The 72,089-nt window shown below is 41.0% G+C and overlaps 1 protein-coding gene and 1 long non-coding RNA gene across 2 annotated transcripts; both read right to left on the bottom strand.

The window, feature by feature from the left end:
- Window positions 1-16,796: 16,796 nt before the first annotated feature.
- Window positions 16,797-17,188, bottom strand: LOC145513212 (uncharacterized). The gene is made up of 2 exons (XR_014059211.1): window positions 17,122-17,188; window positions 16,797-16,850 (listed from the first exon to the last, which is right to left on the bottom strand). It is a non-coding gene; the product is annotated as an uncharacterized LOC145513212 (long non-coding RNA).
- Window positions 17,189-18,427: 1,239 nt separating this feature from the next.
- Window positions 18,428-23,931, bottom strand: UQCRFS1 (ubiquinol-cytochrome c reductase, Rieske iron-sulfur polypeptide 1). The gene is made up of 2 exons (XM_081508804.1): window positions 23,685-23,931; window positions 18,428-19,253 (listed from the first exon to the last, which is right to left on the bottom strand). Exons 1-2 carry the CDS (start codon window positions 23,896-23,898, stop codon window positions 18,643-18,645), a joined length of 825 nt encoding a protein of 274 aa, XP_081364930.1. The 5' UTR covers window positions 23,899-23,931; the 3' UTR covers window positions 18,428-18,642.
- Between the last annotated feature and the right edge of the window lie 48,158 nt (window positions 23,932-72,089).

Raw genomic sequence — 72,089 nt, 5'->3', positions numbered from 1 at the left:
AAATGTAACTATAATATGTCGATGAACACAGATTGTTTCTATACCTTGGCTATTGTAAATAATGCTGCAATAAACATGGGAGGGCAGGGATCTTTTCAAGTTAGTGTGTTTCTTTTTTCTCTTCAGATAAATAACCAGAAGTGGAATTGCTGGATCATATGGTAATTCTATTTGTAACTTTTTGATAAAACTCTATACTATTTTCCATAGTCACTGCACCAATTTACATTTCCACCAATGGAGCACAAATGTTCCCTTTTCTCTACATTCTCACCGACACTTGTTATTTCTTGTCTTTTTGATAATAATCATTCTCAAACAAGTGTGAAATGATACCTCATTGTGATTTCGATTTGCATTTCCCTGATGTTTAATGATGTTGAACATCTTTTCAAAGACCTGTTGGCCATCTGTGTGTCTGTTTTGAAAAAACGTTTATTCAGATCTTCTCATTTTTTGGTCAGATTGTTTTTTTTGCTACTGAGTTGCATGAGTTCTTCATATATTTTGGATACTAGCCCCTTATCAGATATATGATTTGCAAACATTTTCTCCTATTCAATAGGTTAACTTTTCATTTTGTTGATGGTTTCCTTTGCTGTGCAGAATCTTTTCAGTATAATGTAGTCTCACATATTTTATTTTTCCTTTTGGTGTCAGATTAAAAATATAATTGCCAAGACCCGTGTCAAGGAGTTTGCTCAACAGGAATCCCTGAGACCAATGAATGAAGTCACAATCTCTGGGTGTGGATTAGATGTCAGGGGTTTTTTAAATTCCCAGATGATTCTAATGAGCAAACAAGTTTGAGAACCACTTCCTTAGGCAAATCCTTTCATGAAAAATATAAGGAAACCTCCTGGTGGTTCCCCTCACAAGAGGAAAATTGACTCCTTCTCTTGGACCACCTTCCCCACCTATTGACAAATGTCCATTTTTCCCATAAAGCTCATTGAATTTAATTCTTCTCTAATAATTTTTTCTTTTTTTAATTTTGGGGAACAATTGACCAATATAATTGCATATATTTAAAGTGTTCAACATGATTTGACATAGTTATACATTGTCAGTTGATTATCAAGATCAAGATAATTAACGAATCCATCACATCATACAGTTAATCCAGTTAACTTTGTAGGGTGGGGGGGGCGGGTTGTGTGGCCAGTGAGAATGCTTAAGATCTACTCTCAGCAATTTTCAAAATATACACTATCTTATTATTAACTGTAGGAACCATGCTGTTCACTGGATCCTCAGAATTTATCCTTATAACTGAAATTTTGTACCCTTTTACCTACATCATCTCATAGCCCCCAGACCCCAGCCCATTCTACTGTATATCTATGAAATTCCCTTTTTTTAAGATTACACATGTCAGAGTTTAATTAAAACTAAAATTAAATGAAATTTAAAGTTCAATTCTTGATACATTAGTACATTTCAAGTGCTCAGTAATGCATACGGCTAGCCACAACATCGTCTAATTCTTCCAGGACAGATTTTAGAATATGTTCTTCATTGCAGGGAGTTCCTTCAGACAGCTCTGGTCTAGATAAGAATACATAATTATTTGAGAAGATGCAAATGAATTTTCTGCAGTTACTCTCCATCCTTCTTCCCTTCATATTTGAAAGAACCAGAACAAACTGTGATTTGATTCATGAGTAATACAAGTAAAGGTTTCCGTTGATTCAAATGCAATACATTTATTGTGTACTTTATTTCTATTACTGTTACATTGCGATACATAACAAAATGATTGTACAACTCACCATAATGTAGATCAAGCGGGAGCCCTGAGATTGTTCTCCTGCCAGCAGACAGCCCCGTCTGGGGTGACGGGAGACAGTGACACCCGAAGTGTGTTGCCTGTGTCCAGTCTACTCTGTCAACTCGTTTCGGTTGCTGTCACTGCAGAAAACCCTGCTTCACAAAGACAGGATGTTGGAAATGGGAGAAGGCTTTTCGGCACTTTTGTGGAAATCTCAGTATATCTCACCTTGACTTTAATCCAGAGTGTATGGAGATTTGAAGCTGTCTCAAACATACTTTTAAGGCCATTGTCATTTGCAATTTTAAGCAGTTGATCCTCTTATAGTGTGGGCAAAGTTGATTCACCTGGCTTATTCACAAACAGGTCATGGTTCCATTCCTTTCCAGTTTGGGGGTATTTTGTGATTGAGAAGTAATGCCCAAATTCTTTTGAAAGCTGAGATAAGGTGATCATGCACCAGCTTAGAGAAAGAAGGCCCTGGCTCAGTCTCTTTCAACCTCTGCTAATGTTTGAAATATCAAAAATTGCCATGTTCACTTGTTGTCCCCATAATTCCAGTTTGGTTTTGAATGCAGCCACTTTATCTGAAGCTTGAACACAGTTGTCATTCTCCCTAAAGTGATGGATTGAGTTTGTTGAGTAGGTTAAATATGTCACATAAATAAGCAAGTTTTGCAACCCATTCTGTGTCATTGAAGTATGCTGCCAGTGGTGATTGTTTCTCTGAAAGAAATCTCTGAAGTGACTCTAATAATGCAAAAACTCTGGCTATGATCTACCTTCAGAAAGCCATCGCACTTCTGTGTAGAAGAGAAGATGCACACTCTGAGTCCATCTCCTCACCAAGCTGTGCAAACAGAAGTTGGTTAAGGGCATGTACTTTAATGTGGTTGATAATTTTAATTACATGAAGCAAAACATTGTTAAGTTAGGGTGACATTTTTTGGCTAGCCACCATTTCTCTATGGATGAAACAATGTGTAGACTCACATTCAGAAGCAACCTATTTGATCCAAGCAGTGAAACCAAAAAGCCATCCAGTCGTGGCAGCTTCTCCATCCATGTACATGCAGACACAAAGTGACTAATGCAGTTTTCCTGATATGTAATCAGTCAAAGACTTGAATAGTTCTGCAGCTGTGGGGTTGGTTGGCAACAAAAGTGCATATAACATATCCTCTGCACATCCTCCTGAAAAATATATCATGCAAAACCAAGCATTGTTGCCTTGTTGTCAACATCAGTGGACTTGTCAAGTTGAATTGTGTACCATGGTGACTCATTAATCCTCTCTAACAGTTGTGCCTCAATATCCTCTTCTATTCTATCAATTCGTCTAGTTATGGTGCTAGCCAAAATTGGAACAGGTGCCGCCTTTTTAACTGAAGTCTCTCCTAAAAGTTCACAACAAATGTCCTTGTCAGCAGGCAGGATCAACTTTTTTTTCTTCTGAAAAACTCCAAAGGTTTGTCTTTTAATGCAGGATCCTTGGTCTCCATGTGGCAAAGCAGTTTTGAAGTTTCATGGCTTTGTTGTATTACCTGGTCACCACATATTATACACAGTAGGCTTGGAGAATGTGAATCACCTATTGCAATGAACCCATAATTTAAGTAGGACTCTTGGTATTTTCTTTAAAATACAGCTTTCTTCTTCTTTTTTGGGGGGGGGGCTGTCTTAGAGACTTCTGTTGTCTCATCATTGGGTCTTTCCCTCTTTTCAAAGAAGCTCTCCAGTGACGCTTGTTTTTCGCTCATTTTGACTAAGGTTAGCTTGTGGGCTTACCAAAACCATGACTGAGACAAGTGTGCAGCACAGGAAAGAAAAACAGATAGAAGTGGTAAATAAAATAATAGGCAGGCCATGCGTGGATTCTGACTTAAAGCCTGCCACCAGATGCAGTTTGTCACTTGCCACTCACTGATAGGACTTTGATATGAGTCTGCAATCAGTTGCTTCATTATGGTCTCTGTGCAGTCAAACCTCTCTGCTAATGATAATCTATATTTGCAGCCACCCCAGCACTAGCATCACTGCCTCAACTCTACCTCAGATCATCAGGCATTAGATTTTCATAAGGAGCATGCAACCTAGATCCGTCAAATGCACAATAGGGTCCGTGCTCCTGTGAGAATCTAATGCCACAGCTGATCTGACAGGAGGTGGAGCTCAAGCAGTAATGCAATCAACAGGGAGCAACTGTAAATACAGATGAAGCTTTGTTTGCTCGCCCACTGCGCACCTCCTGCTCTGCAACCTAGGTTCCTAACAGGCCAGAGACCAGCACAGACTCCTACTGGTCCGTGGCCTGGGGCTTGTGGGCCCCTGTTATACACTTAACTTTGCAATGTTCTCTTTTTCACTTAGCAAAATGTCACAGACATTCTTGTGGGTCTATAGATATGGATATAAGTCACTTTTGCCCAATCTCTTTCTGCATATATATAGACAGATTTATGCATATATGCTTATATATTCATGTATATATATATATATACACATACACATATACATATATATATACATACACATATACATATATATATATACACACACATGGGTTTCCCAGGTGGACCTAGTGGTAAAGAACCTGCCTGCCAATGCAGGAAATGTAAGAGACACGGGTTCAATCCCTGGGTGGGGAAGATCCCCTGGGGGAGGGCATCTTGCCTGGAGAATCCCATGGACAGAGAAGCCTGGTAGGCTACAGTCCAGGGGCTCACAAAGAGTCAGACAACTGAAGCAACTTGGCATGCACAAGCACGTATATGCACATATATATTATTTTACAAAATGGGCTACTACGTATGTTGGGCATGGGCAGGCAGCAGGTAGTTAGTGGCATTTTCTCGCTTCTTCCTTGTTAGCTTGTTTCTACACACCTTCTGCCACCTCTTCTGACCTCTCCATATCCACCTTGCCAACTAAGGGATAATAGCCACCTGGTTCTACAAGAATCAAGTCAATAGCCACTGCAATTGCTGACTTATAGTACACCCTGAAAGGAATTCAGGGCAAAGGTCAGGAAGAGGCACTCTGCTCTGGGAAAACTGGCAGAACAGGCCCTCAGATAGTTAGATATTTTCAGGAAAATTTTATAAGCCTGGATTCTTGCATATCTCATCCTATGCTTAGAAAAGAATTAAAATCATTAAAAGAGAGATCTGTTCCTTGTGACTAGCAATAACATTCTACCAAATGTGTGCTTGATTGCATGTACCTCTTGGCCAAAATCACATATATACTGACCACCCTTGCCACCTCTTTGGAGCAGTTCCTCAGAGCTCTCAATAAGTTCTCAGATAAAACTGAAACTCACAGCTCTCATGTTGTACATTTTTTTTCAGTCAACAACCTCAATTCCAGATAATCCATTTTAGCACCTGGTATTCTTCCACACTTTTCTCACACTCGTGAAATCATATGCAGAAGCATTTATACATTTTTATTGTTTTTATCATTGTCATTTTGTTTCTAGTTTGGACTCACTATAAATTCACCAAAACAAATGCTTTTACCTTCATCTTCCCATAATTGTGTTTTTATTTCTATGAGGCATGTCTCAAAAAAGCGACTGCTGCACCAGTAAGTATGCGTGTTTTTGGTTTTGGAAAAAAATTCTGGAGAAATATATTAAAATGATCTATATCTGCCAGCAATGTGTGAAAGTTAATATTTTCTTAAACTTATTTAATAGCCAAAGATGTTTTTCTGTAAAGTTTTGCCTATATAATGGATGTAAAATGATACCCCATTACCATTGTGCTTAATCTGACAATCAGGAGATTTTATAACTTCTTATCTATCTACTGGTCACTCAGGTTTACTTTTCTTCTATTTGCTTATGTATTCCTTTTTCTCATTTTTTTCTGGGGTTTTGTCCTTTTCTGGTCAATTTATAAAATCTCTCTCTATGTTATAGATATTAACTAAGACTTTCATTAGAATTTTAATAAACTTATCTCTCATTTGATTTGGCTAATATCTTTGGTTATTCAAAATTTCGGAGTTTTTTACATAGACCTATTTCATCTATCTTGTCTGCCATAGTTTTTTTTTATTTCTTTTTTTAATTGAAGAACAATTGCTTTACAGAATTTTGTTGGTTTCTGCCAGACATAAACATGAATCAGCCATAGGTGTACCTATGTCCCCTCCCTCTTGAACCTCCCTCCCATCTCCCTCTCTACCCCACCCCTGTAGGTTGTTACAGAGCCCCTGTTTGAGTTCCGAGTCAGACAGCAAATTCCCATTGGCTACCTATTTTACATATGGTAATATAAGTTTCCATGTTACTCTCTCCATACATGTCATCCTCTCCTCCCTCCCCTTCTCCCCGTGTCCATAAGTCTGTTCTCTACGTAAATGTCTTCACTGCTACCCTGAAAATAAATTCATCAGTACCATCTTTCTAGATTCCATATATATGCATTCAGTTCAATTCAGTCGCTCAGTCCTGTCAGACTCTTTGCGACCCCATGAATTGCAGCCAGGCCTCTCTGTCCATCACCAACTCTTGGAGTCTACCCAAACCCATGTCCATCGAGTCAGTGACGCCATCCAACCATCTCATCCTCTGTCGTCCCCTTCTCCTCCTGCCCCCAATCCTACCCAGCATTAGGGTCTTTTCCAATGAGTCAACTCTTCGCATGAGGTGGCCAAAGTATTGGAGTTTCAGCTTCAACATCAGTCCTTCCAATGAACACCCAGGATTGATCTCCTTTAAGGAAATGGCAACCCACTCCAGTACTCTTGCCTGGAAAATCCTATGGACAGAGGAGCCTGGTAGGCTGCAGTCCATGGGTTCGCTAAGAGTCGGACATGACTGACCGACTCCACTTTCACTTTTCACTTTCATGAATTGGAGAAGGAAATGGCAACCCACTCCAGTGTTCTTGCCTGGAGAATCCCAGGGATGGGGGAGCCTGGTGGGCTGCCGTCTGTGGGGTCGCACAGAGTCGGACACGACTGAAGTGACTTAGCTGCAGGATGGATTGATTGGATCTCCTTGCAGTCCAAGGGACTCTCAAGAGCCTTTTCCAATACCACAATTCAAAAGCATCAATTCTGCGGTGCTCAGCTTTCTTCACCGTCCAACTCTCACATCCATACATGACCACTGGAAAAACCATAGCCTTGACCAGACAGACCTTTGTTGGCAAAGTAATGTCTCTGCTTTTAAATATGTTATCTAGGTTGGCCATAACCTTCCTTCCAAGGAGTAAGCGTCTTTTAATTTCATGGCTGCAATCACCATCAGCAGTGATTTTGGAGCCCAAAAAAATAAAGTCTGACACTGTTTACACTGTTTCCCCATCTATTTCCCATGAAGTGATGGGACCAGATGCCATGATCTTAGTTTTCTGAATGTTGAGCTTTAAGCCAACTGCATTAGTATACTATATTTATCTTTCTCTTTCTGACTTACTTCACTCTGCATAATAGGCTCTAGGTTCACCCACCTCATTAGAACTGACTCAAATGTGTTCCTTTTTATGGCTGAGTAATATTTATTATATGCATATGTGCCACAGTTTTTCATTATCCATCCATCTGTTGATGGACATCTAGGTAGCTTCAGTGTCCTGGCTATTGTAAATAGTGCTGCAGTGAACACTGGGCTACATGTGTCTTTTTCAATTTTGGTTTCCTCAGAGTATATTCCTAGGAGTGGGATTGCTGGGTCATATGGTGGTTTGATTCCTAGTTTTTTAAGGAATCTGTATACTGTTTTTCCATAGTGACTGTATCAATTTGCATTCCCACGAACAGTGCAAGAGGGTTCCCTTTTCTCCACACTCTCTCCAGCATTTATTATTTGTAGACTTTTTGATGATGGCCATTCTGACTCGTGTGAGGTGTTATTGTAGTTTTGATTTACATTTCTCTAATAATGAATGATGTTGAGCAGCTTTTCATGTGTTTGTTAGCCATCTGTATGTCTTCTTTGGAGAAATGTCTGTTTAGGTATTTTCCCCACTTTTTGATTGGGTTGTTTGTTTTACTGGTATTGAGTTGTATGAGCTGCTTGTATATTTTAGAAATTAATCCTTGACAATTGTTTCATTTGCTACTATTTTCTCCCATTCTGAGAGCTGCATTTCCACCTTGTTTATAGTTTCCTTTGCTGTGCAAAAGCTTTTAATTTTAATCAGGTCCCACTTGTTTATTTTTGTTTTTATTTCCATTACTCTAGGAGGTGGGGTCATAGAGGATCTTGCTTTATGTCATCACATATTCTGCCTATGTTTTCCTCTAAGAGTTTCATAGTTTCTGGTCTTACATTTAGGTCTTTAATCAATTTTGAGTTTATCTTTGTGTATGATGCTAGGAAGTGTTCTAATTTCATTCTTTTACATGTCCAGTTTTCCCAGCACCACTTATTGAAGAGGCTGTCTTTGCCCCATTGTATATCCTTGCCTCCTTTGTCAAAAATAAGGTACCCATAGGTGAGGTTTATATCTGGGCTTTCTATCTTGCTCCGTTGGTCTATATGTCTATTTTCATGTCAGTACCATACTGTAGTTGTGTAGTATAGTCTGAAGTCAGGAAGGTTGATTCCCCTAGCTCTATTCTTTCTCAAGATTGCTTTGGTTGTTGGGGATCGTTTGTGTTTCCATATGAATTGTAAATTTTTTGTTCTAGTTCTGTGAAAAATGCCATTTGTAATTTGATAGGGATAGCACTGAATCTGTAGATTGCATTTGGTCATATAGCCATTTTTCACAATATTGATTCTTCCAAACCAGGAACATGGAGTATCTTTCCATCTGTTTATGTCATCTTTGATTTCTTTCATCACTGTCACTTAATTTTCTGTATACAGTTCTTTTGCCTCCCTAGGTAGGTTTATTCCAAGATATTTTATTCTCTTTGTTGCAATGGTGAATGGGATTGTTTCTTTAATTTCTCTAATTTTTCATTGTTAGTATATAGGAATGCAAGTGATTTCTGTGTATTGATTTTGTATCCTGTGACTTTCTGAATTCATTGGTTAGCTCTAGTAACTTTCTGATAGTATCTTTAGGATTTTCTACTTATGGTATCATGTCATCTGCAAACTGCAAACTTTTCTGCTATAGGTTTTAAGTGTCCTGTCATGATTAAGAAGGCCTTTCCATCCTCAGATTACATATACAGTTTTTCAGATTTCTTAAATTTTTTTGTCTAACATATATTTTAATCTCCTTAAAATTTACGTGTAATAAGAGCCTAGATCAACTGTTTTCTTTGAAATAGATAGTAGGTTTTGCCAGTATCACTTATTAAACATACCATTCTTTCCCCTCTGGACTGAATACTGCTTTCCTTGTACTAAATTCTCATATACCCTGATATCTAGTTCTTGATAGTCTATTTTGTTCCACTGATCTGTTTGTTCTCATATGAGTGTCATATTAATATAACTACAATCACTTTATGGTAGATTCCCATATCTGAAGCAAATCTTCATTCTTTTTTATATTTTTCTTGGCTATTCCTGGATATTTCTTCTATATAAATTTTATGACCATTTTATCCTAAATAAAAGAAAGTAAAGAAAAAAAGAAAGGCTGTAGCAATCCTAAATTGCAAATTCACTAAATGTATATGTTAATTTGGAGAGAATTTACCTTTCAATGAAAATAAGTTATCCCATTCAAGAGCCTTTCCATTTATTTATATCTTGATTTAGACTTTTTTTCTGTATTCCTGTATGTTTCTAATGAAATGCATTCGTGTTTTATATTCTCTTGGTCATAGACATATTTAACAAATATTTATTTACATCTACCATATATTAAGCACTGTTCTAAGTGCTGAGAATACTGACTTAAAAAGGCAATCTTCACCCAAGTGTAGCTTACATATTATAAAGTGAATCTGAAAGTCGCTCATTTGTGTCTGACTCTTTGCAACCCCGTGAACTATACAATCTATGGGATTCTCCAGGCAAGAATACTGGAGTGGGTAGCTGTTCCCTTCTCCAGGAGATCTTCCTAACCCAACCCAGGGATTGAACCCAGGTATCCCACATTGCAGGCAGATTCTTTACCAGTTGAGCCACCAAGGAAGCCCAAGAATGCTGGAGTGGGTAGCCTATCCCTTCTCCAGGAATCAAACTGGGGTCTCATGCATTGCAGACGAATTCTTTACCAACTGAACTACCAGGGAATCTCTTACATATCATAAAAGTAATTATTTCTCCCATTTCCAGCTTTAGGAGCTTACTTCTGATGTAGTGAAAAGCTCCAATTTTGAATACTTGTCTTACAGCACCTTACCAAAATTTTAATTCTTTTGTTTTAATTAGGACCTTTAGGTTTTCTGGAAATACTATATTATCAACAGAAAAATACAGTTTTATCTCTTGTTTTCAAGGATTTGCACTGATTACTTCATTTTCCTGTCCTACATTTTCTAAAACCTCCAAAACAGTGTTAAATAACGCTGGTGATAGTGGGTATCACTAGCTAGTCGTAATCTTTGGAGTTGTCATAGTGTTTCACAATTTAGAATATTTGCTACTAGTTTTGTTAATTAGCCTCTCTCACATTTCAAGCTTCTCCTTCCCTATTTATATTGATGTTAGAAATGATTTTCCCACATCTATTGCTAGCTTTATGTATTTTCTTCTTTGTTGTTTTAATGAACAGTGTTGACACCAAATCACCTCACATTTCTAGAATAAACCTTACATGGTCAAAGTTTATTATTCTTTTGCTACATTGATTTTGGGAAGAGGGGGAGATGCTGGGTACAGTGTATTTTATTGATAGTACATGATAAGGTAGGGCTCCCTAGTACCTTCCTCTTCTTCAAAGTCTAGAATGGAAACTATACTGGCACAGGATGTTCTCAGTGTGTTGGCGGATCAAGCTGGGGCAAGGACTCCACAACTGAGGGCCTCTCACCGTGCCTGGCAGTCCAGGGCTCTTACTCTGTAGATGCCATGTAGACCATTAACAGCCACCACCCTCTTGCTATAGTCAAATACACCAACCTATCAGGAAAGAAACTTGACAAAGTGGTCACTGAGGGCATTTTCCAACCTGTGTTCAAGATGGAAAAGTAGGTTTTAGTGCTAAACTTGCAAGAGACAACCTGGTTGTCAGTATAGCCCAGGATGAACTTTTGGGGGCCTTCTGATGTCCACTTCACCATCTTCTTGATGTCATCATGTTTAACAGCTTTTTCTAGATGGCAGGTCAGATCCACATTAGGGGTGGAGATATGGAACGTCATGTTAGTGAGCTTCCCATTCAGCTCAGGGATAACCTTGCCTACAGCCTTGGAGATGGGCTTTTCCATTGATGAGAAGCTTCCCATTCTCAGTCTTGACTATACTATTGAACTTGCCATAGGTGCAATTATACTGGAACATGTTGACTAGAATATGTAGACTAAGTGGGCTGCCCAGGTGACTCAGCGGTAAAGAATCTGCCTGCCAGTGCAGGAGACATCGGAGACACAGATTAGACCCCTCGGTCAGGAAGATCCCCCAGAGTAGGAAATGGCAACCTGGGGTTCCAGTATTCTTGCCTGGAAAATCCCATGGACAGAGGAGCCTGGCAGGCTACAGTCCATGGGGTTGCAAAGAGTTGGACATGACTTAGCGACCGAGCATACATACACATATGTAGACTAAGTAGCTGGTATCAATGAAGGGGTCATTAATAATAATACCCACAATATCCTCTGTGAGTTATAAACAGCCCTGATGACCAGATGGTCAATACAGCCAAATCCATTTACTCCACACTTTACCATCATGTCTCAAGGACAGTGTGACTGTCAAAGGGGAGTGGTAGAGAGCCAAGATTTCTGTTAACTGGTGAAAAAAATACCAGAAAATTCCACCTATTCAGTAAATGAGATTGATGTATTATTTTTGTATATTTCATATCAGGCTTTTAATATTAAATTTTTGTACTTAATTTGATCTCTGCTAATTGGTACATTCAAGGTTTCCACTTCTTGGATAAATTTTGGTATATTTTGCTAGTAAACCATCTGTATCCCCTGAGCTTTATAACTGTGTTGTAGTAGAGTTGCATTCTTTTATTAGTAACCTCTTCCATCAAGTGACGATGGTCAGCTCTTTTGTCTCATGTATTTTTGTTCTGTCTCATTTTTATCTGTTTTCTTGGTCTTCTCAAATAACCAGACTTTGGATTCATTTAGTAAAATCCTTGGATGTTAAAAGGGGCAGGGAGGTCTACAATGTGAACCATTAACTGTAGATGAATTTAGCTTTGCTCTCTATTAGCATCAAAACCATGTACACACGCAAATCTGAACTTCCAGGGAAGAATGCAAGATTAATACCAGTCTTCAGTTGATAAAACAGTCTTGAATAGGGACATATTTTCACCTAAATCGCCTTTCTACATACTTAATCATATTCTAAAGTCATATTCATATACCTCGTTGGTATACCTCACTTCAAGCTTTTGTACGTTCTTTAGTTTACCTTTCACACCCTTTACCTCATTTGAGATTTATATTTAAGAGGGTCTAACATATAATCCTTGACTAAAGGGAAAACGGTCCCTAGGCTGATTTTTCTATCCTGAAATCTGTTGGAATCTTCAGAATGCTCTCTCCCTCCAAATGGCCAAACGGGCCACAGGAGAGACTGTGTCTTTGGGTAGAGCTAAGAAAGCCTGCATTCCCTCAGATACAGGAAGAGACTGAGTTAGAATTTTATCATGCACATATTAAAGAAAATGGCAGATTTCAGCACTCACTCTAGACTGGACAATTATGTGAAATGTGTTAGCCTTTTTTCCCTTTCAATTAAGGAGTCCAAGTTTTGTTTGCTCTTTTTAAAATGTATGAAAAATCTATTACTTACACTTTGATTTACCTTTGCAAATATTCTATTAAGAATTTCAAAAGTCAGATGATTGTAAGCTTTTGTACTCACACTGGCCCAAGTTTAGGATAAGAGCTGCCAAAACATTAAGTGTAGTTTATTGAATTTGTGATTTTCATTCACTGATAGACCAGTCATGTGTTTATTATGGAGAAATTATTACAAAGATGTTGCTAAAGCTCTTCACAAAATTAATTTTAATTTTGTGCTCCAACTAGAGATTTTCAATCTATAATTTTTTTATAAGCATTCACATGAGTAAGCACTTGAATAGTCTTATGTGGTATATTTTGGTCTCTCCTTTAAGTAGCTAAAGTAGAAACCATCTTAACCTTGTATTCCTGGCAGTACTATACTTAGGACATTTTTAACCCCAGAAAGTAGTGCTCACTATTAAAAAAGAGAAAATAACCCGCAATCCTTCCTATCTCAGAGAAGAATTGATCAATTCATGTGCTTGATAATATTTTTCCTCTCCAAGCAAAATGTTCCCTTCCTAAATCCCAGGTTGAAAAGTGAATAGAAGAGAGATAAAATGGTAGAAATAATGATGTCAATTACATTTAAAAGTCTTGAAAATAAAATTAACTAAAGAACGATCCTTTGACATTGAAATCTTACATGGGCCGAAGAAAGGTCATTATGAAGTAAATGAAAATAAAGTAAAATATGATCATACCAGATTTTCTTTATATGTTGAATTCATTATTTACTCTCTTCAATTTTTTTTCTTATGGGAATGAAGTCTAAATTTAAATCCAAAATATCCTGTACTATAGTTCATTCCTCCCCTGACCTAAAATCCCAGAAAGGTAAGATACACAGATGTTACATGATTGTTCTATTTTTTAAAATGTCAAAGCTGATATTTACAAAGTAAGCCCTAGAAATTTTTCCTTTCAAATGCCACTCAGAAATTCACCTGTTTCCCTCGGTAAGAATTCAATTCCATGACTGAGTACTTGCTGTGGGCCCCAGCCTCTTGTCTGGTGGTGGGGAGACAAAACAGAATAGTGAATGTTACAATGAAGTAAAATATACATATCTAAATGGATATGCCCTGGTTATTTTGGGGAAACTTGCTGGAAAAGTCTATGCAATTTAGGTGCAGAGTACCACACTAGTTCTTAAAGGCAGAGGTCAGCCTAGTTAATAAAAAAGAAAGGAAGGGAAACAAGACACAGGGGTCAGTGTGGGAAGAGGTTAAAAGGAGAACATCAGTGACAACAAGCAAGTCATGTTATTGGAGCAAAGGGTTTACTGACGGGATGCAGGCAAGTAGCACCATACAGAGGTTCTACGTTCAGGAGTTTCAAAGTCATCTCTTCACCTACATTAATGTATTCATTCATAAAGAAACACTTAGAGGGCATTATTTTTCAGATGAAGGGAAGCACAAAAAGGTGAAGTGATTTGTATCAGATCACCTAAGAAATAGCAGAGCCAACATTGGAATCCAGGAACCACATCCATACTCTTCTGGTAACTGTGGAGGATGGATGGGTTTTTAGGGGACAGGATTGAAGGAAAGACCTGCTTGGAATCTTGCTGCAATTAGACCAAGCAAAAATAGACAAGAAATTGTTATAGTGCTTTGAGATCTTTTTCAATTATATATATATGATGGTGATCAGAAATACAGGCTCTGGACTCAAGACTCCTTGGGCTGAAATAAAACCTACCAGCTGTGATTGTAAACAAGGAACATCTGCATGCCTCAGTTTCTCTGTAAACTAGGAATAGCAACCAAGTTTTTGTTGGTTGTTCTCCCTGATAGGATTTTTTGTTTCAAATGTGATAATACACATAAAGTACATTTAGCCTAGGAGTCAGTGCTCTAGAAGTTTGTCATTATTAGAATGCTACAGATTGTCGTCAATCCTAAAGGAAATCAACCATGAATATTCATTGGAAGGTCTGGGCTGAAGCTGAAGCTCCAATACCTGGGCCACCTGATGCCAAAAGCCGACTCACTGGAAAAGACTCTGATGCTGGGAAAGATTGACAGCAAGAGGAGGTAACAGAGGGCGAGATGGTTGGATGGCATCACCAACTTGATGCACATGAACTTGAGCAAGCTCTGGGAGATGGTGAAGGACAGGAAAGCCTGGCATGCTGCAGTTCATGGGGTTGCAAACAGCCAGACACAACTTAGCGACTAAACAACAGATTGCAGAGACAGGAACGGATATTTTATTAAGGAGACAAAATTAGCAGGGTTTGGGGATTGATTGTAATGGAAAAGGAGGCAGGAAGGACTAGAAGTTTTAAGCTTGCCAACTACAATGAAGACGGCTTCAGAAAAAGACAGACTTCCTTTTCTTTTGGACATTTTGAGTTTCAGGTGTTAATGCAACGTCCATGCACGGATGCCAGCTAAGCAGCTGAATGGAGTATGAAGTTTAGAGAAGTGATCAAGGGGACTCATTAGAAAATACAGATGAGAATGTGTTAGAACAGTGGGTCAAGGATATAATTCTGAAAAAATATGGTCATTTTGGGTTAATATAAAAAAAAAATGTAATGATAGTCACATGACATGAAAATACAGAAAATGAGTTTCAGCAGCACCAGAATGAAGAATGACTTCTCTGAAATTCAGACAAACAGTACATTCCCATTGTTCAGAAAAATTAGAGAGTACTTAATAGCACATTTTGATATCAGATAAGGACTCGGACTGAGTCAAAGATTTTCCAAAGGTATGATCCGAAAGATCATGGTAAATTTGGTGTTATCTCGTAACAAATTTTTTTTTAAAGAAATACTCTTTCCTATAACCCCTCTTTTACGAGCATGTGGCATGGACCTCAAGATTGTCCCAATTCCCTGGATAGAGAAGTGCATGCTAATAATCTCACATCAGGGTGCCAATTGATCAAGTTTCCCTCATTTTTCTCCCTAATATCTAGGATTTTGTTTCAGCAAAATAATAAAAAAGCTAACACAGATCTGCTCTATCCACTCATTTAGCAAAGTAGTATAAAGTAATTTTACTTGTCCAGTCACTTGTGGAAAAACCTTAAAAATTAAATGGGATACTGGGATTTAATGGTTTAATATCATCAAAGTATCATGAAAGACATAAGCAGTCCACCAAATACAGCAATTGCAGCACAAAATGCCTGTGATGCATCTAGGAATCAGTAAATTGCCTATTTTTGTCCTCCACTGCCAGGTAGCCTCTAATGCAATTGTGTTTTGGCATTTCAAATATGAAAATATCAACTATTTTGAGGTATCACTTCAGGGTAGGAGAAAAATATAACTTTTTTCTACAGAAAAATGGTGCTGTTAACATTTTTGGCAGCACTTTTTTTTCTTCCAGTGTGTGGATCTGTTTTCCTCAACTGAACATATTACATTCCTGTTTCCCCACCTCACAACCACCTCCCCCAATACCAAAAGCACACTGCAACCACTCTGACGATCCAACGAGGGCCACAAATGCCCCACAAAGCAGCAGAGCTGCCCCAGGCTGAGCACTAGTTATGAAAGGTTGGCTCTGTTAATTCTACCTGAGTCTGGATCAAATACAACAAATGCTTATCTAAGGAAATCAATTCTCATTATTATGGGAGTAAGATTAAGGGACTCATAAAATTTTAGTTGGAAAGATTCTTAGAGAACTGTCCTAAGGAGAGTAAGTGACAGGTCCATGGTTAGGAAATGGCAAAGCCAGAAAACCCTAAAGTTCTAGTTTAGTACTTCTTCCACTATACCATGCCCCCAACTCATGCAACTAACTAGCAACTACCTGCTGGATACTGAAGCTCAGCAGCTTCAATTATGTACAAATAACACAGTTATTAATACTTTTTGACGTAGGATGACAAATGAACAGTCACACAATTTGCTGGGTTCTAAGGATTCATTCAATGTTTCAAGGTCTCTACTCAAGGTTTAATTCACCTTCAAATTAAAAGTTGCATCTGTATCACCCCACAAAGTTCCTCCAAGCTATAATTCTACAAATGTAAAATATATACAGCGAAATTCCTATATTAGTATATCCCAAGAAGTTAGGAATGGCTCCTGGGGCCACATAAAAAAAGAAAACAGCCTCAAAATTTGTCAGCTTCTACTGGAGGTATTGTAGTTTTAAACAGTAAGTTGTGGGCAATTGGGACCATGAAAAAGTAGCATGAGTATAGGAAAAGGTAAAGGATTTTGCCCATGAATATTTAAAAAAACAGAATCTTCACCACAATGCTGCTGCTGCTGCTAAGTCACGTCAGTCGTGTCCGACTCTGTGCGACCCCACAGACGGCAGCCCAACAGGCTCCCCCGTCCCTGGGATTCTCCAGGCAAGAACACTGGAATGGGTTGCCATTTCCTTCTCCAATGCATGAAAGTGAGAAGAAGTGAAAGTGAAGTCGCTCAGTCGTGTCTGACTCTTAGCAATCCCATGGACTGCAGCCTACCAGGCTCCTCCGTCCACGGGATTTTCCAGGCAAGAGTACTGGAGTGGGTCGCCAGTGCCTTAAACATGCAAAATATCCAACAAATAGATACTGATTCTCTTGGCCTCATAATAAATCAGGGGGAAAAAAAAAAACTTCACATGAAATGATCCAAATATTAAAAACACTACAAACATGTATTACTCATACATGATACAGTTTCACTATTTTTAAATGAAACAATACCTTTTCCTTGGTAATCTACATACGCACAAAAGATCAAAAAGCCCTCCATTTAAAATAGAGACTACATCAAAACGTAGCAAATTTGCAGTTTGTCTCATACTTATACCTAAATACTTGAATATGGAGACCTGGAACGAAATACTATTAAGTGCCCCATATATCGTACCTGCTAATTTTCCCTCTAGAATGGATGGCAAAAATGAACCAAAGATTAGTATCTACTTGTGAGCCTGGAAACTGACATTTTCTTTTTTGACACACATTGGTTTTAAGGTCTAGAACCCTGAAAGACCAGTTCCCTCTGGAAGACCTAATCACTGAATCTCATTTGCTATTTTACAAAAACATGTGTGATAACAAGGTGTGCCAAGTGGAGTACACTACTAAACCCACCTCCAAATGGAAAAGACAAGACAAACCTATCAAGATAGCTGTGATCTCAACAAAGGGGAAAGCCCACTTCCAGTTCCTACAGAGAATACCAGATCTTGGTCTTATTTGACCTGTGAACTGGAAGCAAGCAGCAGAAAGAAGAGGGGGTTAATTCAGGTTTGTCTCCCTGTCCCCACCCTCACTTTACAGTGAAAAGTGGTGTCTGCAAATCCAACTGGAAGAAGCACCTCAAAATGTTACCATCAAAGAAACAAAACCAGCAGGATCATTTTCACACAAAGGTAGTACCAAATCTCAGATATACTATGCCGTTTAGCTCTGGGGGACATAAATACCTCCACCAGATGAAGTAAATAACAGAGCAGCACTTCCATTTTGGAAAGCTTCTCTCAGATAATATCCCACACCACTGCCTCTTAAAACTGAAGAATTCTAATTAATAAGTTACTCCCATAAATGATGAATAAAATGTCTTGGCCTGTCATACAGGTGGGAGTGGAAGGTGTGCATAGCCAGGTGTGCAAAACAGCAAAGAAACTTGGATACTATTGTTTGTGCCAATGCCAAAAAACATCTTCCAGGTCTTGGAGATGACCAGCTAATTCTACCTCATCCTAACCATGAACTCTGTAGAATCTCTGTCCCTGACAGAAGAAGGTAAATAAACAAGAAAGTCAATTACAGATTTCACAAATATTTTATACACTGGTCTACAATTTTTAATTAGAATTAACTATCAAAGACACTGCACCCTTTAAGCATAACAAAGTTTAATGGTGGCTTTTTTAGGTGAATGCTCAAAAGTATTCAACATTAAATTCAATTTACTTTACATGTTTGCAAACACATTATTAGCAATTCTTATATATTTCAAATCAACTAATTCAAAGCACAGAAGGCTTGTTCTCAAGTAAGTCTTCTGAGTTGACATGAAGACTGAAAGAAGCCTATAACTTGAGTCCAGGTCTCTAACCAACAATCACCATATCATCGCTGGTAAACTCATATGAGGGAACTTCAAGGTTGAGAGGCGCAGGCCCCTTCCTGATCCTGCCAGACGCATCATAGTGTGACCCATGGCAAGGGCAGTAATAACCACCAAAATCTCCTGCATTTGCAATGGGTACACAACCAAGATGAGTGCAAACACCTATCAAGATAATCCATTCAGGTTTCTTTACTCGTTCTAAGTCATGCTGTGGGTCCCTCAACTGGGACACTTCAACTGCAGCTTCCTGGTCAATTTCCTTCTTGGTTCGATGGCGCACAAACAGGGGTTTGCCTCTCCATTTGAAAGCCATGTTCTTCCCCTCTGGAATATCAGATAACTTGATTTCAATTTTCGACATGGCCAACACATCGGCAGAAGCACTCATGCTGGAAACAAACTGAGAGACGACATTCTTGGCAGCATATGCAACACCCACAGTAGTTGTCGCAGTTATCAAGTAGGAAAAACCTTTTCGAGCCTCACTGCTCTCTTTTGAAGACTTTGTACTATCTAACACCTCAGGGCGACGATAGTCAGAGAAGTCAGGCACTTTGATGTCTGTATGGGAATAACGAACAGAAGCAGGGACTGCAAGATAAACAGAAGGTTAAAAAAACACAATTAGATGAGGACCCTGAAAGAGGCATACATCGGGAAATGGGCCCTTATGAATTCACAAGCAAAAATAAAATTATTAAAACGGCAAATACAGCACTCACTGGTCTCAGAAATGGCCAAGTTGGCAGTGCCAGCAAATAAAATACTGAAAACAAAATTAAGTCAACCACTACCTATCCTATTGGTATGAAATCATAATATGTACAATTGACTCCACCTGACTGAACACTGCTGATTCAGTATTTGTAACAATTCAGTGCATCAGGTTAAAAAAAGTTAAACAGTACTGCAAACAGCAATATTTTAACTCTCCAAAAATTCAACCTGCTAAGATATACTGTGCAATTATGCTAAACATCATCCATATTTTCTGGATTAGAAGAGACCCTAAAACTCATCTAGTCCATTCATTAAATTGATGTGAACATCTTATTAAACCAAATGTCTAACTTTATATTCCTATCTACCTGCTCTCCAAACTTCTACAAATTCATAAATTAAGAATTGTAAGATAATAACTTTCTGTAAACAGTATAAATTTAGTTACAGAAAACTTAGATTTCTATTTTAGATTTTGGGGTAAAAATTCAAGTAAAACCACTAATGACCAGAAAAGGCACCCTTATCAGACTATGTAACTATTAAAATCAAATGAAATCCCCAAAAGAATCAATTATTTCAATTTAGTATGATAAAAAAGAGCAAGTTTTTTCATATAACATCAGTGAAGGGCAATAACATCTGTTAAGAGTGGGGTATTATTATTATTATTATTATTATTTTTTACTGCTGTGGATCTCTCAACTGGGACACTCTACTTCAGGCCATAAATAGGCCAGATGTTAATAGCAAATGAACATTAAATAACCAAATAATTACTGTTTATGCAGTATATAAGTCCCCCACATACAAATGCATTCTGTTCTGACAGTGCATTTGTGAGTTCAATTTGTTCCTAAGTCCAACAGAGTTAGCCTAGGTACCAAACTCACACAATCAACTACACAGTACTGTACTGTAACAGGTTTATAATACTTTTTACACAAATAATACATTAAAAAAACACAAAAAATTATCAAAAATATTTTTAATCTTGAAAAGTACAGAAGTACAACAGTTGGCATACAGGGGATGGCATCAAATGAACAGGCAAGAGGTGCCCACTGGAGGAGGGAAAGGAGGTAGGAGATGGTAGAGCTGAACAACTGTCAGAAATAGAGGAGCTGAAGGGCAAGCTGCAATTTCACTCACACCTGATGCTGATGGAACACGTTTGAATCTTTGAAAGTTCAAAACTTGGAGGTTCTTACTGTATTATGGATGCAAACAGTTTATTTTTTCAAACAACAGGTATGTCCTGTCCCATACCATTTTTTAATGTCTGACAAAAAATTAACTTACGATATCACCTTTAAGTATGTTTCAGAAAGTAAATCTCTGCTTCATATTCGTTTAAAAAAATCTATAACACGGATCTGCTTTTTAGAAAAGGAGACATTAAAAACTCCCCAGTTTTATGGGAATAGAACTGTCATATGACCCAGCAATCCCACTGCTGGGCATACACACCGAGGAAACCAGAATTGAAAGAGGCGCGTGTACCCCAATGTTCATCACAGCACTGTTTGCAATAGCCAGGACATGGAAGCAACCTAGATGTCCATCAGCAGACGAATGGACAAGGAAGCTGTGGTACATATACACAATGGAATATTACTCAGCCATTAAAAAAAAAAAATACATTTGAATCGGTCCTATTGAGATGGATGAAACTGGAGCCCATTATACAGAGTGAATTAAGCCAGAAAGAAAAACACCAATACAGTATACTAATGCATATATATGGAATTTGAAAGATGGTAACGATAACCCTATATGCGAGTCAGAATAAGAGACACAGATGCACGGAACAATTTTATGGACTCTGAGGGAGAAGGTGAGGGTGGGACGTTCTGGGAGAATAGCATTGAAACATGTATATTATCATACGTGAAACAGAACACCATTCCATGTTCGATGCATGAGACAAATGCTCAGGGCCGGGGCAATGGGATGACCCAGAGGGATGGGATGGGGAGGGAGGTGGGAGGGGGGTCCAGGAAGGGGAACACATGTAAACCCATGGCTGATTCGTGTCAATGTATGGCAAACACTACTACAATATTGTAAAGTAATTAGCCCCCAACTAAAATAAATAAATTTATTTAATAAAAAGAAATAAAAATTAAAAAAATAAAAGAAATTCACTTACAGTAGTTGCTGATTTGGGAAAAATTATACATGAGCAATAGCTCCTATCTCTGGCATATCTGTGCTTACAGTTATTAAACATTTTATCAAAAATATAAAAAATAAAATAAAAATAAAAACTCCCAGTTTTAGAAAACGTTTCCAAAAGAAACATGCACTTATAAAAAGATTGTCATATAAGCTGCAATTCTACTTCACCTACTAGACTGTCTCACCCTAACATACTTCCTTGAGCAGTCAAACATTACAATAAGGAATACGTTTCACATGGTCAGTAATTTTATGGAAGCCATAAGTAGTCAAAAACAATGGAGAAACCTAACAAAATCACTCAATGTACTTTTCTAACTCACTCAACATTTTTTGGAGGGGACAAGGGCACAGGTAGTGACTACTGGATACTCGCAACTATAGCGAAGTGACACTGCATCACATACTACCCTACTTAAGTGTGACTTGCTTTCCCCCAGCACTGTCTGGGGTTACACAGGAAAGAGATGCACAGCACACCTAAAAGATGAAGAAACCCAAGTTCATACTTAAAAGCCCTGTCTACAATCCTTCCACACAAGGAAATGCACAGAATACTAAAGAGAATGACTTTGACATTATCATCCAGAGATGTGGTAGCAAAAGAAATCCAGTTGTCTACTCCCATTTTATCTAGTAGGTTACACTTTATATTGAACTCCATCATTAAGAACACTTTGGGAAATTAAACTGCTATATTGTAAAAATCATTCTCTAAATAATTCACATGAATTATATTAGGTGTGACTTTTAGTAGCAAAGATGTTAGCTATATTTAGCTCTAAATGAAAACAAAAATCAAATACTTATAGAAACATCATCTAGAAATGAAGAAAACTTAAGGCATTATTATAAAACAGTTTTGTTTCAAAGTGAGCTCTAATGTATCCCAATACAGGGATCTTCTTCTGACTCAACTGCCCCTTACCATACCCTCTAACAACCATCTTTCCACAAACCATCTATACAGAAAAATTTAACATGAACTTAAGCTTCAAGCTGAAGGCATGATTACAGAAAACAGGTTTGCCTTACGCCTCTACCACTTCTTGGAAAAGTCAGGTAAGCCCGTGATTCTTAGAAGAAACTCCTTAGCCATTTGACAAATTCCAAGATATTTTTCATCTTTATTATTGAAATTTTCTCCTCTCTAATTGTTTCTCATTTGGGTCCAAATAACTGGCTTGGACAATTTCCCTAAAACCCGGGTGCACACTAAGAAAAACTGCCACTTTATTCATTCACAAATACTCTGCACCAACTACATGTAAAATCTTAGGTTGTGGAAAACAGAAAAATAAAGGATACTCTCTATACCTTGAAGCTCAAGGTCAGAGGAATCCTCAATAAATCCAATACAGAACAGAAAGTGTTATGTGCTATAAAACATAAAGGAATCCGCAACATAAGATTTTACTGACCTGATCCTGAACTGAGATTGAGAGGATGGGTAAAACTTGGAAATGTGAAAAACTGGGAGGGGTGTTTAAAGTAAAGATAAAAGGGTGAATGCAGGCCAACTTAAGAGGGTGGGGGACAACTTGGTGTAGCGCAAAGGTCAATGGGGCCAGGCAAGTAACATAAAGAATCAAGCAGGCCTGATGAGGACTGTGATGAACTGGAGAAGCACTTGCTTCAGTGAAGGGTGCGACCAACGCACAGTACACACAACAATGGAAACCAGAGACCAGCACTGTCAACTTTCAACATTTCAAGAGGCGCCAAAGACAGTTCGTTTTTAACAACTATGCAGGTAAAGGTAGACTACAGCTACCTGGCTCACAAGCTGCCAATTAAGGATCTCCAAACAGTGCACAAAAACAGAGAACAAGGCACCAAAGATAAACTAGGATCTGCTGACAAGAGGCGTAAAATATACTCTTGATGAGAGCTTATGGCTAAATCAATCTTTCAAATCTATCACTATCACATCAGCACAGGCGCGGACACAGAGGCCTGGGGAGGCGCAGAGGCCTAACCAAGGTCGACCCGGCCCGCAGGCCATGCCATTCCCAACCAGGGCTCTGTTCCATTTTCCCGCAGCCCCCTGCCCTTCTCGACTGCTCCCTGGGTCCATGGCCGGAAGAAGCAAAATAAGAGGCACCCCTCAGCCCGGCTCACCATTGAGGCCCACGCAAGCGACCAAAGGCCGGCCCGCGGCCTGGCCACTAAGCGACTCCCGGCACAGGACGGAGCGCTTCAAGTCCAACACAGGCGACTCCGAGGTGGCGGGCACCGCAGCTTGTACCAGGGGCCGCAGCGCGCCCGCCACCCCGCGGGACGTGGCCGACAGGACGGGCGCGAACGGGCCCGAGCGGGCGGCGACGGACAACATGGCGACAGTTGCTCCAAAACCCAAGCCGGTCACAGGGACGACCTTCCGGCCGCAGCGCAGGCGCGAACGGGCGACGAGGGCGCGGGACCGTGACGTCAGGGCGCCGGCAGAGGGGGAAGCCCCGCCTCCACACGGGGCGGGGCCAGCCTTCGCGGCGTCGAAGGCGGGGCGGGGGCCCGCGCGCAGGAGAGGGAGTGGTTTCATTTGTTAGCCTCTAGCGGCTTGAGTCGGAGAAGGCAATGGCACCCCATTCCAGTATTCTTGCCTGGAAAATCCCATGGACGGAGGAGTCTGGTAGGCTACAGTCCATGGGGTCGCTAAGAGTCGGACACGACTGAAGTGACTTAGCAGCAGCGGCTTGAGTGTCTGCCTCTGGTATCTGCCCCAAGAAAGGCGGCAAAGGAGGCCACCAGAAATGTCACAGGGGCCGATTTTGCGTCCGTTCCGGCAAAAACCTCATCTGTGGGGAACGAGGGATAAGAATCAGTTCAGTTCAGTCGCTCAGTCGTGTCCGACTCTTTGCTAACCCTTGAACCGCAGCGCGCTGGGCCTCCGTGTCCATCACCAACTCCCGGAGTCCACCCATACCCATGTCCGTCAAGTCGATGATGCCATCCAACCATCTCATCCTCTGTCCTCCCCTTCTCCTCCTGCCCTCAATCTTTCCCAGCATCAAGGTCTTTTCAAATGAGTCATCTCTTCGCATCAGGTGGCCAAAGTATTGGAGTTTCAGCTTCAACATCAGTCCTTCCAGTGAACACCCGGGACTAATCTTCTTTAGGATAGACTGGTTGGATCTCCTTGCAGTCCAAGGGTCTCTCAAGAGTCTTCTCCAACACCACAGTTCAAAAACATCAATTCTTCGCCTCTCAGCTTTCTTTATAGTCCAACTCTCACATCCATACATGACCACTGGAAAAACCATAGCCTTGACTAGACGGACCTTTGTTGACAAAGTAATGTCTCTGCTTTTTAATATGCTATCTAGGTTGGTCATAACTTTCCGTCCAAGGAGTAAGCGTCTTTTAATTTCATGGCTGCAGTCACCATCTGCAGTGATTTTGGAGCCCAGAAAGATAAAGTCAGCCACTGTTGCCACTGTTTGCCCATCTATCTGCCATGAAGTGATGGGACCAGATGCCATGATCTTAGTTTTCTGAATGTTGAGCTTTAAGCTAACTTTTTCACTCTCCTCTTTCACTGTCATCAAGAGGCTCTTTAGTTCTTCTTCACTTTCTGCCATAAGGGTGGTGTCATCTGCATATCTGAGGTTATTGATATTTCTCCCAGCAATCTTGATTCCAGCTTGTGCTTCCTCCAGCCCAGCGTTTCTCATGACGTACTCTGCATATGAGTTAAATAAGCAGGGTGACAATATACAGCCTTAATGTACTCCTTTTCCTATTTGGAACCAGTCTGTTGTTCCATGTCCAGTTCTAACTGTTGCTTCCTGACCTGCATACAGGTTTCTCAAGAGGCAGGTCAGGTGGTCTGGTATGCCCATCTGTTTCAGAATTTTCCACAGTTTATTGTGATCCACACAGTCAAAGGCTTTGGCATACTCAATAAAGCAGAAATAGATGTTTTTCTGGAACTCCCTTGCTTTTTCGATGATCCAGCGGATGTTGGCAATTTGATCTCTGGTTCCTCTGCCTTTTCTAAAACCAGCTTGAACATCTGGAAGTTCAAGGGATAAGAATAAATTATCATAATAGTTTAAATTGGGATAATAATAATTCTTAACATATGTAAAATGTTTATATATGTAAAATATGGTTGGGCATATATATATATATAAAGAGCTTCCCTGGTGGCTCAGACAGTAAAGAATCTACCTGTAATACAGGGAACCTGGGTCCGATCCCTGCATCAGAAATATCCCCTGGAGGAGGGATTACCCACTCCAGGGCTCCTCTGTCCACAGGGTCACAAAGGATCGGTCATGAATGAGCGGCTAACACATACATATAAAACCCAGAGAAGAACCTATTGTAGTAATCACTATGTGTTTACTATAATGAATATTATTGTTATCCAACTAAAAACTTTAAAACATTTTTAAAAGTCCAGAGACTTACGTGCAAAGCTTAATATTAATGATGATGATGGTGCCTTATGTTTATTAAGCATTTACTATGTTTTAGATTTTGTGCTTTACCTTCATTCTTTCATTTATAATAAACATCTTTATAAGTACTCTTTTACCAATGAAGAAAGTGAGAGTTAGAGGAATTATGTTCGCAGGACAAGATAGCCAGCAAATTGTGAGGTGGGGGGAATCTGTCTTCTGAGTCTATGCTCTTAGCTATTGTCACAGTTTCCCTAAGGTTGATTCCAGGGGATGCAGAGATAAATCCCTAAATCACTTTCTATCATATGATGAAAATGTTACTTCTTTTTTACTCCTCTTTAAATTTTTCTGATTATACCAATGAGAAAGTTCCAGTTTGGTGTTAATCTTTAATTCTTCTCAAGATTTACTAATCTCGCTTTAACAAAACAGGCCTTAAATTCAAAGCCTTTAGGTAGTTGAATCTAGAGAGGACTTAATAATAGTTTATTTTCATGGTACATATTCTGTAACAATACTGATTTTCCAATGACTGTAATGAGATTACATTTATTCAGTGAAAAGTTAGTTAATTTAAATAATTGCCTTTATTTGTGCTTAATTGTGTCCAGTTCTTTGAGACTCAGTGGACTGTAGCCCGCTAGGCTCCTCCATCCATGGAATTTTCCAGGCAAGAATACTGGTGTGCATTGCCATTTCCTACTTCAGGGGATCTTCCTGACCCAAAGATTTAACCTGCATCTCTTGCAGCTCCTGCATTGGCAGGCAGATTCTTTACCACTGCACCAGCTGGGAAGCCCAATTTAAATATCAAGTAATTATTAATACAGGCAGTACACAGGCTTGGCAAGAATTGTGATGGTGATGCATGTGTGAACAAATGAAGTTTCTCTACAGTTCAGTTTAGTTCAGTCACTCAGTCCTGTCTGACTCTTTGCAAGAGCAATAACCCAAATGATCAAAGCAGACCCTTCCAGAGCAGCTAGTACAGTTGGAGTACTTTACATAAAATGACACATTTAAGATCACAACAACCCCTTGAGGTGGGTAAGAGTAAGTGAAGGATGAATGGTGAAAGAAGGAAAGAGCTTTACAAGTTGAGCAGAATAGGAAGACTCTCTCGACTCTAGAGAGTTCTAGACCCTCAGGGTTCAATCCTAGTTCTGCTGTTCACAGGCTCTGTCCTAAGATGATTTATGTATAACCTTTGTGTATGCCTCAGTTCTTCTTCTGTAAAAAGAGAATAATGAGATTGTTGTTTAGTCACAACATCGTGATCCACTGTTTTGTGACGCCATGCCCACCAGGATCCTCTGTCCATGGGATTTCCCAGGCAAGAATACTGGAGTGCATTGCCATTTCCTTCTCCAGGAGATCTTCCTGACCCAGGGATTGAAATCCATGTCCCCTGTTTAGCCGGCAGATTCTTTACCACTGAGCCACTTGGGAATCAGATATTAATAGTATCTACCCCCAAAGTGTTACTTTGAGGATTAAAGGGATTTATATATATCCTGGTGGCTCAGATGGTAAAGCATCTGCCTACAATGTGAGAGACCCAGGTTTGATCACTGGGCCAGGAAGATCCTCTGGAGAAGGAAATGGCAACCCAGTTCAGTACTCTTGCCTGGAAAATCCCATGGATGGAGGAGCCTGGTAGGCTACAGTCCATGAGGTAGCAAAGAGTCGGACACGACTGAGCAACTTCACTTTCATATATACATATATATAATAATAAAAATGACGTTTTAAATTTTCTAGTTGAAGAAACTGGGATTCAGAGAAGACAAATGGCTTACCCAAAGATACATCATTTTTTTTTCAGTTTTATTGAGATATAACTGACATATAACATGTGTAAGCTTGAAGAGTACAACTTGTCAATTTGATACATATAGAATGCAGCATGATTATCGCTATAGCCTACTAATATCTAAATCACCTCACATAATTATTACCATATCTTTTTGTGGAAAGAACATTTAAGATCACTCTCTTAGCAACTTTCAGTTACATAACACACTGTTATTAACTATAATCATCAGGCTGTACATTATTTCCCCAGGAATGCTTCATCTGATAACTAGACGTCTCTACCCTTGACCAACATCTCTCTATTTCCATCAATCCCCAGCCCCTGGTCTAACTCAATGAAACTAGGAGCCATGCCGTGTAGGGCCACCCAAGATGGATGGATCATGGTGGAGAGTTTTGACAAAATGTGGTCCACTGGAGAAGGGAATGGCAAACCACTTCAGTAATCTTGCCTTGAGAATCCCATGAACAGCTGCTGAACCCCATGAACCCCACTCTACTCTATTTCTATGAGTTCTGCTTTTTTAGATTCCACACAAAGTGAGATCATACAGTGCTTGTCTTTCTCTATCTGAATTATTTCACTGAACATCACACCCTCCGTTTGTCCATGTTGTCCCAAATGGTAGGAGTTCCTTTTTTCTCATGGCTGAACAATATTCCATTGTGTATATGTATATGTGCCACATCTTTATCCATTTATCCATTGACAGACACTTAGATTGTTTCCATATTTTAGCTACTGTGAATAATACTGCAATAAACATGGGGATGCCCATATCTCTTCATGATACTGTTTTCATTTCTTTTTGATACATACCCAGAAGTAGGATCACTGGGTCATATGGTAGTTCTGTTTTTTTTTTTATTGTGGAGTCTCCATACAAGTTTTCCATAGTTGCTGCACAAATTTACATCCCCATTAATAGTGTACAGATTTCCCCTTTTCTGCACATCCTCTGTGTGTGCCGTTCTGTGAGGTGGCATCTCACTGTAGTTTTAACCTGCAGTTCACTGCTTATTAGTGATGTTGAACACATTTTCATGCACCTATTGCCTGGAGAATCCCATGGACTGAGGAGCCTGGTAGGCTGCAGTCCATGGGGTCACTACGAGTCTGACACGACTGAGCGATTTCACTTTCACTTTCCTGCATTGGAGAAGGAAATGGCAACCCACTCCAGTGTTCTTGCCTGGAGAATCCCAGGGACGGGGGAGACTGGTGGGCTGCCATCTATGGGGTCGCACAGAGTCGGCCACAACTGAAGCGACTTAGCAGCAGCAGCAGCGTTGACCATTTGTGTGTCTTCTCTGAGAAAATGTCTACTGAGAATCTCTGCCCATTTTTACTTGGATTGTTTATTTGATTATATTGAGTTGCATGAGTTCTTTATATATTTAGAATATCAATCCCCTATCAGATATATGATTTGCAAATATTTTCTCCTGTTTTGATGGTTGCTTTTTCATTTTGTTGATAGTATTTCAGCTATGCAAAACCTTTTTAGTTTCAGATAGTGCATGTGTGCATGCTTAGTCGCTTCAGTCATGTCTGACTCTTTGTGACAATATGGACTATAGACTGCCAGGTTCTTCTGTCCATGGGATTCACTAAGCAAGAATACTGGAGAGCGTTGCCCTCCTCCAGAGGATCTTCCTGACCCAGGGATCGAACTTGTGTCTCCTGTGTCTCCTGCATTGCAGGTGTATTTTTTACCAACTGAACCGCCCGGGAAGCCCAGTTTCACATAGAATCACTCATTAATTTTGCTCTTGTTGCTTGTGCTTCCAGTATCATAGCCAAAAAATTATTCTCAAGGCCAACATCAAGGAGCTTTTCCCCTATGTTTTCTCCTATGACTTTTATAGGCTTTGTTTCCACATTTAAGCTTTAACCCATTTTGAGTTCATTTTTGTGGGTGACCTAAGATGAGAATCCAATTTCATTTTACTCCATGTGGTTTTCCAGTTTTCCCAACACCATATTTTTAAGATACTATCCTTTCCCTTATTTAGTATTCTCAATTACCTTGTCAAATACTAGTTGATTGCATATGCAAGGGTTTATTTCTCAACTCTCAATTCAGTCTCAGTCTTCTTAAATTTTCTAAGGCTTGTTAGTGACCTTTCTATGATCTAAGCTGAAGAATGTTCCATGTGCCCTTGAGAAGAATGTATATTCTTCTGTTGCTGGATGGAACGATCTATATATGTCTGTTAGGTTCATTTGTTCTAAAGTTTGGCTCAAGTCCAACACCTCCTTGTTGTTTTACTGTTTTTCAATATATCCATTGTTGTAAGTGAGGTATTGAATTTCTCTACTATTATTGTATTATTGTCTATCTCTCCCTTTAGAGCTGTTAGTTTTTCTTACTATATTTCACTATTCTGATGTGGCGTACATATATATATATGATTATTATATCTTCTTGACCTTTTTATCTCTTGTTACCATTTTTGGTTTAAAGTCTATTTTGTGCTGTAAGTATCAGTTCAGTCACTCAGTCATGTCTGACTCTTTGCAACCCCATGGACTGCAGCATGTCACACTTCCCTGTCCATTACCAACTCCCGGAGCTTGCTCAAACTCATATTCATCAAGTCGGTGATGCCATCCAACCATCTCATCCTCTGTCATCCCCTTCTCCTTCTGCCTTCAGTCTTTCCCAGCATCAGGGTCTTTTCCAAGGAGTCTGTTCTTCGCATCAGGTGGCCAAAGTATTGGAGCTTCAACTTCAGAATCAGTCATTCCAACGAATGTTCAGAACTGATTTCCTTTAGGAGTGACTGGTTGGATCTCCTTGCAGCCCAAGGGACTCTCAACAGTCTTTCTCCAACACCACAGCTCAAAAGCATCAGTTCTTTGGTGCTCAGCTTTCTTTAAAATCCAATTCTCACATCCATATATGATTACTGGAAAAACCATAGCTTTGATTAGATGGACCTTTGTTGGCAAAGTAACCTCTCTGCTTTTTAATGTGCTGTCTAGGTTGGTCATAGCTTTTCTTCCAAGGAGCAAGCATCTTTTAATTTCAAGGCTGCAGTCACCATCTGCAGTGATTTTGGAGCCGCAAAAAAATAAAGTCTCTCACTGTTTCTATTGTTTTTCCATCTATTTGTCATGAAGTGATGGGACTGGATACCATGATCTTAGTTTTTAGAATGCTGAGTTTTAAGCCAGAGTGAAACAAGATGGTGGAGTAGAAGGACACGTGCTCATCTCCTGTGAGAAGTCCAAAATTACAACTCACTGCTGAACAACGATCCTCAGGAGAATGTTGGATCCCACCATAAAAAATACTCCACAAGGGCAAAGGAGAAGCCCCAGAAAGACGGTAGGAGGGGTGAAATCACGTTTAGAATCAAACCTCATACCTGCCCAAGATGCTCAGAGGACTCAAACAAAACCTTGTGCACACCAGGACCCAGAGACCCCACAGAAACTGAGCCAGAGCTGCCTTTGAGTGTTTGAGTGTCTCCTGCAGAGGTACGGGTCAGCAGTGGCCTGCCACAGGGGCAGGGGCTCTGGGTGCAGCAAACTGGGTCACACAGCATGTGTCATAAGCCCTCTATGAGGTCACCATTAACCCCACCATAGAGCCGCTGAGCAGATGACCCACAAACTGCATAACTATTATACCAAATAAATTCTCACACTGTTAAAAAAGTTCTAGGACCCACAACAGATTTCTCAACCTGGGAATCTAGCAAAGGGGACTGAGAACCCCCAGGGAGTTTGACTTTGGAGGACAGTGGGTTTTGACTATAGAACTTACACAGAATTGGGAAACAGACTCTTGGGGGACACATAAAAAACCTTGTGTGCACCAGGACCCAAGAGAAAGAAGCACTGACCCCACAAGAGACTGACCCAGACTTGCCTGTGAGTTTCCAGGAGTCTCCAGTGGAGGCATGGGTCAGTGGTGGCCTGCTGCAGGGTCGGGGACACTGTGTGTGGCAGTGTACAGGACCTATTGAAGGAGGCCACCACTATCTTCATTACTTCCACCATAGTTTGGTCTCAGGTCAAACAACAGGGAGGGAACACAGCCCTGCCAACCATGGAAAATTTGATTAAAGATTTACTGAGCATGGCGCTGCCCATCAGAACAAGACCCAGTTTCCCCCATAGTCAGTCTCTCTCATCAGGAAGCTTCCATAAGCCTCTTATCCTTACCCATCAGAGAGCAAACAGAATGAAAACCACAATCACAGAAAACTAATCAAATTAATCACTTGGATCACAGCCTTGTCTAATTCAGTGAAACTATGGGCCATGCTGTGTAGGGCCACCCAAGATGAACGAGTCATAGAGGAGAGTTCTGACAAAATGTGGTCTACTGGAGAAGGGAATGGCAAGCCACATCAGTATTCTTGCCATGAGAACCCCATGAACAACATGAAAAGGCAAAAAGATACAATGAAAGATGAACTCCCCACGTTGGTTCAGTTCAGTTCAGCCACTCAGTCGTGTCTGACTCTTTGTGACCCCAGAACCACAGCACGTCAGACCTCTCTGTCCATCACCAACTCCCGGAGTTTATCCAAACTCATGTCCGTTGAGTCGGTGATGCCATCCAACCATCTCATCCTCCTGCCTTCAATCTCTCAACATCAGGGTCTTTTCAAATGAGTCGGCTCTTCTCATCAGGTGGCCAAAATATTGGAGTTTCAGCTTCAACATCAGTCCTTCCAATGAACACCCAGGACTGATCTCCTTTAGGATGGACTGGTTGGATCTCCTTACAGTCCAAGGGACTCTCAAGAATCTTCTCCAACACCACAGTTCAAAAGCATCAATTCTTCTGCACTCAGCTTTCTTTATAGTCCAACTCTCACATCCATACATGACTACTGGAAAAACCATAGCCTTGACTATCTGGACGTTTCTTGGCAAAGGAGCATCTTTGTTTTTTAATATGCTGTCTAGGTTGGTCATAACTTTCCTTCCAAGGAGTAAGCGTCTTTTAATTTCATGGCTGCAATCACCATCTGCAAGTGATTTTGGAGCCCAGAAAAATAAAGTCAGCCACTGTTTCTGCTGTTTCCCCACCTATTTGCCATGAAGTGATGAGACTGGATGCCATGATGTTAGTTTTCTGAATGTTGAGCTTTAAGCCAACTTTTTCACTCTCCTCTTTCACTTTCATCAAGAGGCTGTTTAGTTCTTCTTCAATTTCTGCCATAAGGTGCCCAATATGTTACTAGAGAACGGTGGAGAAATAACGCCAGAAAAAATGAAGAGACAGAATCAAAGCAAAAACAAAACCCAGTTGTGGATGTCACTGGTGACGGAAGTAGAGTCCAATGCAATATTGCATAGGAACCTGGAATGTTAGGTCTATGAATCAGGGTAAATTGGAAGTGGTCAAACAGGAAATGGCAAGAGTGAACATCGACATTTTAGGAATCAGTGAACTGAAATGGTCGGATTTAACTCAAATGACCCTTATATCTACTACTGTGGGCAAGAATTCCTTAGAATAAAAGGAGTAGCCCTCACAGCCAACAAAAGAGTCCAAAATGCAGTAATTGGATGCAATCTCAAAAATGACAGAATGATCCCTGTTCATTTCCAAGGCAAACCATTCACTATCAGAGTAATCCAAGTCTGTGCCCCAACCAGTAATGCTGAAGAAGCTAAAGTTGAATGGCTCTATGAAGACCTACAAGATCTTCTAGAACTGACAACCAAAAAGGATGCCCTTTTCATTATAGGGGACTGGAATGAAAAAGTAGGAAGTCATGAGATATCTGGAGTAAAAGGCCAATTTGGCCTTGGAGTACAAAATGACACAGGGCAAAGGCTAATAGAATTTTGCCAAGGGAACGCAATGGTCATAGCAAATACCCTGTCAACAATACAAGAGTCAACTCTACACATGGACATCACCAGATAGTCAATAATGAAATTAGATTGATTATATTCTTTGCAGCCGAAGATGGAGAAGCTCTATACAGTCAGCAAAAACAAGACCAGGAGTGGACTGTGGCTCAGATCATGAACTCCTTATTGACAAATTCAGACTTAAATTGAAAAAAGTAGGGAAAACCACTAGACCATTCAGGTATGGCCTAAATTAAATCCCTTCCAATTATACAGTGGAAGTGACAAATAGATTCAAGGGACTAGATCTGATAGACAGTGCCTGAAGAACTATGGACAGAGTTTTGTGACATCGTATAGGAGGCAGTGATCAAGACCACTCAAGAAATGAAAAAAGGCAAAATGGTTGGCTGAGAAAGCCTTACAAATAGCTAAGGGAAGAAGAGAAGCTAAAGGCAAAGGAGAAAGGGAAAGATATACCCATTTGAATGCAGAGTTCCAAAGAATAGCAAGGAGAGATAAGAAAGCCTTCCTCAGAGATCATTGCAAAGAAATAGAGGAAAACAATAGAATGGGAAAGACTAGAGATCTCTTCAAGAAAATTAGAGATAAGGAACACTTTATGCAAAAATGGGCACAATAAAGGACAGAAATGATATGGACCTAACAGAAGCAGAAGATATTAAGAAGAGGTGGCAAGAATACACAGAAGAACTATACAAAAAAGATCTTCACGACCCAGATAACCATGATGGTGTGATCACTCACCTAGAGCCAGACATCCTGGAGTGTGAAGTCAAGTGGGCCTTAGGAAGCATCTCTATGAACAAAGCTAGTGGAGGTGATGGAATTCCAGTTGAGCTATTTCAAACCCTGAAAAATGATGCTGTGAAAGTGCTTCACTCAATATGCTAACAAATTTGGAAAACTCAGCAGTGGCCACAGGACTAGAAAAGGTCAGTTTTCATTCCAATCCCAAAGAAAGGCAATGTCAAAGAATGTTCAAACTACCGCACAACTGCACTCATCTCACACGCTAGCAAAGTGATGCTCAAAATTCTCCAAGCCAGGATCCAATGGCACGTGAATGGTGAAATTCCAGATGTTCAAGCTGGATTTAGAAAAGACAGAGGGACCTGAGAGAAAATTGCCAACATCTATTGGATCATCAAAAAAGCAAGAGAGTTCCAGAAATACACCTACTTCTGCTTTATTGACTTCACCAAAGCCTTTGACTGTGGGGATCACAAACTGTGGGAAATTCTTAAAGAGATGGGAATACCAGAGAACCTGACCTGCCTCCTGAGAAATCTGTATGCAGGTCAAGAAGCAACAGTTAGAACTGGACAGGGAACAACAGACCAGTTCCAAACCAGGAAAGGACTACGCTGGGGCTATATCGTCACCTAACTTATTTAACTTATCTGCAGAGTACATCATGGGAAATGCCAGGCTGGATGAAGCACAATCTGGAATCAAGATTGCTGGGAGAAATAGCAATAACCTCAGATATGCAGATGATACCACCCTTATGGCAGAAAGTGAAGAAGAACTAAAGAGCCTCTTGAAAGTGAAAGAGGAGAGTGAAAATGTTGGCTTAAAGCTCAACATTCAGAAAACTAAGATCATGGCATCTGGTCCCATCACCTCATGGGAAATAGATGGGGAAACGATGGAAACAGTGACAGACTTTATTTTCTTGGGCTCCAAAATCACTGCAGATGGTGACTGCAGCCTTGAAGTTAAAAGACACTTGCTCCTTGGAATAAAAGCTATGACCAACCTAGATAGCAAGATTAAAAAGCAGAGACATTACTTTGCCAACAAAGGTCCATCTAATCAAAGCTATGATTTTCCCAGTAGTCGTATATGGATGTGAGAATTGGACAATAAAGAAAGCTGAGCACTGAAGAATTGATGCTTTTGAACTGTGGTGTTGGAGAAGATTCTTGAGAGTCCCTTGAGCTGCAAGGAGATCTAACCAGTCACTCCTAAAGGAAATCAGTCTTTTATATTCATTGGAAGGACTGATACTGAAGTTGAAGCTCCAATACTTCGGGCATCTGATGTCAAGAACGGACTCCTTGGAAAAGACCCTGATGCTGGGAAAGATTGAAGGCAGAAGGAGAAGCATTTACAGAGGATGAGATGATTGGATAGCATCACTGACTCGATGGGCATGGGTCTGAGAAAGCTCCGGGAGTTGGTAATGGACAAGGAAGTGTGGCATGCTGCAGTCCATGGGGTTGCAAAGAGTTGGACACGACTGAGCAACTGAACTGATCTGAACTGATGTGTGCCTTTTAGCTGAAGTGAGCCCCTAGTACACAGCATATAGTTGGACTTTTGGTTTTTTGTTTTGTTTTGTTTTTAATTCATCTAGCCCCTTTATGTCTTTTAAGAAATTCAGTCCATTTATATTTTGAGTAGTGTCTAATAGGTAAGGACTTACTAATGTCATTTTATTGTTTCCTAGCTGTTTTTAGTTCCCTTATTCCTTTGTCTCTCTTGCTGTCTTCCTTTTTGAACTGGTGATTTTCTATAATTTTATGTATTGATTAACTTCTGTTTATCTTGTGTGAGTCTGCTCTGCTTTTTGCTTTGTGGTTACTGTGAGACATGTGTGTATAACTGTCAATTTTTATGCTTGTAACACGTTAGCTTCAATTGCATACATTTTAGTCTTCCCTTTTATGTTTTTGATTTACATCTTTTTATATGGTGTATCCGGAGAAGGCAATGGCACCCCACTCCAGTACTCTTGCCTGGAAAATCCCATGGACGGAGGAGCCTAGTGGGCTGCAGTCCATGGGGTCACTGAGTCGGACACGACTGAGCGACTCCACTTTCAATTTTCACTTTCATGCCCTGGAGAAGGAAATGGCAACCCACTCCAGTACTCTTGCCTGGAGAATCCCAGGGACGGGGGAGCCTGGTGGGCTGCCGTCTATGGGGTCGCACAGAGTCGGACACGACTGACGCGACTTAGCAGCAGCAGCATATGGTGTATCCATTAACAAATTATTGTAGCTATAGCTGTTTTTTTTTAATACTTTTATCTTTTAATTTTTATAGAGAGTAATTAACATACCACCATATTACTATTTAGGGTATTCTGATTCTGACTATAATCTGATTATATGCTTACCTTTACCAATGTTTTGTATGTTTTCATGTTATAAGTTAGCATTCTTTCTTTTCAGCTTGAAGAACTCCTTTTGCATTTCTTGTAAGGCAGGCCTGTGCTTAGTCACTCAGTCATGTCCAACTCTTTGAGACCCCATGGACTGTAGCCTGCCAAGCTCCTCTGTCCATGGGGATCCTCCAGGCAAGAATACCAGAGTAAGTCAGGTCTAGTGAGAATAAACTTCTTCATCTTTTGTTTATCAGGGAAAGTATCCCACCATGATTTTTGAAGGACAGGTTTGCTGAGTAGAGTATTCTTGGTTGGCAGTTTCTTTCAGCATTTTAAATATGTCATCCTATTCTCTCTTGGCTGAAAGGTCTCTGCTGAGAAATCCACTAATAGATTTTTGAGGGTTCCCATTCATGAATATTTTTTCTCTTGCTGCTTTTGAAATTCAGTTTTTGGCTTTGATCTTAAACAATTTTATTATGTGTTTTGGAGAAGATGATTTTGAATTGATTTTGAGGGTGACCTATTAGCTTCATGAACTTGGATGTCTAAATCTCTCCCCAGATTTGGGAAGTTCTTAGCCATTATTTCTTAAAGTAAACTTTCTAGCCCTTTCTCTTTCTTATCTCCTTTTGGAACTCCAAAGACAGATATATCTTTTTTATGACGTTCCATAGTTCTGTAGGCTTTCATCATTTCTTCTTCCTTTTAAATTTTTGCCCCCCTGCTTGGATAATTTCAATCAATCTGTCTTCTAGCTCATTGACTCTTCTGTTTGGTCAAGTCTGCTGTTGACACTGTCTATTCAGTTCTTCAGTCATTTTATTCTTTTGCTGCAAAATTTTTGTTTGGTTCCTTTTTATGTTTTCTATCTCTTTGTTGAACTTCTCACTTTATTCTTGTATTGTTTTCCTGATATCATCAAATTGTTTATTTATGTTCTCTTGTAGTCTCTGGGCAACCAGAGGACAATTATTTTGAATACTTTGTTTGATAATTCCTAGATCTCTATTTTTTTAGGGCCAGTTATTGTTATTGTTCAATCGCTCAGTTCAGTTCAGTTTAGTTCAGTCGCTCAGTTGTGTCCGACTCTTTGCGACCCCATGAATTGCAACACGCCAAGCCTCCCTGTCCATCACCAACTCCCGGAGTTTACTCAAACCCATGTCCATCGAGTCGGTGATGCCATCCAGTCATCTCATCCTCTGTCATCCCCTTCTCCTCCTGCCCCTAATCCTTCCCAGAATTAGGGTCTTTTCCAATGAGTCAACTCTTCGCATGAGTCAGTGGCCAAAGTATTAGAGTTTCAGCTTCAACCTCAGTCCTTCCAATGAACACCCAGGACTGATCTCCTTTAGGATGGACTGGTTGGATCTCCTTGCAGTTCAAGGGACTCTCAAGAGTCTTCTCCAACACCACAGTTCAAAAGCATCAGTTTTTATGCACTCAGCTTTCTTCACCGTCCAACTCTCACATCCATACATGACCACTGGAGAAACCATAGCCTTGACTAGACGGACCTTTGTTGGCAAAGTAATGTCTCTGCTTTTAAATATCCTATCTAGGTTGGCCATACCTTCCTTCCAAGGAGTAAGTGTCTTTTAAGTTCAATCGCTCAGTTGTGTCCAACTCTTTGTGAACCCACAAAGGTTCATGGGCTACAGCATGTCAGGCTCCCCTGTCCTTCACCATCTCCCAGAGCTTGCTCAAATTCATGTCCATTGAGTCAATGATGCCATCCATCCAGCTTGTCTTCTGTCATCCCCTTCTCCTCCTGCCTTCAGTCTTTCCCAGTATCAGGGTCTTTTCTAATGAGTCAGCTCTTCACATCAAGTGGCCAAAATATTGGAGCTTCAGTTTCAGCATCAGTCCTTCTAGTGAATATTCAGGTTTGATTTCCTTTAAGATTGACTGGTTTGATCTCCTTGTTGTCCAAGAGACTCTCGATAGTCTTCTCCAGCACCACAGTTCAAAAGCGTCAACTCTTCGGCACTTAGTCATTTTCGTTGCCCAGCAGTTCCATCCATACATGACTACTGGAAGAACAATAGCTTTGACAATGTGGACCTTTGTCAGCAAAGTAATGTCTCTGCTATTTAGGAATTGTTGAACAATTCCTAGATCTCTATTTCTTTGGGGCCAGTTACTGGAGGTTTACTATATTCCTTTGTGAAATTATTTCCCTGACTCTTGGTGATCCCTGTTGCCTTGCATAGGTGTCTGTTCATTATTAGAAGCAGCCCCTCTTCCAAGACTTTATCAATTGACTCAGTAAGAAGGATCTTTTTTTTATCTGTGGGTGGGGCACATTGGGTCATGCTGTGACCCTGGATCTAGTGATACAGGATAGTGTGGGAGCATGTGACAACACTGGGTCTGGAGGTGTGTGTTATCTCTTTGACTGAGGGGTCATAAAAAATCAAATGTGTAGTCCTTAGTGAACACTATAGGGGTCACAGTGGCTGCAAAGGCTGTTAAGAATCTTCCTCAGTGACTTCTCCAGGTCTAATAGCCAGGTACCTTGGCAGCCAACAGTGATGCCCATAGCTAGTGGTATGCACACAGTGGTCTGCAGTAACCAGCTTTAGTTTCCTACATAGTGGCAAAAGCCAGTTCCAGACACATACATAGAGATGGGACCCAAGGCAGGCAGCAAGGCCAGAGTCAAGTATGGACTCATTGGCAGCTACCAGGGCCCTGTATGTTAGCACTCTTCTTTGGCTGCACCATCTCCCTCTAGGCATGCATATTACAGAGAGGCTGATGATGAGCATCAGGCTACTGATGGGCAATGCACAGCTGGAGGGGCTGGCCCCAAGCACATGCCCAGTGGTAGAGGTCAGCCACAGCACTGGCATCTTGCACTTGTGCAGCCTTAGAGGCCTTAACTGGCTGCCAGTGCAATTCCTGGGCTCCAGTAAGGGAGGGGTCTCAGGCAGCTAACATCATCAAATATGAATACCTGTGAGGCAAAAGCTGATGAAATCTGCAGGGGTTGTCTGAAGAACAGGTCACTGTGAACCATGATCACTCCTGCTGCATGGCTGAAACTGGCACCCCTATTTTTCTTTTCTGTTCTTGGCCATCTCTGTATTTTTCTACTTTGCCAGTCTGAGTGTGGTAAAACTGAAGCAGGACCTTTGTGCAGTGTCCTCTTAACACTGGGGAAGCCAGTGGCTCAGCCTGCTCATCCCTTCCTGATGAGGAGGATTCTGTCTGGCGAGGACACCCTCTCTTGGCACTGAGTGGTGCTGGCTGGAGGGGTGGGTTGATGTAGGTTAAACAGAGCTTTCTTTCTTCTTTTCTTGTGGGGTTTTTCTCAGGTTTTTGTTCCACTGTCTTGCTAAAGTTTCTTATATAGTCCATATATAGAGCTCCCAGAGATTTATTTTTTTGCAATTAATAGGCAATTGCTGGTCCTTGTGAGGGAGATAGAGACTGGGTCTCCCATGTTGCCATTTTGATGACATCACTATCGCAAAGACATCGTTGATAAATAAAGGCCATTTATTTATTCTGTATTCTAGTCCAGTGTTGCAGCAGGAAGAAGAGTAACTCTGTGGTTGAATATCTGTTTTCTCCTAGAAGATAGAATCCATGAGTGGCAGATATATGGAAAGTTGAATCTCTGTAAACCAATCTGAATTCTACTTGGGAGTTGTTTTTGTTTATTTGCTTGTTTTTTAACTGAAGAAGCTATTATCATTCCTGCTTCACATCTCTTTCCTTGAACACAGCATCTTGATAGGCTCTGGGGACAGACAACCTAGTTTGCATACTAGCTCTGACCCCTATCACTGTGTGACTTTGGATAACACTGAGCTTCAAATTTCTCAGCTATGAAACGGGGAATAAAAATGAGATTGCTATGAGGATTAAAATAAATAATGCATATGAAGTACTTAGTGTTTGGTACACAGCAAGAGCATAATAAATGTTTGGCCACGTGATGCAAAGAGCTGACTCATTAGAAAAGACTGTCACACTGGGAAAGATTGAGGGCAGGAGGAGAATGCAGCAACAGAGAATGAGATGGTTTGATGGCAACATCAACTCAATGGACATGAATTTGAGCAAACGCCAGGAGACAGTGAAGGATAGGGAAGCCTGGTGTGCTGCAGTCCATGTGGTCTCAAAGAGTTGGACACGACTAAGCAGCTGAACAGCTACAACAGTGTAGTCACAGGGTTCTTACCAGAGAAAAGCAGGAGATCAGCGAGGGCAGAAGATATTATGCTGCTGACTTTGAAGATGTGAGAATGGGGCCTGGAGCCAAGGAATCTGAGCAGCCTCTAGAAGCTGGAGAAGACCAGGAAACAGATTCTCTCCTAAAATCTCCAGAAGTAACACAGGCCTGCAGACCCACTTAGACTTTTGACCTTCACAACATAAAATAATAAATTTGGTTGTTTTAAGCCACTAAATTTGTGGTAATTTCTTACAGCAACAATAGGTAACTAATACACACATTTGTCTTTTCTCTAAACAGTGGAAGATCTAACCACACTGGGCCTGGATCCTCAAGTAGAAAATGTCTGGGCAAGTCCTTGACTGTTGATTTGGATTCTTTCCCACCCTACCCACTTGGTTCAGTTACATCTGACAGGTCTCTGCTGAGGCCTGAGTCTGGGGTCTCAGGTTCACACAATTCCATGAACAAACCTGACCCATTGCCAGTAGTGGTAGTTTATCAACAAGCAGTTAGCTCTCTCAATCTCAAGTCTGTGAGTTTTATTCTGAGATACTTATTCTTTACAGTATTGACCCTTCCATCTGGGCAATGGGTGTGTTTGGAGCCAGGGAGGGAAGTGTGTTTTAAGGAGACTGTGCTAGGATCCTCCAAAGATCATCCTCAAGCCTTTCATAACAGTAGTTCTGTATATGATCTTGGATGATGTGCCAAGCTACTGAGATGCCTTTGGCCCTGCCTCAGGGGACATTCTTCCTCAGCCACTTTCATCTCACCTTGTGCTTAACTGTAAGGCAATCAGCCTCCCTGCTTCAGGGCTCCCCGTCTGTCTCCTGTTTCCACACCATTACCCTGGGAAATGCCTGGTTCCCCATTTCCTGCTCCAGTCTCTGACAGTTTCAGCCTCTCCTCTCAGCCCACATCTCTCACTTGAGCACTGAGACATGAAGACTGACAGCCACTAGAGAATTGCACAGCCTGTCCCCAATTTAAGCCATTCAAAATACATTTATGTTCCATAAAATCCATTTCTTTAATTCTGTGCCCCTACTTCTTTGAAAGATGGTAACCCTAGGGAGGAGAAGAAATTAGTCAGGGAGGAGAAGTTCATACGTGGTAATATTTTAATTGCTCATTCCTTTAATACATTAGTCACACTCATTAAGTATGATTAATTTTCAGACTTTGTTGAAAACCATATCAGTTTCCCTATCAATCACACATCCATCTCTTGCCAAGTGAGCTGCTGCAGTGGCACAAAGTACTCTCCCTTTTTTATACTCTAATTGTACAGTTTCGTTCATTCATTCAAAGGATTTTTTCCAGTGGCTTCCATACGCTAGGTAGTGTTGTGTGCCAACTATAGGTAATAAAGCAGTGAACAAAATAAATAAATGTGTCTTTTAGGACCTTACATGCTAATGAGGGAAGATAAACAACAAATAAGCATATACAATATGCCAGGTGGTGTGTATTCTGTGGTGAAAAGAAAACAAGACTAGGGGAAGGGAGTACCAAAACAGCGGGAGCAGGTCAAAAGGTGCATACAGATAACTCAGTTCAACCATATAAAGGGAGAGGTATATCTCAGGATGTATATAATTTGAGTAAACTCCAGGAGTTAGTGGACAGAGAGCTTAATGTGCTACAGTCTATGGGGTTGCAAATGGTCGGACATAACTTAACAACTGAACAGTTGTTCAATTGCCAAGTCTTGTCCAGCTCTTTGTGACCCCATGGACTGCAGCACACCAGGCTTCCCTGTCCATCACCAACTCCTGGAGCTCGCTCAAACTCATGCCCACCATGTTGGTGATGCCACCCAATCATCTCATTCTCAGTCGCCCCCTTCTACTCCTTCCTTCAATCTTTCCCAACATCAGGGTCTTTTCCAAGGAGTCAGTTCTTCACATCATGTAGCCAAAGTATTGGAGCTTCAGTTTCAGTATCAGTCCTTCCAATGAATATTCAGGACTGATTTCCTTTAGGACTGACTGGTTGGATAGCCTGGCAGTCCAAGGGACTCTCAAGAGTCTTCTCCAGCTGCTGCTGCTACTAAGTTGCTTCAGTCGTGTCCGACTCTGTGCGACCCCATAGATGGCAGCCCACCAGGCTCCCCCATCACTGGGATTCTCCAGGCAAGAATACTGAAGTGGGGTGCCATTTCCTTCTCCAATGCATGAAAGTGAAAGTGAAGTCGTTCAGTCATGTCCAACTCCTAGCGACCCCATGGACTGCAGCCTACCAGGCCCCTCCATCCATGGGATTTTCCAGGCAAGAGTACTGGAGTGGGTTGCCATTGCCTTCTCCCTCTTCTCCAGCACCACAGCTCAAAAGCATCAAGTCTTCGATGCTCAGCTTTCTTTATAGTCCAATTCCCACATCCATACATGACTACTGGAAAAACCATAGCTTTGGCTAGATGGACCATTGTTGGCAAAGTAATGTCTCTGCTTTTTAATATGCTGTCTAGGCTGGTCATAGCTTTTCTTCCAAGGAGCAAGTGTCTTTTAATTTCAAGGTGGCAGTCACCATCTGCAGTGATTTTGCAGCCCAAGAAAATAAAGTCCGTCACTGTTTCCATTGTTTCCCCATCTATTTGCCAAGAAGTGATGGGACCAGATGCCATGATCTTAGTTTTCTGAATGTTGAGTTTAAACCAGCTTTTTCACTCTCCCTTTCACTGTCATTTTCATCAAGAGGCTCTTTAGTTCTTCTTCACTTTCTGCCATAAGGGTAGTGTCATATGCGTGTCTGAGGTTATTGATATTTCTCCCAGCAATCTTGATTCCAGCTTGTGCTTCATCCAGCCCAGCACTTTACATGATGTGCTCTGCAAAGAAGTTAAATAAGCAGGGTGACACTATACAGCCTTTAAGTACTCCTTTCCCGATTTGGAACCAGTCTGTTGTTCTATGTCCAGTTCTAACTATTGCTTCTTGACCTACATACAGATTTCTCAGGAGGCAGGTCAGGTGGTCTGGTATTCCTATCTCTTTAAGAATTTTTCACAGTTTGTTGTGATCCACACAATCAAAGGCTTTGGCGTAATCAGTAAAGCAGAAGTAGATGTATTTCTGGAACTCTCTTGCTTTTTTGATGATCCAACAGATGTTGGCAATTTGATCTCTGGTCCTTCTGCCTTTTCTAAATCCAGCTTCAACATCTGGAAGTTCACGGTTCACGTATTGCTGAAGCCTGGCTTGGAGAATTTTGAGCATTACTTTACTACCATGTGAGATGAGTGCAATTGTGCGGTAGTTTGAGCATTCTTTGGCATTGCCTTTCTTTGGGATTGGAATGAAAACTGACCTTTTCCAGTTCTGTGGCCACTGCTGAGTTTTCCAAATTTGCTGGCATATTGAGTGCAACACTTTCACAGCATCACCTTTGAGGATTTGAAATAGCTCAACTGGAATTCCATCACCTCCACTAGCTTTGTTCGTAGCGATGCTTCCTAAGGCCCACTTAACTTCACACTCCAGGATGTCTGGCTCCAGGTGAGTGATCACACCATTGTGATTATCTGGGTTGTGAAGATCTTTTTTGTACAGTTCTTCTGTATATTCTTGCCACCTCTTCTTAGTATCTTCTGCTGCTGTTAGGTCCATACCATTTCTGTCCTTTATTGGGCCCATCTTTGCATGAAGGTGGCCTCCTTCCCCACAGCCAAAAGCCACCCCTCCCCCCTCCAGGAGGAGAGGAGGCACTGCTGCCATGTCCTGATCCGGCTCCCCCACAGTAGAGGTTCAGTCCGATTACTGCGTTTCTCTTGAGGCCGAACATCGTGAACCACTGCCGCTGCCTCCTGAGAAAAATGGAGGCTGAGCTCAAGTCCTAACTTGAAGAGTGTAGAAAAACTTCCAGTCTTGCACATTCATGAATGAAAAGATGGTGCAATAGAAGGATGTGCGCTCATCTTCTCCTGCGAGAACTCCAAAATTATTTTTTTTTAATATAGTTTTAACCCGGCTTTTTCACTCTGATCCTTCACCCTCATCAAGAGGTTCTTTAGTTCCTCTTCTCTTTCTGCCATTAGAGTGGTATCATCCACATATCTGAGGTTGTTGATTTTTCTCCTTGCAATCTTGATTCAATATTGTAACTCATCCAGCCTGCCTTTTCTTATGATGTGCTCTGCACGTAAGTTAAATAAACAGGGTGACAATAAACAGCCTTGTTGTACTCCTGTCTCAATCCTGAACCAGTCAATTGTTCCATAAGGTTCTAATTATTGCTTCTTGACTGGCATATACGTTTCTCAGCACACAGGTAAGATGGCCTGCTATTCCCATCTCTTCAAGAGTTTTCAATTGAATAGTAACATCAAGAATACCTTGGAAAAAATATGTTTCATGTATCCACCAAGTGAATATTGAAAACCTCCTAGGCTTCCCTGATAGTTCAGTTGGTAAAGAATCTGCCTGCAATGCAGGAGACCTCAGTCTGATTCCTGAGTTGGGAAGATCTGCTGGAGAAGGGATAGGGTACCCACTCCAGTATTCTTGGGCTTCCCTTGTGGCTCAGCTGGTAAAGAATCTGCCTGCAATGCAGGAGACCTGGGTTCAATCCCTAGGTTGGGAAGGTCCCCTGAAGAAGGGAAAGGCTACCAACTCCAGTATTCTGGCCTGGAGAATTCCACGGACTGTATAGTCCATGGGGTCGCAAAGAGTCAGTCACAATTGAATGACTTTCACTTTCACTAGGCACTCGGCCCTGACATGGAGGGGCTTGTGGCTTGCAGCGGGAGACAGCTATGCTGTGGGCCCAGGCATGTGACACACAATGAGAAAATGCCAATAGGTGCACAGACCAAGACCAAGTGGTAAAGGAGCAGAGGCTCTGAAGCAGGAAGGCTCAGAGAGTGCTTCCTGAAAGGGGTTGTGAGCCTCGCCACGAAGATGCAAGAGCACACCAGCAGGTGGAAGAGCAGGCAGAACAGGTGCTTCCCTAGTCCTGCCTGTACGCCCTTCTCAGATCTCCAAGGTCAGTTCCTGACTTTCTTGAACTGAAGACTCTCCCTTGCCCATCCTGCAAGCCAGAAGTGCAAGGGAATAACCAGTCCGGCCCAGCCTAGCCCTCCAACAATGACTGATAGCCCCTCGCTGCCTTCTTTTGAGAGATGCCTCTGAGGGTATGTTCTACACTGCCCTCAGTGTTCCTCAGTGGAATTCAGCCCCTGCTCACATGCCCCCACCCCAGCTCTTCTGGTGTGATAACTGCATGCTTACACCCTCCTCGCTGGCTGCCTTCCCTTCCCACTTCACTCCCTCCCTCCTTTGCTGGGGTTCTATCCACCTCCCAGACCAACAATTTGTCTTCTGCCCAGAAGGCTCGGCTTCTGTGGGAAGGGAGAAGATAAGAGGGGACCTCATGTTCCCGGAATGAGCGTGGTTTCAAGTGAACAGAATAGAAGCTATGTCGGGTTCGGGGACATAGAGATTGGGACCTTTATTTATTTTCTACTGTGTAACAAATACCACACACTAAGCCACTCAAATAATGCCCATTTATTACTTCTCAGTTTCTATGGGGCAGGAGTCTGGGCATAGCTAGTTGGGCCCTCTGCTCAGGTTTCCACCAGGTACAATCAAGGTGTCAGCCAGGGCTATGATCTCACTTGAGTTCCAGAGTCCTCTTCCAGGCTCACAGAGTGTCAGCAGAACCCAGATCCCTGTCGTTGTAGGACTGAAGCCATCGCAACTGGAGGCCACCGTGGTTTCCTGTCATGCAGCCCTCTCTAGAGCATAGCAAAGGTTTCAGCCTCAAGAGGAGAATTTCCCTCCTTGGATTTCTCTGACCCTTTCCATATCTGACTTTAGACCCTCTTTGACGTGGGCTCAACTGATTAGGTCAGGCTCACTCACACCCAAGGGGAGGGCTCTGTACCAGGCCTTTACACCAGGGATGGGAATCCTGGGAGCCATCTTAGACTTCTGCCTACCCCACTACCTCACTGTGAAGAGCCTTGCACACTAAATTAAGAAGATCGGGCTTTCTTTCTCCAGGAATGGGAACCATAAGGGCCAGTAAGCTTGGAAACAGCATGGAGATGGTGCTGTCTCATTGCCCATGTGCTTGCTTTGAGCTCCGCAGTGACTCCAGGAGAGCAGTGTGGAAAGTGAGCAAATGTGTTCCCACATGGGAGTACTTAACATGAGGTCCACTTTGTCTTCTAAACAACCACCATTTTTGCATCATGTTAGGGCTTTCTCTCCATTCCTGGCAGACTGGAGAGAACATAGGGAGAGGTAGGCATAGGATAAACAGTTTTGATGGAGAATTGTGCATTTTCTGGAGGGAAGGATGTATTTGGAGAGGTGGGGTAAGTTGAAGGGGTTACCTCTGGAAAGCCTTGGGCAGCCCATGGAAGACAGAGAGAGTGCTCATGTAGAGAATCTTCTTCCTCCCAGCCCCTCCTCCCTCTGCCCTAGTGGTATCACAGCTCTGTACTTCTGGTCATCTTGCTCCCAACCATGAAGTTCTGAACCTACTGAGCTTGGACTCAACTCAAAACCTCTGTGAAGCTTTGCCTGTCACTCAGGAGAAGCTGCTGCTGGATCCCATATTGCAGAGAGAGACTCAGCAGAGGCCCCTTCATCCTGCTGAGAACTAGGCCCCTTGAGTCTCCAAGACATCCCTGGGCATCTCTAGATGTCTAGAACATGAACTAGAAAAGCAGGAGGGAGATTCAGGCCCACCCAGGATCCCTGCAGGATCTGCACATACAGTTTGTCATTATTTCCCCTTCATATTTATGCTCAGAAAACATTGAGGGAAGTTAAATCCAACCACTAGTTTGTCTAGCATTGCCATTGGAATAATAAATGTATATGTTAAATAAAATATTTTATTTGTACTTGTTTCAAAATTGATGGATACAGGAAAGATGATTGTAAAGTGCTTGGTGTTTAATTTGTATTCCAAGGTAATCATGAAGGCAGCACCCATTTGTAATTTCAAAGGTCCTTTTACCCTTGAATCTTAAAAGCATACTAGAAACAAAAATAAGTTATAAAACTTCCATGAAAAAAATTAAGCATGCTCCATGATTTTGAAGCTCCACTTGAGTTTGTCCATTTATCTGCTTTGCAAATACACTCACCTATTTTTCTTAAAATTCTTTTTCACAAAGGAAAGAAATTTCTGTGGCAGGCAGAGTCACACACCAGAATAAAATGGCAAACCTCCAGCATCTTAAGAAAAGCTCAAGATGAATTAAACCCACCTTCTGTATCTAGATGATGATAATTAAATCAGATATCCCATAATAAGGTATGCTGATTAATAGGTTATTTAATTACCAAGTATAAGTGTACCTGCATCAATACAATTGCCTAAAAGCTCTAAATTAGAAGTTGTGCAATAAAGTATAACTGAAAGTTAGTAAGAATTGGTAGTTTTAATTGTAAGGAATGATTAATTGGTCATTCAGATAGTATTGATCTACAACTTTTTGTAATTCTTTGCAATTTGATTTGTCAAATTTGAGTCCAAATAACTGATAATCTGTCCTACTAATGGTAGAGCTGGAAGGGACTGGAATGATAAAGGATGAAAGGCTAGAACCACAGACACAAAGGCCTAAGCTCCTCTATCCCCTCTTGGACTGCTGTGGGTCCTCACCTGGAGGGCCTTCTGTCCCTGCATGCAGTCCTCTCCCTGCAAAAGCTCCACAAGCCCAGGGAGCCCTAGGGGCTCAGGCAGACCTGAGCAAGTGTCCAGCTTCTGCCTCTCATTCTGTGTCTATGTCCCCTTGCCTCAGTCTTCTTAGGCAGATAGGGGTTAGAAGGTGAGAGTATTGTGATATGGCAGTGCTATGTGCTGATTACCCTGAGCTCCTAGGGGAGGTTTGACACCCTTACCAGGTTCCAAGACAGCAGCCTACATTCTCCTCTGTGTCAACTCCACTAAATAAACTCCTTAGGTTACAGATAGAACCTTGCACTCTTTTGTTCCCCCACAGAAATATTGCTGCATCCACAGCTGCAGAAGAATGACCGAATTTCTTCTATTCAGTTTATAATGGCACCTTATGGACACAGATGGAGCCCAAGAAATTTGTGCTGGTTGAAGGGAAGTCACAAATGCACATTTTCTTGGGCTCTAGAGACAGAGGAGTGCAGCCAGTGATTACGCTGATTGGAGACAGAGCCTGACACCTGGGGAAAGAGAAACCCCCAAGATGCCTAGGGGCGGGGACAACAGGGAAGGAGAGGAAGGCAAGAGAGACCATGTGGGCACTCGTACGAGAGGATACGGTGGGCCCTGAGGACCGTGCCTCTAATCGCTGATCTGGGTGGAGTAAAAGCCAAGCACTAGACAGGCTTCTGTCCAGGGAGCCCTGGTTCCCAGCTCCTAAAGTCAGAGGTATCCTTGGCTTGCCCTGGAAGACACAGGGGCTCACAGACCTCTTCCTGGGATGGGATGTGAACACCTGAAGATTCTGAAGGTCAGGTCTTGTGTTCCCCCCACCCAGGACCCAGCTGAAGCTCTCCACTTCTTTTCCCTGTAACTTGGTGAGGCCAAATACTCTGCCAGACACTAACTTTTTCCCAGCACTTTTGTGAAAAGAAAACCCAGATCCTAAGAGAACCTGGTCTGACTTGCTGGTGATACCAGAAGACACAGCTGGCGGTGGAGCTCTGCCCACCCAGGGGGTGAGGGCAGCTCTCTTGCCCCGCTGTGAGGTCTGTCCCTGGACCCTCAGATCCTCTGTGGGTAGAACTCTGCAATAGCACTCACAACCTGAAGCCTTTGCCCCATCACTCCTGTTTGTAGGAATGTGACCAGACAAATACATGGTATCTAAAGATATTCACTGCAGTGTTGTTTATAACAAAGAAAAATTATCCCTAGACAATGCAAAATTGGTTAGATTGGGGTACATTTATAAATGTCTTTAAAAATTACATCGTTGATATATGTTCAATGACATGGTAAATGATATTCCGTGTGTTAAGTGAAAAAAGCAGCATATAAGTCAGGATGCACAAGATCAGGTTTTTGTTAAAGGTATATGGGTGGATGTGTTGTTGTTCAGTCACCTAGTCATGTCCAACTCTTTGTGACCCCATGGACTGTAGCATGCCAGGCCTCCCTGTCCCTCACCATCTCCTGGAGCTTGCCCAAGTTCATGTCCATTGCATCAGACAGCGGGGTGGGTATGTGTCTGTAAATGTCCATTTTTGCAAACAAAAAACATCTAGCAAGCTGCACATCAAATGTTAATTATCACCTTTGGATGGGGGAATTTTTTCATATTTTTATATTACATGCAATATTATATATAATCATATAGGAAATGGCAACCCACTCCAGTGTTCTTGCCTGGAGAATCCCGGGGACGGAGGAGCCTGGTGGGTCTATGGGGTAGCATGGAGTCAGACACAACTGAAGTGACTTAGCAGTAGCAGAATATAGTTATAATATGTGACATATTGTATATTATACATTTTAAGCTTTCTCTTATTTTTCTATGTTGTCTAATTTGTTTACATTGTTTTTATTATATTACTATTTTTATAAAAAATATAAATAAATAAATCTACCATTTGGAAAGTGATAAAAAGCAAATCTCACTTGCTTCTGTTTCAACTGCCTGAGGACAACAGGATAGGATGGCCAACAGGATAGGATGTCCATAGACCGAGCGGGAAGTGGCCGAGAATTCTGGCCCAGCTTCCTGTGCTTCTAAGCCCTGCCCACCATTCTGACCCACCCCTTCCTGCTCCTCCTCCCTGCCCTTGGTGTTCCAGCTTTCCTGGACACCTCACTGTCCTCTAACATCCAAACTCACTCCAGCTGTCCCTCTCCCTGATACGCTTCACTCCTCAAGTCTTCACACAGCTGGGCCCGTTTCGTCACATGGTTCTCGGGTTAAACGCCACCACCCCTTGAAGTCTTCCATTAGTACGCAGTTTAAACTGGTCTTCTCACCCTCCACACCCCTTGTTGTTCTCTGTCAATCTATCCTTTTTATTTCTTGGTTGAACTCATAACTATCTGAAATGACAATGCTTATTCTTTGCCTTCTCATTTGTAGTCTATTTTGTTCACTACTGTGGGCAATGGATGGTGTCTGCTATGGCCAGATTAGGACCTTCAGAGAGACTGAACATGGATTTCTGCTGCCCTCCCTCATGGGTGCAAGCTTAGTTGCTTCAGTCATGTCCGACTCTTTGTGACCCCATGGACTGTAGCCCACCAGTCTCCTCTGTCCATGGGATTCTCCAGGCAAGAGTACTGGAGTGGGGATCTTCCCGACCGGGGATGGAACCAGTGTCTTTACATCTCCTGCATTTGCATGTAGATTCTTTACTGCTGAGCCATGGGGAAGCCCAGCCCTCCCTTATGACCCAAAATAAAAGCAATGCCATTTTTAACATAAGGAATTTCAGTGGTTCCTCAGTTTTACCATATTTCTCTCTGTTCACCATGGTGACCCCACAAAAATACATGGCTTGTCACACTATATTCCGTGAATATACACTGAATGAATGAACAAATGAAAATAAGTGCATGTCTCCTACATCCAGGAGAGGAAAAGGAAAGCAGAAGAGAGCTATCTGAGAGAGGAAAGGGTCCCAGATTACTGGGCACATGAAAATAATAACAGGTTTGGGACAGTGAGATGATACCCCCAGCCTCCAATGGAGTGGGAATCACCCCAAGATAGACCCCTGGAACAGTCAGGTCAGAGAGCAACCATCCCTGGCAGTGGCCTGGCTCACCTAGGTACTAGAAGTCATTTTCTCAAGCTGGGGAAATGTTAACTTATCAATCTATGAAGTAAAACTACTTTTAAATATGAAAGAGAAAAAATAATCTTTTCCCAATGATACCATCACACTGACATATAGCATAGTGTAATTCATTTTTACGACTGAGTTATAAGTTGTTGAAAATAGAAGTTACATTAGAAATAATGACATAATAATCTTACCTATAGTAACCTGAATAACCAGCCATAACCATTGTTATTTTGTTTTCTATTAATGTTTACTTTTTTGAAAGTTCAACTTGCTCAACGTGTTCATCTTTTAATGTGAGGTAAAAGGTAATTTGCATGAACACAAATAACACAGTATCAATTCAGTGGCATTATAAATTAATTAGCTACAACCCACTATAATGACTTGGGAAAATAAAACTGTGCTATCCATGTCTTTTATTTATAGCTTGTCTTGCTACGTTATACCTCTTTCAATATTAAGTGCTTAACACACTTGCTTCTTAATAAGCTTAATTATCCAAGACAGGTTTGTGGCACCTTGTCTAAAGGCCATATACTCTACTTCTTTGGCATCTTGGATTTATGCATTTGCAAAAGGTGGAAAGTTAATCAGTTCAATTTTCCTTCATTCCACACCCTCGTAGGCCCTTCTCTTGTTTCTGTTAGTACTTGGTGGGTCCCTGCTTCTGATTCTGGTGAAGAAATATCTACAGCTTGGGTTATCTAACTCTCTTCGCCTTCACTGTGAGTGAGCATGGGATACTCAAAGTGAGCCAGAAAGGTCAAAGCCAGCCCCAACCCTGCCGTATCTGGGGCATAGCATGGGTTCTTGGATTCTTTGGCTCAGAAAGTATTGAAAAATGAAATTGCTGGCCAATATTTAAAAATCTGAAGACTTCTCTCTCTCTCTTTCACACTCACACACAATAAGGTATTGGTCTATTATGAGAAACCAGAAAGCTGAGCAGTATTAGCCACGTTCCTAAGTTACAACAACAAGGAGCTGTTTGGAGGCCTCTCCTTACACAGGCCTGACTCCAGGGCTTCCCTTCAGTCCCCACCAGTTCCTGTTGGCCTCTGGACACAGAGGTTGAGTGCTGGTTGTCATTTGTCACCTTATACTGGGCCAGTTTGAAATGTTTGTGTTACCTGCCTGTCTCCTATTGCTGGAAAGGACATCTTATGAGAGGCGTTGTAAAAGTCCAGGGAGGCAGGCCTCCAGCAAGTAATTCAATCACCCACAGACAATTAATAAAAGAGCATTTCAGAGTATGGTAGGTGCTATTGAAAAATTAATAGGCAATTGTGAGGGAGAGGCCTGCTGGTGAGAGTGAGGTCTGCTCACCTTGGATGAACAGCAATGATTTCTCTGTAACGGTGGCATGTAAGCAGAGACCAGATGAGGTGGCATAGGAAGGGCTAGGGCAAGGGTTCAGGGTATGTTCAAAGGGCTTGAGGTGGGAATAACGTTGGTACACTACAGGCTTCACAAGAAAGCCAGGGTGGGAGGCTTTAGAAATCTAGCACAAAATGAGAAAAATAAGTCAGGCAGGGGGTCATCAGCCTGATCCCAAGAGCAGAGTCTCAACAGACATTTGCGTGCAAGTACTTGATTTGGGAATAGGATCTCAGAGATTTATAATGAGAGAGAAGGGAGTGAAACAAGGAAGGAAGAAAAACCAATACAAAGATGTTTTATTGAGTGATTCCCTGTTGTGGGGAAAAGGAGCCTTACCAAGTGTGCCTCAGAGCTATCAACATAGAGGATAAAAGAGGAAAGCATTTATTACTGGCTTCCATTCCCCATAGAGCAAGTGTGGCCCAACAGGAATTATCTTCTCAGAATCTCTAGATTTAATATGCACAGCTATAGAGCATATTCCTGGGCATCTAACATTTCAAGATTAGAGAAATCCTAGTGCAAGAACAAGGGATGCAGTGGATGAGGCATTGTCAGACTGTATCCATGCAGTGCTGGTCAGAGCCAGCATGAAACTCTGCTCTACATCTACTCTGCCTAAAAAAAAAGGAATGGGACTGAGAGGATGTAAAATGGTACCAAAAGAGGCCCACTACCACAATAGTATGATGGAAACCCCTTCGTCTTCCCCACACCAAATCCACCAACCTTTTATCTGTACTCATACTCTGCTTTCTCTCCTGGTAATGAAGTCAGTGTATCCATGTGCAGTCAGAGGGTCCCTTTTCCCCTCCATTCCTCTTTCTACCTCATCAGTTTCTGCCTCTACTTCTGGCCATACTACCCTCATACATATATGCCCTAACACGTCATCTTTTAAAAGAAAAAATCTTGACGATAACCTAGAAGAAATGGGTAAGTTCCTAAAAATGCACAACCTACCAAGTCTAAATCATAAAGAAATAGAAAATCTAAACAGACTAATAATCAGTAAAAAGATTGAATCCATAATATAAAACCTCCCAACATAGAAATTCCAGGACAAGATGGTTTCACTGGAGAATTCTACCAAATATTTAAAGAATAAGTAATGCCGATTCTTCTCAAATTTGTCCAAAAAATTGAAGAGGAAGGAATACTCTCAAACTCATTTTATGAGACCAACATTACCCTAATACTAAGGCCAGATAAGCATACTACCAGAAAAGAAAAATACAGACCATTATCCCTGAGGAATATAGATACAAAAATTCTCAACAAAATACTAGCAAACCATGTATATTACCATATGTAAAATAGATGACCAGTGCAAGTTTGATGCATGAAGCAGGGCACTCACAGCTGGTGCTCTGGGACAACCCAGAGGGATGGGATGGGGAGGGAGGTGGGAGGGGGGTTCAGAATGGGGGGACACATGTGCACCCATGGCTGATACATGTCAATGTTTAGCAAAAATCATCACAATATTGTGAAGTAATTAGCCTCCAATTAAAATAAATGAATTAATTGAAAAAATACTAGCAAACCAAGTTAAACAGCACATTGAAAGGATCATCACTATGATCAGGTGGGTTTGTCCATAGCTAGCATCCTACTCAACAGTGAAAGATTGAAATTTTTTTTTTTTTTTAAGATCAGGAACAAGACAAGGAAACCCACTCTCGCCACTCCTATTCAACATGGTGCTTGAAGTTCTAGCTAGAGCAAGAGAAAGAAATAAAAGGCATCCAAATTGAAAAAGAAGATGTGAAGTTGTTTCTGTCTGCAGATGATATGATCTTTTGTACAGAAACTCCTAATGATTCCACCAAAAAAAAAAAAATAAGTTAGAACTAATCAACAAATTCAGTAAAGTTTCAGGATACAAAATCAACACACAAAAACCAATTGTGTTATACAGAGTGAAGTAAGTCAGAAAGAGAAAAACAAATTTCATATATTAACACATACATACAGAATCTAGAAAAAAACGGTACTGATGCAGGAAAATTTGCAGGGCAGGAATAGAGACGCAGACATAGAGAACAGACTTTAGACACAGTCTGTTTTCTGGGGGAAAGAAGTTGTTGTTGTTCAGTTGCCCAGTCGTGTCTGACTCTGCAACCCCATGGACTGCAACATGCCAGCCCTCCCTGTCCCTCACCATCTCCCGGAGTTTGCCCAAGTTCACGTTCATTGCATCAGTGATTCAGTCCGGCCTTCTCATCCTCTTCTCTTTCTGCCCTTGATCTTTCCCAGCATCAGGGACTTTTCCAATGAGTCGTCTATTTGCATCAGATAACCAAAATACTGGAGCTTCAGCTTCAGCATCAGTCCTTCCAGGAGAAGGTGGGACAAATTGAGAGAGTATCATTGACATATATACACTGCCATGTGTGAAATAAATAACTGGTGGGAAGCTGCTGTATCAACACAGGGAGCTCAACTTGGTGCTCTGTGACAACCTAGAGGGGTGGGATGGGGTGGGAGTGGGAGGAAGGCTCATGAGGGAGGAGACACGTGTGTACTGGTGGCTGATTCACTTAGTTGTGTGGCAGAAGCCAACATAATATTGTAAACCAATTATCTTCCAATTAAATATAAAAAAGAAGTAAAAAAAAGTTGTGTTTCTATACACTATAAGTTATCTGAAAAAAATAAACACTCCCATTTGCCATAACACTAAAAACAATAAAATACTAAAAAATGAATTTAACCAAGGAAGTGAAAGATCTTTATACTGAAAAATACAGGACTTTGGTGAAAGAACTTGAAGAAGACACAAATAAATGGAAAGATATCCAATGCTCATGGATCAGAAGTATTGTTGTTGTTCAATTGCTCAGTCTTGTCTGACTCTTTGTGACCCCATGGACTGCAGCACACCAGGCTTCCCTATCCTTCACCATCTCCTGGAGATCTCCTGGACATCTCAAATTCATGTCCATTGAGTCAGTGATGTCATCTTACCATCTCGTCCTCTGTCATCCCCTTCTCCTCCTGCCTTCAATCTTTCCCAGCATCAGGGTCTTTTCTAATGAGTCAGCTCTTCGCATCAGGTGGCCAAAGTACTGAAGCTTCAGCTTCAGCATCAGTCCTTCTAATAAATATTCAAGAATATTTCCTTTAGGATTGACTGGTTTGATCTCCTTATAGTCCAAGGGACTCTCAAGAGTCTTCTCCAGCACCACAGTTCAAAAGCATCAATTCTTTGGCCCTCAGCCTTCTCTACAGTCAAGAGTATTAATATTGTTAAAATGTCCACAACTACCCAAAATCATTTGATGCAATTCCTATCAAAATTCCATTTTTTTCCACTGAAATAGAAAAAACAATCTAAAAATTCATATGTAAGCAAAGAATACCCCTATTAACCAAAGAGTCCTGAGAAGGAAAAAAAAACTGGAGGCATTACATTTACTGATTTCAAACTATATTACAAAGCTATAGTAATCAAAATGATACGGTATTGGCATAAACAAAGACACATAGACAAATAAAACAGACAAATAAAACAGAGTCAAGTGACCAGAAATAAACCCACAATACACTAATATTTTATTACAGCATATAAAAATATGTATAATATACTAATAAAAATGCATAAATGAATATTTCACAAGAGAACCAAGAATACCCAATGGGGAAAGAATATTCTCTTCAAGAAATGGTATGGAGAAAACTGGATATTCACATGTGAAAAAATAAAACTGGACCCTTATCTTTATACCACTCACGAAAATTAACTTGAAGTGGATTAAAAATTTAAACATAAGACCTAAAGTTCATAAAACTTCTAGAAGAAAATAAGAAAAAAGCTCCTTGACATTGCTATTGGCAATGACTTTTTTAGACATGACACAAAAAACAAATACAACAAAAGCAAAATCTAAAAATAAACAAGTGAAAACATATCAAACCAAAAAAATTCTGCACAGAAAAGAAACAGTAAATAAAAAGGTAACTTAAGGGATGAGAGAAGATATTTGTAAACCATACAGCTGATAGGGAATTAATATCCCAAAATATATGGGATTCTTACAAGTCAATAGCACAGAACCCTAAATAATTCAATTTAAAAAATGGGCAGAGGACCTAAACAGACATTTTCCAGTGAAGATATCCAAATGGCCAACAGGTACCTGGAAAGGTCCTCAATGTTGTAATAATCAGGGAAATGTAAATCAAAACCACAATGAAATATCACCACACATATTAAGATGGCTATTATCAAAAAGATAAGAGATAACAAATGTTAGCGAGGTTGTGCAAAAAAAGGAAACCTTCATAAACTGTTGGTGGGAATATAAATTCGTACAGCCATTATGGAAAACAGTATGGAGGGTCCTCAAAATATAAAAAGAGACCTACTACATGATCCTCCAAACTCATTTTTGGGGATATATCTGAAGGAAGCAATATCAGTAGACTCATAGATATTTGCACTCCCATGTTCATTGCCAAAATATGGAAACAACCTAAGTGTCTGTCAGTGGATGAATGGATAAAAAAGATAGGATATGTATACACATATACGTATATATATAATTTTATATTTATATTCATTTTAGTATTTATATTAATATATTATTTAGCTATAAAAAAGGAAAACCTGCCATTTGCAGCAACATGGATGCATGTGCATTGTGCTAAGTGAAATAAGCCAGACAGAGAAAGACAAATACTGTATAGTGTCATTTCCATGTGGACTCTAAAAAAAAAAGCTGAACTCAGAAACAGATGGTAGAATGGTTATTGGTTGCCAGGTGCTAGGACGGGGGAAATAGGGAGATGCTGGTAAAAGCATACAAAATTCCAGTTATAAGATGAATCAGTCCTGAGAATTTAACATACAACATGGTGACTATTATTAATAGTTATTAATACTGAATTGTATAACTGAAATTTGCTAAGTATCTAGATCTTAAACATTCCCACCAAAGTACACATATATCAAATCATCACAGTGTATTAAATATATACAATTTTATTTGTCAATGATATTTCAATAAAGTTGGGGGCGAGGGCAGGAAGAGGGGACACAAACCTCCCTTGAGTCCAACCTCTCTCCAGCAATGACTACTACTTCTTTTCCTCTGGAGAACAGTTGTAAGAGGTGTCTACAGTCGTTCTTTGCACTTCATGCTACCCTTTCTGAAAGGGCTTTGATCAAGGTCTCCCAATGAGGTTCTGTGAAGCAGAAAGAAATAATCACGGGTAAATGAAGCTGTCCAGAGTTACACAGCTACCCACCCCCTTCACCATTCATATGCACATGAGTGAGCCTGGCTGTCCACTCCCAAAGGGAGCAACTTTGGTCAGTGGGCACAGCTGGGCAGAATCAATAGCTGTGTTACTTATAATTTAGACTGGCTCTCTCTCCTTCATCTTTGAATAACTTTATATTTAATATAAATGAGAAATTAGCATTTTTAGAATTGGAAAGCCACAGATGAAACCAAACTTTGGTTCGTCCCTGATTTCCCTGGCCTGGGTTGTGCAGCCCAATCTGCTCCTGATCCCACCAGCTGTAGAAGGTGCTGGTGGAGGTCTGTGGACAGGCCACAGCCAGTGAAAATGAAGGTGAGGCTCTAGTGACAGAGTGGATATGAGGGGCTTGGATAAGACATCATCCTGGTAACTCATCCAGAGACAGAGTGGTATCAGAAAGCTGTGTGAAGGGAGGCCAGGAAGAGGAGCAGCACTTTGAGCATGCGGCTAGCACATCACAGACACCTAATCCACCGTGGACAGCTCCTCGCCCAGAAAAGATAAGCTCCTTAAAGGAAGGCCCTCAACTGGTCAACTTTATCTTGTTCTCTGCTATACCCTCAGCCTGGCAGGTAGCAGGTATTACACAGGTGTTTGTACAATGAACAAGTAAAGGTAAGAACAACGGCCGGGGAATAGCCACCCTTGGAAGCCTCTGGGGAGTTTGCAGCTCTCAGTGCTCTGTGTGTCTGTCAGTTCCCTGCCCACACATCTTCAAAATGCAAAACCCTCAGGCCTAGGGCAGTCTCATCCATCTCTGATTCCTAAATCTCAGTGCTGAGCCTGGCCCAGAGTTGGAATATGAATGAATGAATGATCAATGGGTAGAAGTTTCAGGAGTAAAGATTCTGACTTCCCAGAAAGAGAAAGATGAATACCATGTGATACCACTTACATGTACAATCTAAACTATGACATGAATGAACTTATCCATGAAACAGAAACAGACTCAGAATGTTTTTTGGTTGCCTGCCAAGGTGGAAGGTGCATGGGAGGGTTGGACTGGGAGCTTGGGATTAGTAGATGCAAACTATTATATACAGAGTGATTAAACAACTAAGTCCTATGGTACAGCGCAGGGAATTATACTCAATATTTTGTAAGAAACTATACTGGAAAAGAAAAATAACATATTCTACATCTGCATCTCCAGATAAGAAGTTGCTGTATAACACAGGGAGCCTAGCCTGGCAGTCTGTGATGACCTAGAAGGGTGTGATGTCGGGAGGGAGGGGAGGCTCAAGAGGGAGGGAATATATGTATAATTATGGCAAAAACCAAAACAACATTGCAAAGGCATTTTCCTCCAATTAAAAAAAAAATTTTTAAGTAACATAATAAATGGGCAAATAATATGAAAAAAAATATTCTAACTTACTATTATTCATTTCCACAGTTGTGATCCACACAGTCAAAGGATTTGATGTAGTTGATAAAGCAGAAGTACATCTTTTTCTGAAACTCCTTGCTTTTTTGATGATCCAACGGATGTTGGCAATTTGATCTCTGGTTCCTCTGCCTTTTCTAAATCCAGCTTCAACATCTGGAAGTTCACGGTTTGCGTACTGTTGAAGCCAGGCTTGGAGAATTTTGAGCATTACTTTGCTAGTGTGTGAGATGAGTGCAATTATGTGATAGTTTGAACATTCTTTGGCATTGCCTTTCTTTGGGATTGGAATGAAAATTGACCTTTTCCAGTCCTATGGCCACTGCTGAGTTTTCCAAATTTGTTGGCATATTGAGTGCATCACTTTCACAGCATCATCTTTCAGGATTTGAAATAGCTCAACTGGAATTCCGTCACCTCCACTAGCTTTGTTCATAGTGATGCTTCCTAAGGCCCACTTGACTTTGCATTCCAGGATGTCTGGCTCCAGGTGAGTGACCACACCATCATGATTATCTGGGTCATGAAGATCTTTTTTTGTATAGTTCTTCTGTGCATTCTTGCCACCTCTTCTTAATATCTTCTGCTTCTATGTGGATCACAACAAAATATGGAAAATTCTTAAAGAGATGGGAATACCAGACCACCTTATCTGATTCCTGAGAAATTTGTATGCAGGTCAAGAAGCAACAGTTAGAACTGGACAGGGAACAACAGACTGGTTCCAAATCAGGAAAGAAGTATGTCAAGGCTGTATATTGTCACCCTGCTTATTTAACTTATATGCAGAGTACATCATGCAAAATGCCAGGCTGGATGAAGCACAAGCTGGAATCAAGATTGCCAGGAGAAATATCAATAACCTCAGATATGCAGATGATACCACCCTTATGGCAGAAAGCAAGGAAGAACTAAAGAGCCTCTTGAAAATGAAACAGGAGAGTGAAAAAGTAAAACTCAACTAAGATCATGGCATCCGGTCCGATAACTTCATGGCAAATAGATGGGGAAACAATGGAAACAGTGACAGACTTTATTTTCTTGGGCACCAAAATCACTGCACATGGTGACTGCAGCCATGAAATCAAAAGAGGCTTGCTCCTTGGAAGAAAAGCTATGACCAGCTTAGACAGCATATTAAAAAGCAGAGACATTACTTTGCCAGCAAAGGTCTGTCTAGTCAAAGCTATGGTTTTCCAGTGGTCATGTATGGATGTGAGAGTTGGAATATAAAGAAAGCTTAGTGCAGAAGAATTGTTGCTTTTGAACTGTGATGTTGGAGTAGACTCTTGAGATTCCCTTGGACTGCAAGGAGATCCAACCAGTCCATCCTAAACGAAATCAGTCCTGGGTGTTCATTGGATGGAGTTATGATGAAGCTGAAACTCCAATAATTTTGCCACCTGATGTGAAGAACTGACTCGTTGTAAAAGACCCTGATGCGGGGAAAGATTGAAGGCAGGGGGAGAAGAGGACAACAGAGGGTGAGATGGTTGGATGGCATCACTGACTCAATGAACATGAACTTGAGTAAGCTCCAGGAGTTGGTGATGGACAGGGAGGCCTGGCATGCTACAGTCCATGGGGTCACAAAGAGTTGGACATGACTGAGTGACTGAACTGAAATTATGAATTATTATTAATAAAAATAATTATGCATTATTTTATGACTATCCCTGAGCCCATGTTTGTTCCAAGTCATCACCTGGACATCATCCACATCAGTGGATCCCTCTAGATGAGAGGCTCCCAGTCCAACAAGAGAGACTGCAGTGCCCCTGATTTCCAGTGCATTCTCCATGCACCTGTTTGCAGAGGGCTCCCTGCATCCTGCCTCAGTCTCACTGTGGAGGCCAAGTAGGTCCCTGTGCTACTTCTCTAGGCCTGGTGTTCTGCTGTGGCCCACTGTCTTCCTGACTTCTTGCCCTCTGACCAGCTCTTTGATAAGACCTCTGAGTTTCAGCTTGGCACCCTGCTGTTATGTGGCTACTGCTGCCCCCCACTCATGAAACCTTCTAGATACTACCTTCCATTGAGATGTGTCACTGGCCAGTCACTCATACCTTCACTCTGGAGCTTCGATGGGCAGCTGAGGTCAAGTTTGGGAGAATAGAGATAAAGAGAAAGGGGGAAAGAGTGGGAGAAAGGGGCAAGAGTTGGCCAGCAGGCATGCCAGCTAGCAGGGCTGTTTTTCAAACTGTGAGTGATTAGGATCAATTCTGTGGCTATCAACTACATTTTAAAAAATAAAACAGAAGACAATAGTAAAAAAAAAATGAATGCATCTCTTGTAGCAATGTAAGTATTGTTTCACAAACACTTTGTTATTGTTTTAGGTATACATGCCCACATACACACTTGGGATCTCAATGAAAAAAAGTAGTTTGAGGTCAATAACATTTGGAAAACCCAGTCCAAGTGGCTCAAGTGTTGTCTGCAGTCTCCTTTGTCTTGCTGAGGCCCTCACCTACCCTTCTGAGGAAAGAAGACTAAGTGAAATTGATGTGATATGATTGCTTAAATGTCAAGCAGAGCAGAAGAGAGGCCCCCATGTGAAAATCGTCAGCAGCAAATGCTAGAATGGCAAAGGTCACTCTTTCTCAGTCAAGAAAAGGCAGCCAGTGAGGTCTCTTGGAGAAACTGCCAACAGAATCCTCCCAGCATGATAGAAAAAGAGCCCACCTGTGTGGAGCACTAGCGGTGCCAGGCACGCTACATCCCTGCCTCTCGGTAAGTTGTGCTCCGAGGGGGTATGTGGTCCAACACAGATACGGACATATCTGCTGCTCATCGTGGAGGCTTCAGGGCGCTGGTCCAACCACTTGAACTGAGTGTTTCTAGACCTCTTGACAACTTTACAATGCAGATATTATGATCTTTGCTTCAGAGGTGAGAATCCAAGTCACACAGTAGTGCAGTGATCATGTCTAGTCAGTGGCAGGCCCAGGATTCAAACCCAATCTGCCATCAAGCCTGGGCTCTCTCTGCCATGACACAACTCTCACTACACCAAAAGTTGGGGAGGCCTTAGCGCTGGTCCTGCCTGTGGGAAATAGCGTTTATGGAAGGAACAACAGGTAAAGGATACTAGGGACATAGCTCTGGGGTGGTTTTTCTCCCAAATGTCAACTTCATAGGGACAATCACAGTGTCTAGTTTGTATCCTGCTAAATCCTTAGCTTCTAAGACAGTGCCTGGCAATTAGTATCCAAGGACATTTGCATGCAAGGATGGACAGAGGCCTGTGTTGTGAACCTGGACCTGCCACTAGCTCATCATCACACATCCTAATACTGGCCTCAGTCTCACACCTGCAGCCTGAAGGCCCAAGTCAGACTGTGCATTCTGGGAGCCAGCTCCCCTCCAGCAAGTTGGGCAGTTTCCCTAGGTGCCTTTGGGGACTCCATGGCAATACTATTGGACCTTGAGAGCTTGTTTGGAGGTTCTAGCAGGGGAGCGCAGCTACTCGTATACCCTTGACCGAAGACCGGTCCTCCTCTATCGGGGATGGTCGTCCTCTTCGACCGAGCGCGCAGCTTCAGGAGGGACGCACATGGAGCGGTGAGGGAGGAAGGGGACACCCGCCTAGCCAGCCAGATCAGCTGAATCAACCCTGGCGATCAATGGGGTGACAGATGTCGCAACCAGATCGCCCTCACATCCATGGCAATACTATTGGACTGGTTCCTGTCGGAGAGTGTTTTGCCTATGTTTTCCTCTAGGAGTTTTATAGTTTCTGGTCTTACGTTTAGATCTTTAATCCATTTTGAGTTTATTTTTGTGTATGGTGTTAGGAAGTGTTCTAGTTTCATTCTTTTACAAGTGGTTGACCAGTTTTCCCAGCACCCCTTGTTAAAGAGATTGTCTTTTCTCCATTGTATATTCTTGGACTGGTTCCTTTCTTCCTCCATTCCCATCCCCAGCCCTGGAAAAACACAAACACCCAGACTGCCAAGTTGTGCCCCCATGTAGCCCAGTTAGGCATTCAGGTAAAGTATGATATTCAGATAACTTATGAGTATGTCTGACCCCATGCTGGGCAGTAGCTGCAGGTTTGGATCAACATTTAAAAACAAAACGAAATACAAAGTCTGAATTGACTTTGAAAAACCTAGACTGAGTGCTTACAAGGCAGGCGAAAAGCACAGTATTTAAACATCCAGGCCCTGTAGCCAAACTTGCTGGGTTTGCCTCCCTACTGTCACAAGACAACCCTTCAACATCCTGAGCTCCTGCTTCTCCTTGCGACAACAGGAGCAACAGCCACCTCTCCAGGTGCTGTAAGAAGTTTCTCCTGAAGGAATGTCATAGCCAGGGCGCGGTGGTCTACCTGGAGCAAGGACTCAACATGTCACTAAGGGGAGGCCAGTAAAAACTGTCCCAGTGAGTGGAAAGGTCCTTAAATTCAAGCTCAGCACCATCCCACTGAGAACAGGCAGGAGAATTCTTCTCTTGGGTTCACAGTGTCCTGGAGCTTTGTGAAGGGGGCTATCACATGATACAATAATCTGGGACAGATGGGGTCCTGGGAGAGGTCTGGGTGTCCCCTCTGCTGGGTGACCTAGGGCAAGGGGCTGACCTAGGGCATATACTGACAGTAGGAAGTAGTCACCTCAATGCTGTACTGACTTCCAAACCAGAGAACATAGACAGGAAAGTTGGGGTGGTCTCAGGACAACTTCTTAGCGGGGTGGTCTGTGGTGAAATCAGCTGCCTTGTCATTTTCAGGAACTCACACAAGATCTCTTGCAGATCTTTGCCAGATCAGAGAGCAGGGCTTTCTTCTTAGACAGTTTGTCCAAAAGCCTGTACACTCCACTCCCTCCAGTGATCTTCCTTCTCTATCATTATTCATCGTCCCTTTCTCTTGGGAGAACTTTTCTTCCACTCTGCTTTCCTGAGAGATACTTTCGTCCTTCCTTCCACCATTGCTTCAAATCCTATTCTCCTCTTTCCTTTCCAATGAACCTTCATTATCCCTGCAGCCTGAATTATTAGCCATGGAAAAAGCAGCACCCTATAAAGCAAAGGTGTATTACTTACTATACCTTCCCAGGAGGTGGGAGAACATTTTACATTGCAAATACCTAGTCCACCAAAGAAAAGGGAAGCAAAGGACACTGCGTGTCACTCACTGTTTGTCAAACACCAGACTGAGGGCTACATGTATATTAACTCACTTGGCCTGTTTAACAGTTCCTTGAAGTAGTTACTTCACTCCCAGGAAGAAAATTAGAGAGAGATTAAATGCCTTTTCCAAGGTCACAGTCAATGGCCAGGCTAAAAGGCAAACCCAGGCAGTCTAGGACTAGAATCCTCTCTGCTTCATCTTGCTACTGCCTTTCAAACCAAACAAGCCATGTTCCTATATTAAAATATCACAACAATCACAGCATAATGGGTTTCTGTGCTCTGCAGTGGTCAGTGACTGTGATTCATTCCTCCCCTCATCCCCAAAGTTTGGCTAGATTCTGTCACAGAGCAGAAACTCAGGAAGTGTTGGCTGAGTAAACCCAGGAATGAGTAGCTGTCCAGAGTCCTGGTAGTGATGCCACAGTGTCTGTTCTGAGCTAAGACAGGGAACGTACCTGATTCCACATACATCTAAGTGAGTCTCAGGGAACACAGCCATACCTAAGAAGCTGTCTCATAAGAAGAAACAGGGCTGAGAGGATGTCATATTACCAATTTTGAGGACAGCAAAGACTAAGTTGCCAATACTCCCTACCTGGGGCCAGGATGATCTACCATATCTGATTGAAAAAGGAGCTGGGCCTGATTGTTTCCAGTTCTAGGAGACTTTTTCAAACATTGAGCCTCAGATCTCCACATTGGGATTAAAGGTGCCTTTTGTAATGAAAGAAACATTACAAATCCTTTTACCAATGCTGCCAACATTCTTTTATTCAAACTCAACTTAATTCTACTGCATAGAGCAAGAATAGAATAAGAATAAAACCAGTCTTTCACTGAGGCAACGTGGCACATTATTTTGTTGGTTTCAAACCTGAATGGACAATAGAATAGCCTCAGGAGATTTTTTAAAAATTCATCAACTACTTTGAATAATGACAAGTCACATGAGCCCTCCCGCAGATAACAATAATAAAACTTGATAAAATAATTTAAACAAAACAGTATTTAAAAGTTCAGGAAAGGATCCAAAAGAAGACAGAACTAGAGAGACATTTGCTTTCAGTGAGTTGCTCTTGAAAGATGCAATTTTGAATTTGTGGCTTTGTGATCTGAGGTTGTTTTTCAATCCAGTGGCATGGTACAGAAAATGAGAGTGGAAGCTGAAACCTTACCAGAGGTGCTAGAGGTCAGAGTTCAAGGTCAGATAGTTTGTAGAGGAGAAATCTTGGAAGCAAGCCACTGCTGACAACTAAATTACATAAACATGTGGGAGACCCAGGCAGTATGGCAAAGAAATGGGAGAGAGAAGAAATAAATGTGCTCATGAAAGAAAGAGCTGCTCAGGGAACAATCTATGAACTTTATATTTTTTCAAAGAAGCGCAGGTCCCAATCAGACACAGCTCAGGAGGCAATCAGAAGAAAGATGAAGATTCATGGGTTTGAAGCGTCAGAAGTCAAAACCCAAGGCTAGCAAACTTTGAAAATTGCAGGGAGGGGGAATTCCTGCAAGAAAAGAAACCATAATGTAATCCCCATCGCTGTTAAAGCCATTAACTGACTGACAAATTACACAGGCACAAAGGAGACCAAAGGTATCAGCTAAACAGTAGCATTTGGTCGTTGTTCTTCATTCCTCAGTCATGTCCAACTCTTTGTGACCCCATAAACTGCAGCACACCAGGCTTCCCTGTCCTTCACTATCTCCTAGAATTTGCTCAAATTCATGTCCATTAAGTCGATGATGCCACCCAACCATCTCATCCTTTGCCGTCCCCTTCTCCTCGTTTCCTCAATCTTTCCCAGCATCAGGGTATTTTCCAATGAGTTGGCTCTTTGCATCAGGTGGACAAAGTTTGGAGCTTCAGCTTTAGCATCAGTCCTTCCAATGAATATTCAGGGTTGATTTCCTTTAGGATTGGATGGTATGATCTCTTTGCAGTCCGAGGAACTCTCAAGAGTCTTCTCCAGCAGCACAGTTGGAAAGCATCAATTTTTCAGCACACAGCCTTCCAACTCTCACATCCATACATGACTACTAGAAAAACCATAACTTTGACTAGACGGACATCACTTGTCTCTGATTTTTAATACACTATGTCGGTTTGTCATTGCTTTACTTCCAAGGAACAAGCATCTTTTAATTTCATGGTAGTAGTCACAAACCACAGTGATTTTGGAGCCCAAGAAAATAAAATCTGTCACTGTTTCCATTTTTTCCCCATCTGTTTGCCATGAAAGATGGGACTGTATGCTATGATCTTAGCTTTCTGAATGCTGAGTTTTAAACCAGCTTTTTCACTCTCCTCTTTCACTTTCATCAAGAGGCTCTTTAGTTCCTCTTCACTTTCTGCCATTAGGGTGGTATCATCTGTATATCTGAGGTTATTGATATTTCTCCCCACAATCTTGATTCTAGCTTGCAATTCATCCAGCCAGGCATTTCTCATGATGTATTCTGCATAGAAGTTAAATAAACAGGGTGACAAAATACAGCCTTGATGTACTCCTTTTACAATTTGGAACCAGTCCATCGCTCCACATCCAGTTCTAACTGTTGCTTCTTGACCCACATACAGGTTTCTCAGGAGAAAGGTAAAGTGGTCTGGTATTCTCATATTTTTGAGAATTTTCCACAGTTTGCTGTGATCCACATAGTCAAAAGCTTTAGCATAGTCAGTGAAGCAGAAGTAGATGTTTTTGGAATTCTCTTGCTGTTGGCATAAGTCCTCTTAGAAGAGGTTGCCATTAGCCCTGCCATAGAGCCTATAGTCTTATCATAGAGACTGCAGACTCCAGGAGTAGGCTGCCTCAGGTCAAACTATAGGGAAGGAGCACAGCCCCACCCTTCAGCAGAAAATTGGATTAAAGATCTACTGAGCATGGCCCTGCCCAATGTAGCAAGACTCACTTTTCCCCATAGCCAGTCCCTCCCATCCAGAAGCTTTCACAAGCTTCTTATCTTATCCTCATCTATCAGAGGGCAGACAGAAGAAGCAAGAACTTCAGTCCCATGGCCTTCAGAACAAAAACCACAATCACAGAAAACTAACCAAAATGATCACATGGATCACAGCCTTGTGTAACTCAACGAAGCTATGAGCCATGGTGTGCAGGGCCACCCAAGATGCACAGGTCATAGTGGAGAGTACTTGACAAAAGTAGCATTAAGAAGCAAAATAAAGAACAGAGATATCAGTTGCTGCTTGCTTACAGGAAAGTCAAAGTTTGCAGCTTGAGTCCAAGCAAATTCATTATGAAAATAAAATCCTCAAACACAACAAAATACAGATTCACTAGAAATTATCTGCAATGTATAGTTTTCATCTAAAATTTAATAGACATTGAGGGAAAAACAGGGTGGGGCGGGGGGGCAGGAAGCAGTAAATAGAAAGTGATTCTGTGAGATACTATGCCTATTAACTTTGTTAGGAGAAGCACACTGACTGAAATCACCCACCCTGGCTAGGCGCCATAGTAACCATTTGTATGAGTTTCTTTACCACAGAAGGTCCTGGTAGGGAACATGGAAGTAATAAGCCACCAGCAACCGGAAGAGTTCGAGAAAGGTCAAAAGCTGACACCATGTGTCCAACCACCTCCCAGAATCCTTCTAGCTGGCAACTATCTTGGCTGAGCAATGTGTGAACCACCAGGAAGGACTCTGAGTCATCTGAGGCAGAATGACTGGTGAAAGACAATCCAGAAACTAATTCCATCACTATAATACCCAAGACTGCAGGCCCCTTGGCAGAGCAGTTCTCCTGGACTCTTACCCTGCTGGTCTCCACCCGGGCACCCTTTTCCAATAAAATCTCTTGCTTTGTCACCACATGTGTCTTCTCAGACAATTCATTTCTGAGTGTTGGACAAGAGTCCACTTTTGGGCCCTGGAAGGAGTCCCTCTTTCTGCAACAACTTGATTATAGTAATCATTTCACTATGCATATGTATATTAAAAACCACATTGTACACCTAAGATATAAGCAAGGTTTATTTTAAAACAAAGGAAAAATAAAGTAACTTCATATGTTTGACTCAGCGAATAAAGACTTCGAAGTAGCTATTATACACGCATTCAAATAGTTTTAAATACGTTAAAAAAAAAAACTAAAGAGAAATATAAAATAAATTAACAGAAAAGTAATCTTAACATAGAAATTGAGACATAAAAAAGGAAATTCTGAAGTTAAAAATTATGATAACTAAAATTAAAAATCTACTGAATAAGGCTTAGTAGCAAAGTTTAAATGAGAGAAAGTTATTCTTAAATTTGAAGCTGGATCAATATAAATTAATCTGAGGTATATAAAGGAAAAAGCTTGAAGAAAATGAAAAGACCTTCACAGATTTCTGAGACAATAGTAGTTTGGGGTCCAACATACATGTTATTTGAATCTTAGAATGGTGAAAGAAAAATAAAGGAAAAAAGAAAATATTCAAAAATAATAATGACCCCCAAAAGTCTCAATTTTGGTTGAAAACATTAATTTACAGATCCAAAAACTCATGAACCCCAAATATAATAGAAATAAAGAAAACTCTCCTATACATAAGCTTATACAAAGTTATGAAAGCCAAAGAAAGAAAATTTTAAAGGCAGTCAGCAAAACTGGCAGGTAACATTCTGTGGAAAAACAGTAAGAATAATGACTGATTTCTTATCATAAACAATGGAAGCCAAAGGAAATAGGAACAAAATAACTCAAGTACCAAAAGGGGGAAAGAACTGCCAACCAAAGATATTGCATCTAGAGTATTACTGTTCTTTGAAACGAAGGCAAAATAAAGACATTTTTGGAAAGCAAAAACTGATAATTTGTCACCCCCAGACCTGCACTACAAAAAACACTGAAGGAAGATCCTTAAGCTGAAAAAATAGATACCTCTGAAAATAGTAGGTGTTTAAGTAAATATAAAAGACTATATTTAAAGTTTTCTCCTTTTAAAATTATATGACTTCTTTAAAAATATATCATATTTTAAAAATAAAATAACTTAAAAGTTTTAATATTGCAAAAATGGGTTTATAGCATACAGTGAATATATACAACAAAAATAGCATTAAGAATGGGTTAGCAAAATGAAATTTGCTGTTTCAAATCTCTATTTAACCTAAAGTAACTCAATAATAACAATAAGAATGTATTATGTTAAAGGTGGATATTATAACCCTAAGGTCCCTAAAAACAAAGATATATAGATAAAGACGAATAGGTGAATTTGGATGGAATACTGAAATACTTTATTAAGTCAAAAGAAGGAAAGAAAGAACAGAGTAACAACAACAGTAAGATGAGGTGAATATAAAAAAATAGAAAAATGACAGACCTCAATTCAACTATGTCAATAATTATATTAAATGTAAAAAGAATATGCACTCCAATCAAAAGGCAGAAACCTTAAGGCAGGATTAAAAGCAAGAACTAAGTATATACTGTCTACAATAGACACAATTTCAATTCAAACACAAAAGAGATGAAAAAAGATGCGAAATGTAAGCATGAAAAACCTGAAGTGCTTCTAATAACATGAGTCAAAATAGACATCAAAACAAGGAGTATTACTCAAGGCAAAAGGGACTTTCCATTACTTTAAAAGGACCAATACAATCAGGAAGAAGTGACACAAGTGTGTATGTCTCTAAAAACAGATTTTCAAAATATATGCATGAAAATCTGATAGAATTAAAAGCAGAAACAGACAAGGCCACAACCATAGTAAGAGACTCTAACACAACTTTCCCAGAAACTAATAGACCAATTTAAGCAAGAAATCAGTAAAAATAAATATCTGAAGAACATTAGCAATTACTTTGGCATTTATGGAACACTTCACTGAACAACTGCAAAATACACACTCTTTTCAAATACAAATAGATGTTTACCAACTAGACTGCATACTGTATCATATAATAAATTCCAATAAAAGTGAAATCTTACAGAGTGTGTACTCTGACCACAAAGGAAATAAATTTGAAATTTTACCTGAATTCAGGCAGTAGCAGAAACCTTACACTTTGGGAGGAATATTCTCTCCCAACATTCTAGTAAGCACAGAACTGGGGCAATAAAAATCATTTTATTTTAAAAGTAACTGTATGAAAAGGTAAAAAGATAGGACACTGAAAGATGAACTCCCCAGGTCAGTAGGTGCCCCATATGCTACTGGAGATCAGTAGAGAAATCACTCCAGAAAGAATGATGGGATGGAGCCTAAGCAAAAACAATACCCAGCTGTGGATGTAACTGGGGATAGAAACAAAGTCCGATGCTGGAAAGAGCAATATTGCGTAGGAACCTGGGGTGTTAGGTCCATGAATCAAGACAAATTGGAAGTGGTCAAACAGGAGATGGCAAGAGTGAACGTTGACATTCTAGGAATCAGCAAACTAAGATGGACTAGAATGGGTGAATTTAACTCAGATGACCATTATATCTACTACTGTGGGCAAGAATCCCTTAGAAGAAATGGAGTAGCCATCATGGTCAACAAAAGAGTCCGAAATGCAGTACTTGGATGCAATCTCAAAAACGACAGAATGATCTCTATTCATTTCCAAGGCAAACCATTCAATATCACGGTAATCCAAGTCTATGCTCCAACCAGTAATGCTGAAGAAGCTGAAGTTGAACGGTTCTATGAAGACCTACAAGACCTTTTAGAAATAACACCCAAAAAAGAAGTCCTTTTCATTATAGGGGACTAGAATGCAAAAGTAGGAAGTCAGGAAACACCTGGTGTAACAGGCAAATTTGGCCTTGGAGTACAGAATGAAGCAGGGCAAAGGCAAAAGAGTTTTGCCAAGAGAACGTGCTGGTCATAGCAAACACCCTCTTCCAACAACACAAGAGAAGACTCTACACGTGGACATCAACAGATGGTCAATACTGAAATCAGATTGATTATATTCTCTGCAGCCAAAAATGGAGAAGTTCTATACAGTCAGCAAAAACAAGACTGGGAGCAGACTGTGGCTCAGATTATGAACTGCTTATTGCCAAATTCAGACTTAAATTGAAGAAAGTAGGGAAAACCACTAGACCATTCAGGTATGACCTAAATCAAATCCCTTATGATTATACAGTGGAAGTGACAAATAGATTTAAGGGACTAGATCTGATAGATAGAGTGCCTGATGAACTATGGATGGAGGTTCGTGACATTGTACAGGAGACAGGGATCAACACCATCCCCATGGAAAAGAAATGCAAAAAAGCAAAATG

This window comes from Giraffa tippelskirchi, chromosome 7 (genome assembly GCF_054371585.1).
Source record: "Giraffa tippelskirchi isolate mGirTip1 chromosome 7, T2T-mGirTip1v1.2.pri, whole genome shotgun sequence".
NCBI classification, from domain to species: Eukaryota; Metazoa; Chordata; class Mammalia; order Artiodactyla; family Giraffidae; genus Giraffa; species Giraffa tippelskirchi.
This window is presented reverse-complemented; position numbering and strand designations above follow the sequence as displayed.

Coding starts and splice junctions, on each gene's coding strand:
- UQCRFS1 (XM_081508804.1), bottom strand. CDS start 23,898: ATGTTGTCCGTCGCCGCCCGCTCGGGCCCGTTCGCGCCCGTCCTGTCG. Junction 19,254..23,684: donor CGCTTGCGTGGGCCTCAATG/GTGAGCCGGGCT, acceptor TTTATCTTGCAG/TCCCTGCTTCTGTTCGTTAT.